This window comes from Silene latifolia, chromosome Y, assembly GCF_048544455.1.
Source record: "Silene latifolia isolate original U9 population chromosome Y, ASM4854445v1, whole genome shotgun sequence".
Taxonomy (NCBI): domain Eukaryota; kingdom Viridiplantae; phylum Streptophyta; class Magnoliopsida; order Caryophyllales; family Caryophyllaceae; genus Silene; species Silene latifolia.
Window position 1 is genome coordinate 405,173,548 of NC_133538.1, and position 72,089 is coordinate 405,245,636.

The 72,089-nt window shown below is 40.4% G+C and overlaps 1 protein-coding gene and 1 pseudogene across 1 annotated transcript; one reads left to right on the plus strand and one right to left on the minus strand.

Annotated features, from left to right (window-relative positions):
* Positions 1-5,730: 5,730 nt before the first annotated feature.
* Positions 5,731-6,531, minus strand: LOC141632255 (protein FAR1-RELATED SEQUENCE 5-like). Its single transcript, XM_074444817.1, has one exon. It carries the CDS (start codon positions 6,529-6,531, stop codon positions 5,731-5,733), a length of 801 nt encoding a protein of 266 aa, XP_074300918.1.
* A 29,473-nt stretch (positions 6,532-36,004) lies between these two features.
* Positions 36,005-53,755, plus strand: LOC141632256 (NADH-ubiquinone oxidoreductase chain 6-like; annotated as a pseudogene).
* The last annotated feature ends 18,334 nt before the right edge of the window (positions 53,756-72,089 follow it).

Consider the following 72,089-nt stretch of genomic DNA (forward strand, 5'->3'; position numbering starts at 1 on the left):
GTTAAGTATTTGTTACTGATTATGCTTTATTTTCCTTATTTTTTTATTTGAAGCTGATGGTAATGTCTGATTTTTTAGTCGAAAATGGAGTTGCACGAGGCATGGAGGTGAAATATTTTAGAATGGTCAATGTCGCTTTTAGCTGGCAAACACCTTCAATTGAAAATCTGGACTGCGGGGTGTATATGATGTTGCACATGCTCTTTTATCGTGGGAGTGTCTTTGATTGCGACTTGGGTAATTCTGTTTCAAGAGCCCTTTATTGCGCTGAGATTACTGCTTTGTTTGTGCTTTCTGATATGAATGAGTCCAGGGCTGATGTTATCAAGAGTTTGTCCCAGTTGAGCAGCATTAGGGAGGAAACCCTGACTACCCTTGAAGAGAAACGCCGTATTCAGCTTTTAAAAGATAGCAATTCTTAATAGGGTAAGAAGCGTAAGATTGGTGGCAGGGTGAAAAGTGTTGGTAAAAAGATTAAAACGTCTCAGGCTATTATCAAGTCTCCCGTTGTGTCTACTGTAACGACTAGCCATCAAGGGTCTTTTAGCACTCCCAATGCCAGCCTTCAAGTTGAAAGCATGTCTCTTAACAGCAATACGAGTCCAAAGTCCCTTTTGGGTAGTCGTAGAAGAGTAGGTCAGACGATGGTCTGGGTTGTTCTTTAGATTGTGGGGTAGAAGACACTAATGTTGTTCTCGTGTCGGATTTTATGCGGAAAAACAAAAAGCTGTTCTCTAAGATGTTCAAGTTGCGGAAGAAATTGCTGGACTTTGTTTGTCGTGATGATGCTGCCTTACAATCAACGTACGTTCTTTTTTTCATTTCTTTATGGTGGTGTTATTGTTTTATGGTGGTGTTATTCTGTTGTTACTATACTATTTTTGTAATGTTATTCTAGTATCACTACTGTCCAGTAATGGTAGACTTTGTATTTGTGTTCTTATTATGTGTATTTTTTCTATATGCAGAGAGATGTTTATTGTGTACAACGACAAGGTTGGCTTGTTTTTAGATAGGGATGATATTTTGTCTATTCTTCCAAGTAGACAGATGTCATCAAGAGTAGTTGAGTGTTGGTCTACTCTTTTGAATTCGTTGGAGTTTGAGTAACGATCAGAACCTACCTCAATGTTTTTTTGAACATTGACACATGGTATTGGTTTTGCCTTTTTGCATTATTATTTTTGAATTTAGTAATAACAAAAGAGTATTCTACTGGTATTCTGTTGTTATTGTCTTAAAAATATTGTGTTTTTTAAAAATTGTTATTCTGTTGTTTTCTTTCTTCTACTGTGAAACTTTGTGACCTTAATTTTGATATGATAGGGTTTAGTATTGATATTATTCTGCTATTATTCTGTTGTTATTCTACTGTTATTCTGCTTTTATTCTTGGTATTCTACTGTTATTCTGTTATTATTCAACTGTTATTAAACTGGTATTTTGTTGTTATTTAGATGTTATTCTGGTGCTATTCTGTTGTTAATGTTCAAAAGTATTACTATGTGTTGTGCTACTGTTTTTCCACTGTTATTCTACTGTTTTTCTACTGTTATGCTACTGTTATAGTTATTGGTTCTTCTTTTTTGCATTATTACTTTTGAATTCAGTTATAGTCGAGATATTTGTTACTTATGCTTTTTTCCCGGCTTTTTTTTGTAGCAGGATGGTCTCATTTCATAAATAGAGAACTATGATGCCTTGAGCCCTGTTCAAAGTCAAAGTTCAAGACTCTTTGCATCAAGGGATTTTTTTAAAGACTCATGCAGTAATAAATGTCAACTGAACTCTGATCTGATCTTTGTGCCTCTTCTATACAATGATCATTACTCTTGCGTCTGCATCAACTTCATCCATCAAACGATCTATTTATTGGACAACACGTACCATCAAGATGAAGACTTCATAAAGTTAGCAGAGATTGTGGTTAGTTGCTCTTATGCTTTTTCAATTATTTTTTAGGCAATTGTTTATTTGGTAAAACCTATTTGTTAAGTGTCTCACCTCTTGCAATATCATCACATTAACAGTAGAATAACAGTTAAAAATCAACATACTCTATTTTGAAAAACATTACAATAAGGAGCCTAGTGTTATACTCCCTCCAATTTCCTATTATCTTCCCTCTTTCCTTTTTCACACAAGTTTGATTATCTTCCCTCTTTCCTTTTTTGGTAAATTTCATTCATTTTTTTATTAATCTCTCTCTCCTAAAAAATCAACAACTTTCATTACTTTATCTATTCTTTATTCATCATTCATTCTTTATTATTTTCTCTCACCTATAAATTTTACAACTTACAATACTTTATTCTACTTTATTCCTTCTTTCTTCCCCTTTCTTAATTTTTGTGCCCAAAAGAAAGGGAAAGATATAAGGAAATAGGAGGGAGTATTAATTACTTATTGTTTTCTTAAATCCCTTTCTGTTCAGGCTAACCATATGCGATCGTAGTTGGAGTAAAATTGTTATGAAGAATCAAGACTGTAGGAACTTTGAAATTGTTGATGTGAAGTTTAACTGGAAAAAGAAGGAGCTGAACAATGAGTAGTCTGGCTGTTTCTTGCTGTATACGATGGCGAAGTATGATGGGAGCGTATTTGAGTCTAACCTTTACAACAAGATTTCTCGTCGAAGCTACTGTGCAGAAATAGCAGCTTCTTTGATTTTGGCTGATTTCAATCTGTATAGGACGTTAGTGATTCAGAAGGTGAAGAAGCTTGACACTCGAAGGCCTAAAACCAAGGGAATGGTGTCAAGTACGGGCAAGTTGAAAAATAATGGCTCTAATATATCTGGAGATGCAAATGTTGCACTTGAAGTTAAACCATTGACCGTTGTTTATCCAGTAGATTAAGTATTTAATATGTATTATGGCAACGGATACTTAAGTAGTGTTTTCCTTTTTAATGCATTATGGGACCTTCAAAAGTTATTTGTAGTGCACTTTTTCAAACCTTGTGTTATTATAGTGTTACTGCTACTCTAGTGTTACTCTATAATTGATTCTGTGATGTTAATGTTAAAATCATTTTAGCTATTTTGGTTAATATTTGCGATATTCCCAAATCTGAGTCTTTATATTGGCGTGGGCAATATATTGTTATATGAAGAGTAACTGGCAGTCACGGTACTACAATAACATCAGAATAACATCACAATCAGAAGTTAGGGTGGGCAATATATTGTTATTTGAAGAGTAACATAGGAGAGATACATCACAATAATAGGACCATAACAATAGACATAGGAGAAACATCTAGGACACTAACTGATTGCAATCGGGAGAGATACACTACAATAACAGCACACTAACAGTACCATGGCGCAAGGATTAACATTATAGTAATATCATAATAACAGAATAATAACATCTGCTGAGAAACAAATAACAATCAATACACTCTTGCAATAACATCATATTAACAGTAGAATAACAGTTAACAATCAACATACTCTATTTTGAAAAACATCACAATAACCACAAATATATGTTACTCTTATGCTATTCTTTTATAAAGAATTTCTCATATGACCGTGTTATTGTACTGTTATTGTGATGTTAGTCTATTTTTATCATCTTAGTATCAGTAGAAAGGTTTATGCCTTTATAAAGCATTTCTCGTATCATCCTGTTATTTTGCTGTTACTTTGTTGTTATTTTGATGTTATTATATTTTTATCATCCTACCATTAGTAGAAAGGTTCAGCATTAGGGAATGAGTAACACTTTAAATAATATCACAATAACAGTACAATAACAGTACATGAGAATCATATAACAATAAACATATTATACTGCAATAACAATTTTTCATAGTATCATGGTAACATGTTTTTTTATTTTAACATAAATATTGTTTTTAAGAAACTAACAACATTTTTGTGACGACAGAAATATTAAAAGCATGAACCCTAGACAATGATTGAAAGATTTTATATCTTTCATTCCCTTCTCTGACGCCTACGCGCAGGGCCTTCAACAGTGCTTTCATCTTCCATGGACTCATCGTTAAGAGGGTTTTTGTATGCGTTCATAAGTTCCATGGCTTTCAGAACTGCTGACCAATTGTCAGAAATTGAAGGATTTGCTTGAGCATAAGCCTTCTGTAAAGCCTTCAGACCTGCAAGGAATTGATTCTTCATGTCGGCTTCTGTGTATTTGTTTTGTTTGCTTGCCTTCAACTGTCGACGCATACCGTTTTTCTCGTCCTCAACGAACTTTAGTCGGGCTTCAACAAGTCCAGATCTTTTAGTAAGGCCTCTTCACATGCTTCTGCTGCCTCTACATTTGTTAGTGCTTCGAAAACGTCTACATAAAAAGAGTATTTTTCGTTTTGCTTCATTGAGTTCATCCTTTGTGTCCTCAAGTTCTATTTCTATTGCAGACCTTTGGTTATTGTCAGTTACGGAACTCATTCTGCACCATGGGAAACAGAAACATTTTATCCATTTAAAAAAGACATTCAAAATACTTGAACGAAAAAGGAAAGCAAAAGAATGTCACAGATTACCTTTTCCAAGAAAGACAACCGATTAGTGTTGCAAAGTAGTGAACGTATAAGTTTTTTTTCTTTGCAGCAGCAGTTCATAAATTTTGTTTCTGAACAGAAGTATTTATAGTTGGTTGTGGGAGACAAGCAGTTTTTAATAAAAAAAATTATATAAGATTAAGACAAACTGTTGGAATTTTAAACATTAACTGTTGTAAAATAATAACAAGACTATGTTAATTCTCGTGTTATTCTACTGTTGTTGTAATATTATTGCAGTGTTATTATATTTGTTTATTTACTGTTAATGCATGGTATTTATTGTTTGTTGTGGAAGACAAGGATCTTTTTTTATTAGTTAATATTAGGAAAAACTGTTTAAAGTTAATTTTTTTGATAATGTAAATTGTAATTAGTTAACTGGTTTTTATTAGATAAAACAAGGAGTATAGGAAGTTTTTAATTTTAATTGTTGTGAGTTAATAATAACGTTTACCTGCCATATTTTATCAGTAGTTTTATTATAATGTTATTCTATTATTATTATAATGTTGTTTTTTATTCTGTTGTTATTTTGCTGTTACTGTGAAGTTTGTGATGTTGATGTGATATGGTGCGGTTTTGTATTTATCTTGTTATTGTTATTCTCGTGTTATTTTTATATATTCTGCTGTTATTATGTTGTTACTTTTATGTATTCTGCAGTTATTCTTCTATTATTCTTATGTATTCTGCTGTAACAGCACAATGTAGTTCTCCTGTTATTCTCCTGTGTTTTATCTATAATGTTAATTTTTTTGTTTATATACTATTAATACAGTGGTATTTGGGAATGTTTGTTCATATATAAAAAATATTCTGATAAGATTTAAGCACAAAATGTAGTTCTCACTTATTATGTAGTAAATTTAAGCATAAAAGGTATTTGTCATTTATTACACACACTGGTAAAACTAATGTAAGGATGACAAATAGTAAAAGTGTTGAACTTTAGGCGAGCTCTTCATGATAGTCCTTCTCTTTTTGGTCTCTTGTGTCTTGTTCACTTCATGCATCCGATGAATCTTCCTCTTCAGTTTCTGATTCTTCTTCATCGTCGTCCGAAGGCGGTCTGTCAGCAAAAGGAAGGTTACAAGCTCGACTGTTGTGGTTTACCCACTTTTTACAGTTACCGCACCTTCTCTTTCTCTTTTGTTGCTTCCTTATGCCCTTTTCTTTGGACGTCATCAATCTTTTTCAACTGCCCTTGTTCTTTGCCTTACGTGGTGGTCGTATTTCGATTTCATTTGAAGCTGTGATTTCAAGGAGATCCTCAATTTCTTTGTTTTTCGTTTTTGGCGCGACTGGCCCTATGATGTTTTCCCTTAACTGTTTCAGCATCTTCTCCAGTTGTTTCATCTGTTTAACAGTAGCAATACTGTCCAGCACCCCCACATTTGCATGAATTTCAAACCATACCTTTGACATCTCCATTTTCTTGATGTCAGCTTCACTATAGTCTTCCACGACCTTCCCATTTTCATCGTGGATGATAGGCCTGTACGATTTCTTTGTCCATCGAGGAAGCACGTAGGCTTCAGGTATCTTGTATACCTTCCTCCCGTTCCAGACCCACATTATATGTCTGCAAACAAAACCACACCTCTCAAATAGCTTACAAGTACATTTGGTATTGTTATTTTCAATGTTATATTCGACGAGGAATTTTCTGTCCTTCAGTCCGTCAATAACCTCATGGTACTCTACTACTCCTTCTGTTGTCAAACCTCCAACTCCCATGGTGCAGATGGCATGTTTTACTTCTTTTTGAAATTCAGAAAAGATAGCATGTGTGTATACCAGTGCTGCATGCACCTCTATCTGCATTGGGCCTACTTTCTCAAGCATACTATGCTCATTGGTATTGTCCAGCTGCCTCTGTGCATATCTCTGCTGTTCTATGGCAGAATTGAACCTCATCCAGAACTTGACAAGTGTTCCAAAATGGCTTTCAAACCTTTTGAAGTAACTATTTGAGCTTTTTGATCTTTGAGACATCCCAGAGGCATATCCCGAAAGTAGGCAGGTATCCACTTTTGCCTTATTGGAAAAATGTATTTCAGCCAGCACTTGTTCTGCAGCTCATGCTATGAAACCACGGCACTCCAGTTTTCTTCAAACTCATGTGGTTCTAAATCAATATCCCAAACAACAGTTTTTTTTTGTCAGTCATAAAATTTGTTTCATTACAGATTGTTCTTCCTACCTTTTCTGGCACTTTCTGCATGATGTGCCACATGCAGTACTTTTGGATTGCATTTGTAAAAAAATTTGGGCATGCTTTTTTAATGCCAGGGCATTGATCTGTGATGATACATTGAGGTTACTTTTGGCCCATCGCTTCTAAAAAGTTTCCAAATATTCATTCAAAGATTCTTGACTCTCAAATTCAAGTAAGCCAGCTCCGAAATTCACGATTTTTTTGTTGTAGTCTACTCCTGTGAATGGAGTAAAAACCATGAAGTACTTGTTTGTGCCATAAGTAGGGTCAAAGGATATTGTGTCTCCAAATATTTTGTAGTTCTTTATGGCTTCCTGATCAGCCCAGAAGACTTTTGTCAAACATTTGCTCTTATCTAGGTCATTGTGAGATCCCTGAAAAAATATCCTTTTTAAAAATAAATAATGTGGAGGAGTCGCCAGTAGGTTTTATAAAAAAAACATACAAAAACAAGTTTAACGGAAAATGCCCCTTTTGATCCCTGGAATGGGGACTGATCCGTGACTCCGGCCTAAACCAAAGATTTTTACTCTCGAAGTATCTCTGGTGTGGAGATTTTGCATCATTTTTTCTTGACCTATTAATTTGAGTTATATTTTGATGAGTTTTGCCCTCTTTAAAGTAACAAGCTCTACTAATTAAGCAAAACTAATACCATAGAAACAAAATACTTTGTGACCATATAAATTTAGTGTACATCCCCCGAAATCTTAGATGTTGACTGAGGGTGATAAATGGAATGGAGTAGAAGGTTCTATGGTGTTAGAAGACACTGGAGACCTGTGTGCCTCTCTCACTCTCCTAAACGAATGAAAGGATCGTCTCAAGAGGAATGGAGACAATGAAACTGTGAATTGACTCATCTGAGGAATGAAAAATGACACTCTACAATTTGATCGCAAATTTCTGAGAAATGAAAAATGACTACTCTGCAATTTGATTGCAACTTGGACTGGAAATTTTTGTGTTCTGAATTTTTGAGACTGGATTAGTATCTATTTAAGATCATAAGGTTTTTCTCTTTGACTTTTTGAGACTGTTGTCACTGGATTTGTATCCTATTAGAGGTCATATTTTTTTACTTTTTTAGACTTCTCTCACTGGAGTTGATTGCAACTTTGACTTGAATTTTTGTTGACTTATGAGAGTCTTTGGTGTGAGTATTTTGAACTTGTATTGGTACTTGCACTCACATCTTAAGTTCATTCTAAGGGACTAGTGGCCACCTCTCTTTTTTTAATAGCATGGAGTGTGCGCTCTTGTGTCTTATTTGGCAAGTTTGGGCACGGGTGTACTAGGAATCCGGTTTGTATATACTTGAGCTAGTTTTCTAGCACCATTGGGAGTGAATGATAGTATTTGCTAAAATGGTCGATCATATGAGTTTATGCTCATCTGGTAGTCATTTGTGATATGGGAAATTGACGAATCGGGTAGAAAGATAGAGAGTTGTGTTAATTTGGTAGTAATATGGAAAATTGACGAATCAGGTATAAAGATAGAGTCTCCAAACCTAGAGGTCACCTAGAGACACGGCGATCAAGGAAGTATCACACCACAGGAGATGAAAAAGGTGGTCAAATGCACGCCCTCGTTCAGACTGATTCTAAGAGGTCGATTGATCTACACTAAATAGATACACCCTAAAGTATTTCAAGTCTATTCTACTAGTTAATGGTATAAAGTAGAACAAGTGACTAATAAAAATGACATATGCTCTTTTTTTATTTATGCAACTCAAAAAAGACTAGAATGGTCCTAATTATTACCAAATATATTTTAGGGAAGACAATAATTTATGACGAAAAAATGTAAGATGCGGACAATCTTTATATCACTGGTCGATCACTTACACTTCCAAAATTGTACGTCTTATTTGGATAAAAAATTGATCAATCCTTATATAATAATTCTCATACCTTCGTTGATAGTGGGTTACTGACATGTGAGTCATTTTAAATTAATGTGAATTAATCATTCTTAAACATAAAGACTCGATATTCTAGTTAGATTTGCAACACTACTCAGGGGCGTCGAATATTCTCTTTACAAGGCTACATTACAATGGTAGTTGCAACGATTAAGCTTTATTGTTCGATTCTCTTATCTTTTCAAACTGGTTGACATGACTACTAGTAGTAAAAATATGGGATAGTTGCTTACAAATTGATGAAAAAAACTCGATGTATAAGACGATATATACATATTTTTACATGGATTACAAATAAGTTGGAAAAAAAATGGAAAGTTGTCAAAGAAAAAAAAAATGTTTTTAGTTTTTAGTTTTTAAATAAATTGAAAAAATTAGACCCCTTTTTTTACAAGAAAGAAAAAAAAATAGAAAATTTGAGTATGGTACAATGATGATCAAAATAATGCGAAGATGGCTAAATGTGATGAATGTATGCATGCATATACTTACTAAATGCATCTATCTATTTTACATGTAAGACTATGATATATAGTTATGAAAATATGAATGTTTTATTGGATATAAAATGTTGGCTATATGCAAGTGATATGCGAATAATGACAGACACCGGCTATGTAAACGAATTTTTCTATAATTAAAATTACCTTAGAGAATTATCTAATGCATGCGCAAACACTACCTATCTTATACGGAGTATATGAAACTGATGTGAACGTGAGATTAGCTACGTAAAGCGCTTGTTCTAAACAAAACTAAACGATACGGATTATATACGGCGCCATCGGGTGGCACCGAATCTCAGCGCCACCATAAATAAAAAAAGGAAAAATAAGAAAATAAAATGTTAGTTTTCGTTTTTAGGCCAAAGATTTAAGGGTAGGTACGTAATTTTATACGTATAAATTTTCAACATCTACTCAATTAAATCTATACTCTAGATTAGTTTCATCAACGTTCCTTCATCGTTGTTTTGTGCTCTTCATCATCTATATTGTTTTTCTTCTACAAGGTTCTTCATTAGGTAATTACATTTATTCGTCACTTTCTTTAAAAAAAAAAACATTCTTCGTCATGACTAAACACAACCGACTTAGATATTAAAAACTAAATATATTCTCTCAATAAAGTAAAACTACGTACTCGTCAAATTTATCTTGAAATACGTCTCTCAAGCAAAACTCAAGATTGAGGGATTGAAAACTCATTGTTTAATTGTTACCCAGTTTCCCACTAAGGCATAAACGAACATTACTGGTGCTACTGTGCATTTTAGGTGAACATAACTATTGCTTATTCTTTTGATTAACAGTATTAGGATATGATTTGTCACAAACAAATCTGCAATTGCATTTTTGGCGTGAGAATATTGTCAATTATTCTAAAAACAGAATTGTTGTTATTAATGGTAAACTTCAAGATTCCTAAACTACCCTTTATCATTAAATTGTTTGAAATTTAAAAATTAATGGAGGGAAATAAAAATTGTGAATGAAAGCACAATTATGCCCCGGTGGTACTCAAATTGAATACTACCCGGTGGCGCCATCTCATTTTCCTTATATAAACTCATTCTAAATCCATAGATCTAAAAACTATAGACGCACCAGATTCTGTCACGTGTCCCCCTACAAAACTCATCTAAGTACTGCCATTTCCCTCTCATACTCACTCATTTACTCCGTACACTCCCACTCTCTTCACTTTCTCTCTCTATCTCTCTGTCTCTCTTTTTTCAGTTCTTCTTCAGCTCGTCTTCGCCATTACCACTCAAATTTTGATCGCCTTTTTTCACTCAAATTTTTCTTCAGCTCTTCTTCAGCTCGTATGTTTCATTCTCTTTATTTACTTTTTTGCAGGAGTTGGCGCCGCTGTACTTCTCCTTCGTAGCGACGTCAAGAACTCGGCCGCAATCTTTCGTCGCAACGTTAAACAAATTCGCCATTGGCTTGAACAAGAATCTCAATCTGCTTCGTCTAAGTATTTCTCTCCTACTTTAACCTAATTTCGCATCTTCTTTTTTTATTTTATTCTCGCTTTAGTTTTGCTTATCGTTGATTATGCTTATTATTATTTGAGATAATTTTGAATTTGAATTTTTAGCGTGTTTTGATTGCGATTGTTTGTGTTATATTTCGATCGATGAGATAATTTTGATGAAAATCTATTGATTTGATTATGCAATTGAACTTATGCGATTTTTGTTTGTCGTACAATTGTAAATTATGTAATCTTATTTCTACTTGATTGTGAATTTATAGCGCGTTTGATTGCTATTATTTGCAATATATTTCAATCGGTGAGGTGATTCAATCAAAATTCAGCTCAAAATGATTAATTGATTTGATTCTGCAATTGAAATTAAGATTGTTACTGTTTGATATAGAGGTTTAAGTAATTTTGTGCTTCTGTTAATGGAACGATGGTTTAATTTGCGGCAATTAGACTGCCGAAGAAATTAGGAATAGTAGAAGGTATTGTAGTATTGCAAACTCGGGCTTTCTTATTATTACTTGATTGTGAATTTATAGCGTGTTTTGATTGCTTTAGCGTTATAGATAGGTGAGTTGATTTTGATAAACTTCAGCTTGAAATGATTGATTGATTTGAATCTAATCTTGTTTATGTTTGATTTAGAATTTTATGTGATAATTTCATGGTTCTGTTACCTCCAGTTTCAACATGTTACAATCTAGAGAAAGAGACCTTATTAAGGTGTGGAGTGAAATGGTCTAAATCGCGGTAATTAGACCACAGAATAGTGTAGGAGTAGAGAAATGTATATTGTATTATTACAAGCTATGGTCTTTAGATTGTAGCTAGAGAAGGGCTATTATATTGTAAGAACCTAGATTTCGATTTCTGTTAAATTTTGGTCATAAATTAGTTTAATCACCGAGTTTCGCTCTTTTTATTTACAGGTTTTGATCGATTTCTCACTTGTTCGTATGTTGCTTTCGTGTCTTAACATTTCGTGAGAGGCTCCTTTGTCTCACTCTGCAGGTGTATGTGAAGAAGCAGACATTGAAAAATATAACAGATTACATCATTGATATAGTCTGCAAACGTTCAAAGCTCGGGTTCAACTATGGTGTTGTACTTGTACCAGAAGGCTTAGTTGATTTTATTCCTGAGGAATGCTATGCATTCCTCTCGAAAAAAAAATCCCCCTGTTATTATCTACAGTTTATTAAAACCAGCATGGATTGTAGGTCCAACAGCTAATTGCGGAGCTTAATGAGATTTTAGCAAGTGGTGTTGTTGATGAAGGTGGAGAGTGAAAGAAGAAACTAAAAGATCAGTCTCGTCAACTATTTGAAATTTTGCCCCAAGCAATTAGAGAGCAGCTGTTGCTTGAGAAAGATCCACATGGAAATGTTCAGTTATTGTTTCATTGTAGTTCCATCACAATTGCATCTCTCATGCAGCTATTTTCTAGTGCAAGTTGATAATTTACTGATGACAACTTTTGTCCTATTGCTTATTGACATCTATATCTGTTTTCCCTAGGTTTCAAAAATAGAAACGAGAAGATGCTTATACAAATGGTAGAAACAGAATCGGAAAAGAGAAGGCGGCGGGTACTTATCTTTGCAAAATTTCTAGGACAGTCTCACTTCTACGGGTAACCACATTTCCTGCAAGCAGTTGAGTCCAAATTATAAACAAGAACTCTCATATGAGACACTCTCATGATAAAACTTATCACGAGATGGAACCATTCTATAGAGTAGTCGGTTAAATTTCTTAGTGGATTAATGGTTACATCATATTGGTCGGAATTCAAGTTGAAGTAGAATGGTTGTGCATTATATTAATATGAGACCGTCTCACAGTGACTAGTGGCATGTTAAATGCATCTCCTAAAATGTTAAAGCCTGGATTTTCCCAAATGTTAATTGACACTTTTTTGTGTTTTGATTTATCATTGTACGATTCGAGGGAGAACCAGGATTTACGGCGCAGTCTTGTGTTCGATTCTGATGACCCGGCTACCTCTCGCCTCATCGGTTCGTGATTCTCGACTTCAATTATAATTTTAAACTCCGATTATGAGTAAATACTAATTTATCCCATTCGGTTTCGTGCATTATATGCACGGTTTTTATAAAACTTTACTTTTTAGTGTACTCCGTATTATTTATGGATTTTATATTGACATTTCACTTATTTTTTATGATTCTCATCACTGTATTTTAATAAAAAAATTTTAATAAATGTTTTTTTTTTACCGAGAAACTAATGATATTTTTAGAATTTTTCAATACTTATCTGCAATTTGCTTGAGCCACTGTTATTGTTGTTTGTTTAGACTTAATGTTATTGACTTATTGTCCTAACTTTGTCTCGGTAAAATGAGGAGAAATTACCTGTTATAGTTCTTTGGTCGTAAGTCGATTTGATTGATGATCAACAGCGTTCGGTTTGGGTAAGGTGGTATCACAGATTTTGAACCAGTTTCGGGACGTTGAGGTTTGCATACAATGTTCTGCAAAGAACCTTATCCTGGTAAGAAACTTACAGTTTTTTAGTTGAAGAGTTTTAGTATTATACGAAGCTTTTCCTTTCATTCTCGTGTTACGAGTGAACCTATCTATTCTATTTCTATTTATTTATTGCGTTTGGAATGTTAAATTGGCATACATACTATTTTTGTATACGCATTCATAGGTAGCTATCACATTTTTGTTACTCATTTTTCATTGTCATTTTGCAGATTGTAGAGGTTTTTCATCAAGCTCAATTTGTTGTATTTTACCCTACCGCCCCTCTCTATGATCAAGGAACTACAAAGTTGAGCCCTCAATGCGTCAATGCCTTAAAGCGCATCTTTATTCTATGTGACCTTGATGGCGATGGTGCATTAAATGACGCCGAGTTCACTGAGACTCAGGTTCGTGAGCACTTTTCTTTAAAATAAAATTGCGTTATTGTTGCTTTTTAGTTAATTTTTTAGTTAATTCTTAATCGCTAGCCGTGGCTGTTTTTTTTCCACTTGCCTGAACAGGCCATGTGCATAACTAGACCTTTGCGTTATATAGCTCAATTTAGGTTACTTCTGCTTGTACCATTGCATTATATAGCTCAATTTAGGTTATAAATTGGAAAAGATTCCAATTGCATCATTCAAGTTGGTATACTCAGATGGGAAAGCTAATCGGCTGTATGTTATCAGTGCCTCTGATTCCACTGATATGGACTTGGTTCAGGTACTTAGATTCAGCTTTGAGTTTTTCAACATCTCTTTAAGCTTATCTGGTTTCCTAACTGGGAATGCGTAGGTCGACATTAATGATTCGTGGTTTACATGTCTCCACAGTTTCTCTACTCAAACCCCGACTATGTTAGTGTATGTCAATAGTTTTTTTCACAATTCCTGTCATTCTAAAGTTTGATTATGTGAAACCTGAACTTTATTTTGTGAAGTTTTAACTAGATTATGTGAAACCTGAAGTTTATTTTTTTCAGAATTTCTGTCATCCCTTGTTTCGTGAATCTTAGGCCTTATATTGTGAAACTTGGTCATAAATGGTCAAAATCGCCTATTTTATTCTTTTTATTATTTTGTGAATCCTATACCTTATTTTGTGTATCTTAGAGCTTGTTTTGTGAAAATAGAAGGTAATATTGTGAAATTTGGTCCAAAATGGTCGAAATCACCTATTTTTCACTTTTTATTATTCTGTGAATCATATATCTTGTTTCGTGAATCCTAGGCCTTATATTGTGAAACTTGGTCATAAATGGTCAAAATCGCCTATTTTCCTCTTTTTATTATTTTGTGAATCATATACCTTATTTTGTGAATCTTAGAGCTTGTTTTGTGAAACTAGAAGGTAATATTGTGAAATTTGGTCATAAAATAGTCGAAATCACCTATTTTGCTCTTTTTCTTATTTTGTGAATCATAGACCTTGTTTCGTGAATCCTAGGCCTTATATGAAACTTGGTAATAATGGTCAAAATCACTTATTTTGCTCCTTTTATTATTTTGTGAATCATATACCTTATTTTGTGAATCTTAGAGCTTGTTTTGTGAAAATAGAAGGTAATATTGTGAAATTTGGTCACAAAATGGTCGAAATCACCTATTTTGCTCTTTTTATTATTTTGTGAATCATAGACCTTGTTTCGTGAATCCTAGGCCTTATATTGTGAAACTTGGTCATAAATGGTCAAAATCGCCTATTTTCCTCTTTTTATTATTTTGTGAATCATATACCTTATTTTGTGAATCTTAGAGCTTGTTTTGTGAAACTAGAAGGTAATATTGTGAAATTTGGTCATAAAATGGTCGAAATCACCTATTTTGCTCTTTTTCTTATTTTGTGAATCATAGACCTTGTTTCGTGAATCCTAGGCCTTATATTGTGAAACTTGGTCATAAATGACAAAATCACCTATTTTGCTCCTTTTATTATTTTGTGAATCCTATACCTTATTTTGTGTATCTTAGAGCTTGTTTTGTGAAAATAGAAGGTAATATTGTGAAATATGGTCACAAAATGGTCGAAATCACCTATTTTGCTCTTTTTATTATTTTGTGAATCATAGACCTTGTTTTGTGAATCCTAGGCCTTATATTGTGAAACTTGGTCATAAATGGTCAAAATCGCCTATTTCCTCTTTTTATTATTTTGTGAATCATATACCTTATTTTGTGAATCTTAGAGCTTGTTTTGTGAAACTAGAAGGTAATATTGTGAAATTTGGACCTGATTTGTGAACTTTGTGAATTTTGTACCTTATTATGTGAAATCTCGACTTGATTTTGTGAAACTTCATTTGAAACCTAGAAATGATTATGTGAACTTTAGACCTAATTTTGTGAAACTTGGACCTGATTTTGTGAAGGTAGGACTTAAATTGGTTAATTTCATAGTAAGAAATACTTGTATAAGCCAATGTGTCATGTTTCACATGTACATGTGTAGACACCTCGTTTCTGCACCTCCCGCAAACCACCCGGTGATGATTGGGCCGCATGTTTGATTCGCGGAACGATTTGTGACAGTTCGTAAGATTATCGTCAGGTGATTGCTCAAATATTAATGTCTACCTCTTAGTTGTCATCTACGTCCGGATACGGTCATTTTGGCGATAATTAGAGTATATTCGAGTCCGGTCAAAAACCGTCTCCATTTTCTCGATAGCCGTTAAATCCCGAGTCGAATGTTCGAATGTTCCGAATATTTCTATTCCATATTTCACAAATTTTATCTTTTGGCAAATAATATCCCGTAATATTCAAGAGATAATCGAATTATTTCCGTCCTACCATAACTCAAACGCGAAATCTTTCTTCAAAGGAGGAAACCTCACGGGAACAGACGCAAAGTCAGTCTGCGCCTCTTCCAAGGGACGCATGTGGCTGCTGCGCGCCTCTTCCCAGGCCCTTCTTTGCATGATTTACGTATCTTTCTTATATCTTTCCGAGATTCACTTCCAAAGAGTCTCCGAAACCCTATTCCTTCACGTGATTAGTATAAATAGGAGCCTTCGTTTCTCATATTTCTCACGCGAGTGTCCGCCCTTCTCTTCTCCCTTTGCATTCTAGACTTCGTTCTTACTAATTGGCGCCTACGTGCTTGGACTTCCGACCACGTAAGCTCGGATCTTTCCCGGTACCAGCCTCTCCGTTGCATGACCGACCAATTTGACCAACTACACTCAATCAACTTAAATTAATCAATCGTTTTCCTCTTACGAGGGCACTCTTTCCTTGCATTCGCGTCGAGCATTCACTAGTCGATTTTCTTAGTTCATCTCGTTTCAACACATGTAAGTCCGAGGGTGTATATTCCTCTTTTATTTATTGTATTTTTATTTATCGTATAATCATCATTGTAAGATTTATGTCGAAAACACCGTTAAAACCGATTTCTAAAACCGTGCTTTAAAACCTGTTTTTGCGGATTTCAGAGATGACGCGAGAAAAGACGCAGCAAATCGCTGCGCCTCTTGAAGGAGCGCAGCTTCTGCTGCGCCTCTTGAGGCCGCCGATTCTGCTTCTTTTCTTCTTCTTCGTCCTCTGTAATTCGTCTTTCTTATTTGTTTCCGTATGTTTCTCTTTAATTCGTTCATATAATCATCGTCAATAATTCACATGTATATAAATTCATCAGGTATTAATATGTTTTAATTGTCATAAATCCGACTTAAATCCCAAATAATCAATATTTACGGGTTTTCGTTATTAATATTCAAACCCGGATTTTAGAGATTCAATTTGTTCATATTGAGTTTCTGAGATTCGTCATCGATATATTTGCATCCATATTCATTGTTAATTCGTCATGTTTAGTTTGTTCCATTCACCGATGTCACTAGTTAATCATTCATTAACATCGTCCCTTCACATAATTAATTCGTTTACATCCGTCTCATCCGTGTTTTATCGCTTTTATGACCATCATTCACATGTAATTAATACATTAAATCACTTTCATCCGAGTCAATTATCAAATCAATCCCTAAAATTAACAATTAACATTAACGATTTGCAGTTCCGGCTTCACAGCCAGAACTCACCCTTGGAACAGACGCAAAGAATCGCCGCGCCTCTTCCGAGGGCGCAGCCTCTTGCCGCCTCTTCCAGGATGAGTTCTGTCCCCCCGAACTCCGTTTACGCGACGTAATTAATTAGGCTACGTATTAACTAACTATTATCCGTAATATCACGCTAATCCCTGTTCGTTTATTTCATTAATTTTATTCTTTTATTCTTTTATTTCTTTTTCTCAAATCATCCGTTTTAGCGGTATTTTCGACATAAATTGCCTAATCCAATGTAATCATTGTAATTTTCATTATTGTAATTTATAGTTATTGTATTTCTTTCTTTGTTTGTTCTCACATGCAAATGAGCATTAAATCCTACTTCGACCCAATTGTATGCTAATTACGTGTTTCACCGACTTAGTCTAATTCTCACATGCTAGGATTAAAACTTGGATGTTGCATTGCATGCATATGGCCGACGATATATCGAGTACGAATAACTTCCCTAATCATTAGTAGAGGCCGCTATCGAGGCGGGCGGGATTAGGTGTTCGATCAAAAGAGCTTCCTAATACGTACCCTCACCCCTTACTCCAGATCTCCGTGAGCACCCGTGTTCATTGGCATCCACGAGAGTCATTCTAGACATAGAATGCTAAGGGTAACGATTGCTTAGTGTTCATGTCACTACTTTATGTCTTGACATGACATGAGGTATTCGAACGGTTCCAATTTCCCATAAAAATTGGTGGCGACTCCTTACAAAATGCAAACGCTTGTCCCTCGTTTCTCACCAAGCGCCCCCGTGGGCGGCCCGCTGTCCACAGTTTGGCGACTCATTGGGGATAATACACTTACGTGTAGCAAGGGTGAAACTTGAACAAGGTTAGGGAATAAGTTTGTACAAGACAATTGTCGGTTTTCATAACTCGGTCTTCCTAGACCGTTTATTCGGCCTTCCTAGGCCCAACCCAACCCATTCGACCAATCGTCCCGTCTAAACGGTCCTAATTCTTATTTGGGCCTAAGGATGGATAGCGATTGACGTCATCCATGCCATGATGCTTACTCTTGTTTGTATCAAGGGCCTTCACTACTTGAGGAAATGGACTAGGAATCGGCCTTACTCTTGTTTGGCACGAGCCTCTCCACAGACTTCGGGTTTGATGGTTCGGTATGGCAACCCACCCTTTAAACCAAAACCCTTTAAAATGCACTCAAAGATCCCGTTATAATGCTTGTATAAATGTGTAAATCTTACGTGATCACCACTTCTAAACAAAACCATGACGAATTTTCAAAAAATCAAAATCCTTATTTTTAAGCAAAATTTCGAAAAAAAGTAGGCCTTTAATTAGCGCAAAATCCGGTCAAAACTCTGTCCGTTTGTCAAGTCAAAATTCGGGCCACAAGCCCATTTCAAAACCTCACTTCGAGTCCACTCCTACGACTACACTACAGTTGACTAGGAACACATTTTCAAAGACCTTGTCTTTCTTCAAAACTCACTCAACACAAGTGGCACACACCCACTTCACGAGTCAAAGCTTTTCCTCTTTTAGCAAGGGTGATAGAATGGTAGATCGTGTTTTGATTCGTCGCCGATCTCTTATCCAGTTTCCAAGATGCCTGGGTCAAGTGATGAAATGAACCTCCAGCAAATTCAAGAAAGTAATGATCGAATCCTGGCCGCGATAACCCAAATGCAAATCACTCAAGAACAAACCTATGACCGCCTTGAGCTTATCGAAGGCCGTATCTTTGATGTAGAGGGAAAGCTACCTCCCCCTAAAGGTGGAGTGCTACAATTTTCCGATGACGAGTCTAAAGATGAGAATCCTGTCCTAGGAACAACCGCAGCTGAGAAAAGACTCCAATACCTAGAGGAGCAATTGATGTACCTTAAGGGGGATGACATTTACAGGGAGAACAATCGTAAGTATGAAGCCGTCAATTCCAAATTGCCCACTAACTTTAGCATGACGGATATCCCTAAGTTTAAAGGACATGAGAACCCTTTGAACCACATCCGCGCCTTCAAGGACTACATGTCTATCAAAGGCATCAAACCCGAGATGTTCTTAAGGATCTTTCCTTCATCTCTTGACACCATCCCAAAGCAATGGTTCTACACTTTAGATCACAAAAAGGTCGCTACTTGGGAGGACGCCGCAATCGAGTTCTCGAAACAATACGCGGATAATGCCGAGATCCAAGTCAACATGCGCACTCTAGAGGTTCTTACCCAAAATGACAAAGAAGGATTCACCGACTTTCTAAGTCGGTGGAGGAAGACTAGTACCCAACTAGTTGAACGCCCGGATGAGGCTACTCTTGTGGAAAAGTTTGTGGACAATCTCAAGCCCATATATGCCAACCATTTGAGATATCAAAACATCAAGACCTTCAAGGACTTAACTGTACTAGGGACACGAATTGAAGACGACATCCGTAAAGGACTCTTGTCCAAAACGGTAGGTCGAGGATATCAAGGGTCCACGAGTCGTTCATACGGCTCTACTAGCAAGACCGACGAAGTTAACCTTCTCGAGCCATCCAAGAAAACTAGCCCACCAAGGAAGTTCACAAACCTTGGGGATACGTACTCCAACGCTCTAAAAAGACTAATGAAGCAAGGTAAACTCCAACCCATTGGGCCTACTCCCGAACCTGAAAGGAAGTCCAAATTCGGGATGAAAATTCGTACTGTGAATACCATAGGGGCAAGGGGCATGACACGAAAAAATGCTACAAGTTGAAACACGTGCTTCAGGATATGATTGAAGATGGTCGACTTCCAATTCCACCAAGAGGTAAGCCCAACAACACTCAGAATCCTCTTGGAGTTCTAGTGATTACAAGTGACGAATCTACCTTAGATTGCTCACATCTCATTTCTCCCACCGAAAATGAAATTCATGCAATTGAGAAAGAAAGACTCTACTCTACCATCTCCCCTACCATTTCCGACTTCATCGCATGGGCAAGGAGTGTAGATAGACAAGTGTGGGAATTAGAAAACATGGTAACGACCTTACGCGATCCCAATGCAACGCCTAAAGAACGTGTACCATTGACCTTCTCTCAAAATGCCACTATGCAAGAAGTAGTTGCCGTGGTCGATAAGCTAGTCGATCAAATCATACAACTAGAAAGTGACATCATGAGGATGAAGGAACTAGCTGCAATCAATGGAGTTTGGGCCGATGACGATGAAGACGAATATCTCATTGAAAACTCCTTGGTCAAGGAAATAGTCCAAAATGGTGAAGACCAAGATGTGGATCACCTAACTCGTTCGGGTCGCCCATATCAAAGCACCACTCAAAACGGTCCAACCAATGTCATCACACCAAATGACAACGAAGACAACCCCACCGATCATTTGCTCAAGCAATTACAGAAAACCAAGGCTGATCTTTCACCGCAACTAGTGGCAAGCTCATTTCCGCATCGCCAAGCTTTACCGCAAGCTTTGGCCAAATTGAATGTAGCGCATAACTCTACTCCCGAAGATGTAGTCAACTTGGTCTTCCAAGAATCACCGAAGCTAAGTAATCCTATTACTTTCTCAGATGAAGACTTGCCACCTTTTGGCGCTAGTCACAACCTTGCTCTATACATCACCGTCATTTGTCTAAAGAAGAATGTGCCAATGACTTTGGTAGATGATGGCTCCGCATCAACGCTATACCCCTCAAAACGGCATATAAACTAGGCATGAAAGAGTCGGATTGGACTCCCACCAATCAAGGTGTACGTGCATATGACGGTACACGACGAAAAGTGGTTGGACTTGCTAGCCTAACCATAGCCACGGGACCAATCGAGCGAAAAGTCAACTTCCAAATAGTGGACATCGAAGCTTCATTCAACATACTTCTGGGAAGGCCTTGGATTCACGCTTCCAAAGCGGTAACATCCACCCTTCACCAAAAGATCAAGATCCCACTCAATGGCAAAGTTGTGACGATCACTTCGTCACCTATCAAGGCAATAATTGAGAAGCAATCAAACAATCAAGTCCTTGCGGATACCATCTACGAACTTGGGGGCTTCCAAAGTGTGAACGTTATAGAAAGTGAGTTGGCACCCTTGTACTATAATCCCTACTCCAACTTGGTGGTCAACCACATACTCAAGAATCGGGGATACTTCCCCGGAATGCCTTTAAACCCAGTTCGGAAGAACACCTTTGCACCATACAAGAAAGGCAACTCAACAAGGATACCACTTGGGCTAGGATACAAACCCACAGCTGAAGAAGTTCTCGACATGCTCGCTCAAGTCCAAAATCGCAAGTACGTAAGAGTCCAAATGAGGCCATATCTCCCCACCTTAAATGGATACTTCGTTCAAGAAGGAAGTTCAGAACTCTTTCACGGATTTCCCGAACCTTGGCATTATCTTGAGAGGAAGTTAGCCGGAATCGAGATCTTTCACGATTGCTACTTCATTCCTCCTGAAACGGTTCCTACAAAAACCCGTCAAGCACCTTGCCTTGACGAACAAGCCGTTAGCCTATTATTTGGAGAGGACCGATTCATTAGGGCCGCGCAAGATGAGATCATTACTATGATACTTCAAGACGATCGCTTCAACCCCACCGCGTTGATCACGGAAATCGACACAAAGCAACAGAAAGGATGGAGAAAATCTATCAAATGGACCAACAACCAAGGAAGACTCTTCAAACTCACTCACTCGGAGAAGGAGAGATGTTCAAAGGAGAACCAGGAAGACGACGAGTTCGAGTCGGAGTCGGAATCGAGTCGAGTCGAGTCTAGAGAAGTCATTAGAGAGTCTACTCCTGTTGTCATCCCCACTCCCTTCGTTTCTCCTAGCCTAGCATCGAGTAGTCACGGTAGTTCGGGAATGCCCCACCATTCGTTCCTTTACCGCCACCGACCATGGATCGGTTGGCTTCTTTGTTTCAACTTTACTCAAATCTTAATATGAATAAATCGGGTTACGCTTACTCTCTGTGTTCTTTCGAGTGCAATTCATTTATGATGATACTGAGGATGACCAAGACCCGGACTTGACCGAAATACCTCCCTACGTAGCCAAAGAAATATTACGGGAAGGGGAAGGGGGACCAAAGAATAGAGGATACCGAACCCATCAATGTAGGAACCGAATTAGAACCCAAAGAACTTAGGATAGGGACTACCTTGAGCTCTACCGAAAGGGCCGATTTCATAGACCTCCTAAATGAATTCAAAGACGTTTTCGCTTGGTCCTACAAAGACATGCCAGGGATCGACAGGGATATCGCCGAACATAGGATTCCGATTAAGCCGGGTTTCAAACCTGTGAAACAGAAGCTTCGACGAATGAGAACAGAATGGGCTCTAAAGATTAAGGAAGAAGTTGATAAGCAATTCAAAGCCGGGTTCATCAAAGTTTCCGAGTACTCTGACTGGGTAGCTAACATAGTACCCGTGCCCAAAAAGGATGGGAGAATCCGTGTTTGTGTTGACTTCAGGGACTTAAACAAAGCGAGTCCGAAAGATGACTTCCCTCTACCTCACATTGACATATTGGTGGACAATACTGCAGACCACGCATTACTATCCTTCATGGATGGGTATGCGGGCTATAACCAAATCAAGATGGCCATGGAAGATATGCACAAGACCGCTTTCGTCACCCAATGGGGAACCTATTGCTATACAGTAATGCCATTCGGATTGATCAACGCCGGAGCTACATACCAACGCACCGCAACTACACTCCTACATGACATGATGCACAAAGAAGTTGAGGTATATGTAGATGATATGATCGTCAAATCCAAGGAAAGAGAGGGACACATTGCGAACCTTCGCAAGTTCTTCGCAAGGCTACGAAAGTACAACATGAGACTCAATCCTCAGAAATGCACATTTGGGGTAACATCCGGAAAACTCCTAGGATATGTCGTTAGCCAACGCGGTATAGAAATAGATCCCTCAAAAATCAAAGCTCTGATCGAAATGCCACAACCTCAAACAGAAAAAGAAGTCAGAGGATTCCTGGGAAAGGTACAATATATAAGCCGATTCATATCGAAGCTTACCATGATCTCATGAGCCTATCTTCAAGAAACTCAAGAAAACAGACCACACCATGTGGGATGATGATTGTCAAAAGGCGTTTGACCGAATCAAGGAGATATTGGCTAAACCACCAGTGCTCATGCCACCACAACGAGATCAACCTCTTGGTTTATATCTCACAAGAATCGAAACGCCATGGGTGCTATCTTTGGCTCAAACCGTAGGAAGTGAAGAAAGAGCTATTTACTATCTAAGTAAGAAGTTCTTGGAGTACGAGTGCAAATACTCAACTCGAAAAGACATGCCTCGCTCTTGTGTGGGCAACGAAGAAGCTACGTCACTACATGCTTAGCTACTCGATCAAGATATATTCCAAAATGGATCCAATCAAATACCTCTTCGAGAAACCCGTCCTCAACGGACGTCTTGCAAGGTGGACTCGATGCTCTCGAATTTGACCTTAAATATGTGCCACCGAAAGTCATAAAGGTCGCGCCGTCGCCGAATTCTTCGCAGAAAATCCTATCAACGACGCGCAAACCATAGACACTTGGTCATTTCCCGACGAGGATATACTCCAAACAGACGTAGACTCGTGGGACCTATACTTTGATGGAGCATCAAACTTAAGAGGATTCGGAATAGGAGTATTGCTCATTTCTCCTGAAGATGAGCATACACCAATCGCCGTCAAACTCGACTTCGAGGTGACAAACAACGCCGCAGAGTATGAGGCTTGTCTCATTGGACTTCAATGCGCAGTAAGCTTAGGCATCAAAACCTCCGGGTACATGGGGATTCATCACCGATCATCAATCAAGTTACGGATCTGGAAAATCCGAAGCGAGAGCCTCGCACCCTATCAAGCCAGGATAGACCAAGTGGCTCAATTCTTTGACCACGTAACCTACCTACACCTACCTCGGGAGGAAAATCAATTTGCAGACGCTCTTGCGAAACTCGCATCTTTGATAAATATGCCAGACCACATGGTAGAAATGCCTTTGTGTATTGAACGACGATCGAACCGCTTATGTCCATCAAATCACCGATGAAGAAGAAATTGCACAGAACCCCGGTTCCAAGCGATCCTGAATTTCAAGCTTAACGGTACCTATCCACCAGATATGGACAAAAGGGGACAACGTGCTATACGCCTACTAGCTTCCCAATACATCCTGATGCAAGGAGAATTATACAAAAGAACACCTCTTGGTGTAATCCTACGTTGCCTTGATCATTCACAGGCACGAAAGGAGATGGAAGAAGTCCACGACGGAGAGTGCGGTCCTCACATGAGTGGGCCTATGATGGCAAAGAAAATCACGCGTCTAGGGTATTATTGGACCACAATGGAATCTGATTGCATCAAATACGTGAGACACTGCCACAATTGCCAAATCTTCGGGAACGTACAACACGTCCCTCCTTCGTTGCTATACACGATGACATCTCCTTGGCCATTCTCCGCATGGGGAATTGACATAATCGGAAAGATAACCCCGGTAAATTTTAACAGGAGGTCACTGTTTCATTCTAGTAGCAATTGATTATTTCACCAAGTGGGTAGAAGCAACTTCCTACACCGCTCTTACGGCCAAAAATGTGGCAAAATTCATACAGAACAACATCATCTGTCGATATGGTTGCCCACATGAGATCATCAGCGATAATGGGTCACACTTCCAAGCCGAAACCGAGCAATTGCTAGCCAAATACAAGATTAAGTATCACCACTCTTCGCCGTATAGACCACAGACTAACGGCGCTGTAGAAGCGGCAAACAAGAACGTTGTCACAATTCTCAAGAAAATAACTGACAACTATAGAGATTGGCCAAGCAAGATACCCTTTGCTTTATGGGGGTATCGTACATCAGTTAGGACGCCCACTGGGGCTACTCCTTTCTATTTGACCTACGGCATGGAGGCCGTACAACCAGTCGAGCTAGAAATACCATCCTTGCGTATTCTACTCGAAAGTCAAATCCCCGGCCGATTGGAAGAGGGATAGATATGAAGAACTCATCCTCCTGGATGAACGTAGGCTACGCGCCTTGCATAATGTCCAAACATATCAAGCACGTATCAAACGAGCTTTCAACAAAAGAGTTAGGCCAAGAAACATCAAAGAAGGAGACTTAGTACTCAAATCGGTTAGAGCTCTTTTACCTGTCGACCTAAGGGGAAAATTCAAACCTAATTGGGCCGGACCATACCTAGTCAAATCCATACTCCCAGGCGGTGCGGCTAGAATCACAGACCTAGATGGGAATGAGTTTTCGAACCTCACAAACCTTGACCAACTGAAACGATACTATGCCTAGAATAGGACAAAAACGCGCCTCGCGTAAACCCATGTGTCGCTCTTGTGGCACTAAATAAACGGCCCCTGGCCAAGCTGAAATAAGCTAAGTGTCACTATGCTCTTGCATCTTGACAAGACTGTCATCCTCATATCACCAAATAAACTGAATTCGCACCTTGAGAACAAAAGCTCATGCTTATTTTCTATGTTCATTACAAGCTCTTGCTTCGAACAAATATTCTTTTACATTTACTCGAACTACGCGCAAGGGTTTGATTTCGCTTTTTTAAGTGAATACGTAGGCAATCCTTCACCGGATTCAACCCAATATACCTAAAATGTAAATAGAAGGACATTTGCATTGCATTTGAAATTCGACAAGAATAATAAAAGAAAATCACAGCGGTTTCTTAACCATTCAACCTTTTTTATTCCATTCATTTTCTAATAATAATAGTACGTTACATAATAAAAAATAGAATAGGCTAGGATTCAAAAAATCCCTCCTTTTTATTACAACAATAATAATAATAATCAAATAATAAGTAAGGACTCGGGCTATTCCTCCATCTTCCCCTTGCCCTTGTCAGTCTTGTCATACTTCTTGTCACGACCTCGAGCCGGGCGCTCTTGCACCACTTCGGACCTAATCACCAACGGTCTTTCTCGAGGCCCGACTCTTCCATTCTTGCCAACCACCATTTCCGCAACAGAGTAGTCTTTGATTTCTTGAAGGATGAATGACCAAATCCAGCTTCTTCTTCTCCCTTCATCGATGCTTCTCCTTCTCTTTCTCTCCCTCGCGTACCTTGTAGTCGACAGGCTCGCGTTTCCAAAGTCTCTCGCGTTCTTCCGAAGTTGCAGCCTTTCTCCACCTCAGATAGGAATCTGACACCCACAAAGCATTGGCGGAGAAGCTCAAGAACCACATGTTCCTTTGGGCCCATTTGATGGCCCACTCTCTTCTCTCGGTGGTAAGCGCTACAGGCGATCTGAACGGTATCAAGCCTCGGGATAGTCCGCTCACCCAACCTCGCCTCATCAATCTCTCCGGAAAGATGCATACCATGAACTCTAATCCCGGAATGCGCACGGACCTAATGGGATCCAAAGAAGACACTCCAAAGAATGTGGACTTGAGATGCCACCACGGTTTCACCCACCTAATCAACGGGCCATCATCACTCTTCAGCTTGTTCTTCCAATAGTCACAGACCCGGTGAAGTCCACCATGTACAACCGCGTCCTCATCGCAATCATACGGAATGATAGAAAAGTGCATGAACCGGGGGCTCGAGCGGTGGAGCCGTTCCATAAGCCAAACCTACCAAAAGCAGGAATTAGACACCCACAAAAAAAAAAAAGAAAAAAAAAAAAAAAAAAAAAAAAAAAAAAAAAAAAAAAAAAAAACGAAAAAAGGGTGTCTTTTACCTGTAAGATAACGGGACTCCCCAAAAATGGAAGGTCGCGGTTGGATTTCCTATTATCCAAACCCAATAATCTCCCTAAGCACAAGCAAGCCGGGCTCTGCGCAGCCCATTTGCTCGATAAGACCCAAAAGACGGGGATCACCTCGCAAATCTTCATCAACATGTCCATGAAAGACATACACATGCAAAAACAAGCCAAATGCTCTCCTCCTAGCAACATAAGAAATCGTGGGGTCGGCTCTTTGATAAATCGGTCTACAAAATCCAGCATTCTCACGCCTTTCGGGGTAACCAAGCGATCCACCTCGAGTCTAGTCAATCCGAGCAAGTCTCTGAATTTGGTCTTATACCCTTGTGAAGTGGAAGGAATAGCGGGTAAGTGCTCGGGATCCCACCCACCAATAGCAGCAATTTCCTCCGGAAAAGGACAAATATCACCACCTGGGAACGCGAAAATATGACAATTTGGGTCCCAGTAGTCAAGGGAAGCATCCAAGAACGGTTTTACCACCTTAATGAGTTTCAAACTCAATAGAGACCCAAGGTTATGAGCACCCATATCGTGCTTCTCAACACTCGAAAATTCATTGGTCCATTCCTTCAAACGGATCTCCAAAGTATTCATGATGACAAATTTTCTCTTGAAAATTTATTTTGGGAGTTTTTATGAGATTAACGGAGAAAAGACGGAAGAATTATATGATTCAAAGCTTCGTCGACGCTTCTATTTATACTAATTGCTGTTTCCAAAATCCGCCAGGAGAGACGAACATGGGAACAGGCGCAGCTCCTGCTGCGCCTATTCAAAGCGACGCAGCTCATGCTGCGCCTCTTCCCCAGGCTCACCTTCTGTGATTTCCGCGTTTGGATCTTTCCTAATTCTATAACAAATAATTTCCTATTCCTACGGGATTCTATTTTGGTAAATACGAGCAGTTTATCATGTTTCCACCTTCGCCATTTTCATCGCACTTAATTGGTTTTTTTATTTTATTTTACTCATTTATTTATTCGCTTAGGAAATAAAATTTCATTTTAATTAAATTTCATAAGTTTCATTTTAATTTCATTTTCTTTTTTAGGAAATAATTCTCTTTTGTTTTCATTTCAACATTTTCATCTCTATACTTATAGATTTCTATTTCTTCTTTTTTTTTAGGGGGTAACCCTCCCTACCGTCCGGTCATTTCTGACAAAATTTTTGCTTTTTGCATTTTTGCACCTTTTGTATACTTTTGAGTCTCTTTTTTGCGCTAATTGAGGATATATGTGTATAAAATGTATGTTTTGCGTGATTTCCATGTAAATTTCGGCAGCATGACGGCGTAAACCGTTGTCTACCAAACCTGTTCAAGAACTAACCTGCAGGTACAAGCAACACAACCCAAAGAAAAAAGACACTCGTGCCATCATATATACAAATGTACAGCAACCGGGGGCTTGCGCCCCAAACCAAATCCAAAGTCCAAGCAAACTGGGGGCTTGCGCCCCAAACAAGTCCAAAAACGTTCAAAATCAGATGTACAAGTCTACAAAACTATGCCAAACTACTGATGGACACCCTCCAACTCGGCAACCCTCGCCGTAAGAGCAAAGAATCTCGGCGTCCCGAAACTCGAGCTCCTCGACAAGCGAGCGCCTCCTCCCGAGATCACCCAACTCTCGCTCCAGCTCACGGTCGCCCTGTAAACAACAAATTGGCTCATGTCAATCAATTCAAACAAAACTGAAAAATCAAAATCAATCAAAAGAAATCGAACGAGGTTCATACCTGACGACCTCGACCACCGACAAGTGCCTCGATGGCGGTAGCTCGAGCCGGTTGGCCACCCTCCATAGTGCCACAAACCGGGATGGCGCGACCCGCATTTCAAAAGAAATTCTCGAAAAGTGAACAAGGTCAATCAAATGTGTTCTTACACGAAAGGTATATAAGCCGGAGGCTCACCCTCCGAATCGATCTCGCCAGTCTCACGACTACAGTCGTCTAGGCCAAGATCCGTCACAAACTACGTCAAAGTCACGCAACTCGGAGATCGTCGTCCTCCCGGGTCCATGCGTCGGTGTACTCAAGAGTCTCGGGGTACACTGGGGCTCGACGCCCGCCGCCTCGACCTCCTGCAAAGACAAATAGCTCTCATTAATCGATGATCTTTCATCATAACTCTCGAAATCAAATCAAGAAAAGTAAAGGATACTCACTACTATTGGCCAGTACGCCAACCTCCCGTAAAGGAATACTGAGTAGTCCTCGCCAGGCAGAAGAAGGTCGTCGCCACTGGCACCAGCCAGGTCCGCCTCCCTCTCAGCCTCAGTAGGCTCCCTGAACATTGTCCTCGGAGGGTCAATGGGAACCGTCAACGCGCCCCGAGAGCACCGACGAGCCAAACGCTCGCCCGAGATACCACACAGACCCATCGACGTCCACAACAAAGAATGGCTCGGGCTCCTAGGTCGAAGGACCTCAGCGACAAAAGGAGGCGCTCCAGCGTACTCCGCCCAAGGTCTGGGCACCCACTGCGACAATATAAAGGCAAAGATCATTCCTATGATCAAATAGAAGCAAAGTACAAGAGATGTACATACAAGTGGGATACTCACGCTGCTCAGCTGAAGGGCGTTCACATCCCGCCGATAGACATTGTGAGAAGAGCGCTTGCTCTTCGTCCGGCACATCACCCAATCCCTCACCACGGGATAGGCCTTCTCCAGCGGCTCCGTCCTCTTGGGCGCGAGACTCGGGAAGTAAGAATACACCCATGCCTATAAAACGAGATAATCAATGACGATCTTTCGCGATTCAACAAAGAAAAGAATTTATTTTGGTCTAAAGGAAGGTTCATACCTCCAACAGTAGTCCAGGTCCGACAGCGCCAGGAGAAGTCCCCTTCTCCATCAACTCCGGACGAACCATGGCCCTCATGAAGCGGATGAGGACCGCAAAACCAGCAGTGACCCAGTCCCAATGTCCTAGGGAACTCAGGTCAGAAAGGAAGGGAAGAAGCTTCGTCGATAGCCTCTCGCCCTTGTCTCCGAGGTAAATCGAAGACAAGAACCACCAAAGCCACAGACGAGCTCTCCTCGCTCACTGTCAGAGAGGAGGAGGAGCGCTCCCTCCCATCGATCGTCACCACTCCGGGTCTTTCCCGCAAAGTAGTCTCGGACGTAGGTACTGGGTACCAAGCCCGGCACTGCAACAGCCTTCGGCGACAAGTTCCAGCCGATCAATCTCCTCGCCTCGGCCGAATCCGCTCTCATGGCAGTCTCCGGCCACACCATCTCCTCGGTCCCACACTGGCACTGTAAATCATGCCGTAATCCTCCAGAGTAACTCCCACCTCACCAAAAGGCAGGTGAAACGTGGAAGTCGTATCCCAGAATCGATCCAAGAAAGCGCGGACCAGGCTAAGGTTAGCCCGCAACTTCCTCTTCACGATATCCCTCCAAACCCGGACCGAGGGACCAAACGCTCCGCGCTCGATCATGGCCCTTCTCCTCCGCCGACAAAGCTCGTAGTGCTCCATCGCTGTCGTGTAACCCGAGAACGACCTGATGTTCCCGGCCTCCTATTATGATTTGAAACAAGGCTATCTTTAGTTTTGAATGAAATTTGCAAGAAAATTGGACAAAAAGAATGAAAGAGAATAGGTGATGAGTAGTGAATTCTTATTTACCAAGCTCTTCACCGTCCTGTAGGACAGGTGACCCTCTGCAGCCCACACGAGGTGCCTACTCTCCCAAGTCTCAGCCCACGCAGGAGCTCCCCTCAGCTGACGACCTCCTCGCCTGACGTTGGCCCGTCTCGGGGCCTCCTCCTCTTCCTCCTCCTCGTGTGCCTCGCCTCCAGTGGCCATCACCACGTCGGTGAAGACCTGCTCCAAAGCCTCCTCAACCGCACTGGCGTCTATCTCCATGGGAGTCCTCCCAGAAATAGAAGCCTCATCACCTGCAACGTTAAAGTAAATTTAGGCCGCGTCACTTGACGACAAGCCTTTGTTAAGGAGTTTTCGAGCCTCCGGAGCCCTGAAAACTGTCCTTTCTGGCCATCTTTGGTCATGTTCCCGCCAACCCAATCACTCGTGTGATAAATTGGGTCAAATCAAGTCCGAGTCAAAGCCTAGTCCCGGGTTCAAGTCGAAAATTCGGCAGCATTTCGTTATAACGGCGATTATGCCCTAGAAAGGTGCCCTGAAAAAGTTGTCCCAAACCAAAATTTCGAGATGACAGGAAGTTTACCCATCATCCAAGGATCCCAAATATCAAATTTCGTCGCCAATGGACAATCCTAAGGCTATTTTCGAAGCAATTTACGGTTCGCTCACCAGAAACTGTCTCAAAATTCGCTCAAGGGCTCAAAACTCGATGAAAATTCAAAGTAAATACATGGTTGTGTTCCTAACATTGCCTACTATCCATTTCTAGCATCAATTTGGCAAAGCAAATTCATTTGGGGGAGAAGCCCCAAATTTTCGATCAAAAGGGTCGAAAACCTTAACTCTTGCGGCTCAAAATTCGACAAATACGGATGATTAATGCAAAGTTAAGAAACATACCTCGATTAGTCATATTTAAAGCAAGCTTTTGAATCCAACCTCGACGGAAATGGTGAAGATTTGAGAGAGAAATTGAAGGAAATGAGTTTCGAAATAATGAAGAATAAACCTTCGATTTCGTTTTTACGCGGAAATTGCCAAATTGGGGAAAAGACGCAAGTGGCCGCGCTCTTCCAAGAGACGCAGCTCTTGTTGCGCCTCTTCCTGGTGTTCCCTCCATACGAATTTTCAAAAATTCGTTATGAGTTCGTTATTAGTGGGCCCATCTTTGGTGCGCCTCTTCTTCAACGCTATTATATTCTTTTGGTCCGTTTCGACGATTTTCTTTCGCTTCGTCCGTATTTTATCCAGCGCGCAGCATATTTTGCGATGTCGCTCAACTCATTTCATCCGGCGCAGAGTATTTTGCGTATCTTTGCTCACTCAAGATTTCTTTCACGACGATCAAGATGTTCCTAATCGTCATCCCCCAGTAGATAGTATTTCGCAAGATCGCTCACTCGAGATTCCTCTCACGACGATCAAGATGCTCCTAGTCGTCAATATTTCCCAAAGAAGAGTTCGCTTGAGACCAACGCAGCGGGTTCCCCAGCAGTTTCTACCGACGTCCCCTTGCTTTCAATATTTCTTGTTTCCCCCGCGAGTCCGACAGGTGTCGTTCTCCGGAAGTTCCTATACCCAAAACTTAATTACCTCTAGGTTGAACTCATATTTGACCTCCTTCCCGTCAATGCTTTCCTTTAGGGTCCCACACCCTAGCACCAATCCTTATATATCTTTTAGGTCTTACCCTTAGCTCCCAAGCTCAAACCTTAGCTCCTATGCAAACTCCGGAAGCATCTCGAGAAGAAGTCTCGGGTATGGTCTCTTCTTATGGCTGGCGAGCCTCCTTACGTAGTCTAATGGACTTTAAACGACCCTCCCTAAGTCGACGGACTCTAAAATGTTCCCGACGACAGTCCTTGGTTCGACCCCTTGAACCGCCTCGCGTCGCCATAGTCGTCGGTTGTAATCTTCGATTGACCTGATGGCTATACTTTGACTTTCGCCTTGTCCAAGCCTCGGTCAAAGTGGGGGCTCAGAGACACCTCGTTCGCACCTCCCGCAAACCACCCGGTGATGATTGGGCCGCATGTTTGATTCGCGAACGATTTGTGACAAATAAGATTATCGTCAGGTGATTGCTCAAATATTAATGTCTACCTCTTAGTTGTCATCTACGTCCGGATACGGTCGTTTTGGCGATAATTAGAGTATATTCGAGTCCGGGTCAAAAACCGTCTCCATTTTCTCGATAGCCGTTAAATCCCGAGTCGAATGTTCGAATGTTCCGAATATTTCTATTCCATATTTCACAAATTTTATCTTTTGGCAAATAATATCCCGTAATATTCAAAAGATAATCGAATTATTTCCGTCCTACCATAACTCAAACGCGAAATCTTTCTTCAGACAGGAGGAAACCTCACGGGAAAGACGCAGCAGTCTGCGCCTCTTCCAAGGGACGCAGTGGCTGCTGCGCCTCTTCCCAGGCCCTTCTTTGCATGATTTACGTATCTTTCTTATATCTTTCCGAGATTCACTTCCAAAGAGTCTCCGAAACCCTATTCCTTCACGTGATTAGTATAAATAGGAGCCTTCGTTCCTCATATTTCTCACGCGAGTGTCCGCCCTTCTCTTCTCCCTTTGCATTCTAGACTTCGTTCTTACTAATTGGCGCCTACGTGCTTGGACTTCCGACCACGTAAGCTCGGATCTTTCCGGTACCAGGCCTCTCCGTTGCATGACCGACCAATTTGACCAACTACACTCAATCAACTTAAATTAATCAATCGTTTTCCTCTTACGAGGGCACTCTTTCCTTGCATTCGCGTCGAGCATTCACTAGTCGATTTTCTTAGTTCATCTCGTTTCGTCAACATGTAAGTCTGAGGGTGTATATTCCTCTTTTATTTATTGTATTTTTATTTATCGTATAATCATCATTGTAAGATTTATGTCGAAAACACCGTTAAAACCGATTTCTAAAACCGTGCTTTAAAACCTGTTTTTGCGGATTTCCAGTAGACAGACGTCGAGAAAAGACGCAGCAACTGCTGCGCCTCTTCGAAGGAGCGCGCCTCTGCTGCGCCTCTTCGTGAGGCCGCCAGCGCCTCGCTTCTTTTCTTCTTCTTCGTCCTCTGTAATTCGTCTTTCTTATTTGTTTCCGTATGTTTCTCTTTAATTCGTTCATATAATCATCGTCAATAATTCACATGTATATAAATTCATCAGGTATTAATATGTTTTAATTGTCATAAATCCGACTTAAATCCCAAATAATCAATATTTACGGGTTTTCGTTATTAATATTCAAACCCGGATTTTAGAGATTCAATTTGTTCATATTGAGTTTCTGAGATTCGTCATCGATATATTTGCATCCATATTCATTGTTAATTCGTCATGTTTAGTTTGTTCCATTCACCGATGTCACTAGTTAATCATTCATTAACATCGTCCCTTCACATAATTAATTCGTTTACATCCGTCTCATCCGTGTTTTATCGCTTTTATGACCATCATTCACATGTAATTAATACATTAAATCACTTTCATCCGAGTCAATTATCAAATCAATCCCTAAAATTAACAATTAACATTAACGATTTGCAGTTCCGGCTTCACAGCCAGAACTCACCCTTGGAACAGACGCAGCAACTGCTGCGCCTCTTCCAGAGGGCGCAGTTCCTGCTGCGCCTGTTCCAGGATGAGTTCTGTCCCTGAACTCCGTTTCTGCCTTGACGTAATTAATTAGGCTACGTATTAACTAACTATTATCCGTAATATCACGCTAATCCCTATTCGTTTATTTCATTAATTTTATTCTTTTATTCTTTTATTTCTTTTTCTCAAATCATCCGTTTTAGCGGTATTTTCGACATAAATCGCCTAATCCAATGTAATCATTGTAATTTTCATTATTGTAATTTATAGTTATTGTATTTCTTTCTTTGTTTGTTCTCACATGCAAATGAGCATTAAATCCTACTTCGACCCAATTGTATGCTAATTACGTGTTTCACCGACTTAGTCTAATTCTCACATGCTAGGATTAAAACTTGGATGTTGCATTGCATGCATATGGCCGACGATATATCGAGTACGAATAACTTCCCTAATCATTAGTAGAGGCCGCTATAGAGGCGGGCGGGATTAGGTGTTCGATCAAAAGAGCTTCCTAATACGTACCCTCACCCCTTACTCCAGATCTCCGTGAGCATCCGTGTTCATTGGCATCCACGAGAGTCATTCTAGACATAGAATGCTAAGGGTAACGATTGCTTAGTGTTCATGTCACTACTTTATGTCTTGACATGACATGAGGTATTCGAACGGTTCCAATTTCCCATAAAAATTGGTGGCGACTCCTTACAAAATGCAAACGCTTGTCCCTCGTTTCTCACCAAGCGCCCCCGTGGGCGGCCCGCTGTCCACAACATGAAGTTACTAGTGTTTTCATGTCTTTGTTACTTGTTGATGCATAATTTAATTTTGGTACAATATCATCTATTAGCTCAAAAGGTAGAGCATTGTGCTATTGCGCAAGGTGTGGGTTCGAGACCCACATAGATGAACAAATATAAATATACGATTATTATATAATAATTACCAATGCCAATGTATGTCTAAAGTCACCTATTCAAGTCTTAGATTTACAAAATAAGGTCCAAGATTCACAAAAACATTCATAGGGTTCACAAAATCAGGTCCAAGCTTAGATAAATCAAGTAGTCTCACAAGCTGTAGCTTAAGAATTTTGTCTGTTATATTTTAGAGACGTAGAGTAAAGTATTTGGGCTTTTGTGTGTGAGAAAATATTTGAGCCAAAAGAAAAGTTAGGAATAACCCTAAGTTTCCAGCCCAATAAACATTGAAAATCAGTCCAAGATGGAATATGGTGAGGCCGGCCACCTCGCCATAATTAGCGGTCTCACCGGATCCAGCCTCTCTCTCTCTCTCTCTCTCTCTCTCTCTCTCTCTCTCTATATATATATATATATATATATATATATATGCGCGCGAACTAAGACTAAGAATAGTACACACAACGAACCATACATGAAAATGTTGTCCTATGCGTTGGATTATCTACACCATACTTGAAAAGCAAAGTTTGGCGCTGACCCAAATATGTTCTAGTGATGACCTAAATGATGATATGTGACCTACATGCAAATACCAGTTTACACACTATTAGCCAACCGATATATTATGTAAATATTTCGAGTATCGTAGATATTATACATATCCTTGTATTTTAGTATATCGTAGATATGTTCACATTGTAACCGTAGCTATGTACTCGTGTATATATATCTATCTCAATATAATGAAACCCTCAGAGATTCAAACACTTTCATGGTATCAGTGTATTAGGTTTTTTACGAAAAACACATTACTTTTCGCGATCTCTCCGTCCTTGTCTTCCCTCTCGTGCTACGGCCATGACAAAAGACGGCGAAACCGCATCCAATTCCGGTGCTACCGGCAAGCCCACTTTGCACCCAGTTTACTCCGTCAACAACATTCTCAATAAGGTTCGTATGCTTGACGGTGTCAAAATAACGTATTCCGCGTGGGTCAAGCTCTTCGCTCTCCACGCCAAGGGATACAAGGTGTCCCATCATATCGATGGTACCCGTCCTCCTGCCAAAGCCGATCCCACCTATGACGAATGGTGCGAGATTGATGCTCATGTTCTCAAATGGATAACGCTTATATGTCTATAACGCTTGTTTATCCTATTAATACGGGTGAGGTTATGTCAAATAGTAAAATAAAAATATCAACAAGCAAGACATATATAATTTGACCTAATAAAGCTTCTACGGACTTAGATTAATGGGTTGGAAACTTGGAAATTGGGTACTCACGACATTAAAATACCCAAGGGTATCTCTCGCTTTTGTGCTTACCCAGCCGAATGGACCAAGCAAGTTGCCAAAATACGACATCATGAGGTGGAAAATACATGTAAGGCCTAGTCGGTCTAATGGACCTTCCATGTATACATAATACTTTACCGAGGGTGAATATGGTAGCTTAAATTGTCTAATATTCACTTACGGGGAGCCTACGCCTTTTTTGTCTTTTCAATAAACATGCTGATAATAATACAATTGACAAAATAGACGACAGAATAAAGCATACAATTCCACGCATGAGAAATGAGAGAGTAGCAGATCAAACTTACGTAACATAATGAAGTTTAATACGCGAGCAGAGCCCAGGAAAGAGGGAAGCCCTCATAGAGCAGTCTTCTACTTCTAGTCGACTGCTGGCCTAAGAGAAGGTGGCCTCCCTCGGGAAACATGGCCCAATTTCTCTTCTTTCTTTTTGATTTTGGGTTTCTTTATTGCCCAGAACGCTAAAAGGTGGGGAAGAAGCTAGCCGAACCTGGGCACATAAGAAATTCTCGGCGTCGAAAGAGATTTGAGATCGTAAGTAACTCAGTGAATGCTGTCTAATAGGGGCTTGGTTTAGAAGAAGAAAATTAAATATGAACAACCGCGCTGGTCGCACGTAATAGATCGACTTTCATGCAAGTTCTTGCTCCAAACCAGCATGAAAGTTCCATTTCAATAAAGGACGACGTACCATGATACTTTCTATTTTATCGAGCTCAGCTTTGGTCTCTGGTTTGATGGTTGTACTGTGGACATGGCCCACCTGCGAGCCCACTTCGATCCGTGGATACGCAGCGGTCTTTTGAAAGCCACGCTCAGCGGCGTAAAAAATGCTTTCGACCGGATCGTTTTAGATCGGTCGGTTTCGTCTCGGTAAGGTTCTCGAAACGATTAGAGATGTTCGGAGTCGCCACCAAGCATTTGTGGGATGCTTGGAACCCATTCGAAATCCACTTTATACCTCGGTCAAATCGAAGCACAAAGCAGAGTTTGACATAGGTACTAAAGATAAGGAAATCATCCCTCTTTAGCATCCTAACTCTAGAATGACTGTCGTACGCCCTGGATAAGGTCATCCACTATCCAAAGTTTCCGAGTAAGAGGTGAAGGTACGTATTGGGAAGCCCTTTAATCAGACACCCAATACCGTCCGCGGTAGCGGCCTCTACTGATCGATCTTGGTTGGTTGAATGCAAAAGTTGATAAAACGGTTTAAATGCATGAATGCGCATCCAATAATTTAAATCTAACATGTGAGAGCTTTCTAAGTCAGTTGATTTAATCCAAGTATCAATTATAAGATGTCGAGTTGGATTAATGATTGATTTGCATGCAAGACGAAAACTAAACATCAATTTACCAAATTAGGTTTATGGTGCATAACATGATCCATTTGTCTTAGTAAGGCATTTTGCAAATGTGATTTTGAATGAGCAAATAGTCATCTGATCCGTCCTATATCCGGGCTAGTCGGAGTCGGGATCGTCCTAGACTAATCTTTGGAAAGGAACAGGCCCATACTGGACGGCTACATGAGGCGCGAGCCAGCCGGCGGTGTAAAGGGGCCTCCCCTGATTCTGAAAATGAGATATAAAAGGCCTGCTTGAGGCGCGGGTCAGCCTACGGTTGTATGCCGTGTTTTGACCTTTTGAAAAACGTTATCAAACGTGTTGAGAAATGGGTATTTGAACCCGATTTGGTTTGAAAAGGGTCGTTTAGACCGCATTTGTTGATTTGGAGAACTAGACTCGAATAATCGTCATTATTTTGATAATATTCGGTGTCGGGTTCGACTTGACAAACTTGACATAGATAGTTTTGAAAATGATTATGAACTAATTGTTTTAAGTTCATTTGAATATAATTAGTCGATACTCATCATCGTACCCGGGTTAAAATCCGGCATGGTATGTAGAACCAAGGATGACTTTGTGTTGGGGACTAATATGTTTGTTTCGTAAATGTAAAGAAATGATGAAAGGCATTAAAATACGTCTCAAAATGTAAAGAAATGAAATAAAATGTTTTAAATACCTTTTAAATGTCATTAACCAAATATTATCACCGAAACACGGATTTAACCGTCATGGTATGAGGAACCAAGGGTGAAAAATGCTTTATGGTTAAAACACATGAAATGAAATAAAAAAGGGTTTGAAAATATTTGAAATGGTAAAAACCGATTACAAATATGAAAATGAATTAAAGAGGAAAAACGAGAACAAACACGGTTGATCTATGACTTGAACACCCCATTTAGGCGCGGGCAAGCCGGCGAACCAAGGGGCTTCTATCTCAGGCCAAAAATCAGTTTTGGCTCGTTTATCCCATGTTTTGGTTCATGTTATGCACGTTTTAGCATGTTATGGTCATGAAACAAATAAAAACGTGATAAAAGAAGGATTTTTACACCCTCATACTTACATGTTTGGTTATGGCGAGTGACCGACGTAAGTTTAACAACTCGTTTGGTCGAAAAAAACTCGGTTTAAAACCGTTTTGGTAAGTAAAAAGAGTGTTGTAAGATTAGTGACGGTGTAGTGGTCGAAGTGGTCGGTCAAGTGATTTAATGCACGATGACGGTACCAAACAATGTGTAAGGCTTGTATTTATGATCGGTAGGTCGTAAATACGCGTCAGATTGTGACTAAAGAAGTCGAGTCGAGAATTTTAAGGGAGAAAAGAGGGGGCGGACACTCGCGTAAGTCTCAAATGGGGGGCATTTGAGGTGTATTTGCAGGGAAATGAGTGGTTGTGTGAGTTTTGAGCGACGTGGCCACCTGGGCTGCTCAAAGAGGCGCGAGCCACGTTGCGGGTCTTCGAGGTGAGTTATCGCTTTCACACAAAGCAATCATGATTTGTTCTATCCTAGGTTTTGTAGTCATATGTTTGGTACTTGACCAAACATAAGTCCGGGAAAACTTAAGGTAGAAGGTTTGAAATGTTTTGTTTTTGGTGGTTGACTCGGTTTGACTCGTTGTTGGAGTCGGGATTTGAATTTTTGAGTCGGTTTTTGGTCCGGTGTCGGTTTTGACTCTAGTTAGTGTCATTGTGACCCCGTCGTTGTGCATCAAACACTCCAGGTATTTTTGAAATGTTTTATTTTCGAAATCGTTTTAAGTTTTCCGACGTAAAGTTGTACACAAACTGTCGATCAAACGCCGCGATCCCAAAACATGTTATAGTCCGATAATCATCGGGTGTTTGTTGAGTCTCAAAGATATACTGGTATCTACAGAGCCCCCACTTTGACTGAGGCTTGGACAGGGCGAAAGTCAAATTAGATCCCCCAGGTCAATCGAAGATTACAGCCTGGAGACCCAAGCGACGTCGAGGCGGCTCGAAAGGATTCGGGCCAAGGACCTGCCGTCGGGAAAGGCGACGCCAAGGCGACTCAAGGGTACGAGCCAAGGACCTGTCGTCGGGAACAGTTTAGAGTCTGTCGACTATCCGTGCGGGTCGTTTAAAGTCCGTTAGACTACGTATGAAGGCTCGCCAGCCAAAAGAAGGAGTCATACCTGAGGCATCTTCGGATATGTCCTTGCGTGTTTGTGGACAAAGGCTCGCCAGCTGTGACAAGGAGTTATACCCGAGGCATCTTCGGGATATGTCCTTGGGTGTGTGCGGACAAAGGATCGCCACCTGTGACAAGGAGTTGTACCCGAGGCATCTTCGGGATATGTCCTTGGGTGTATGCGGACAAAGGCTCGCCAGCCATGGTGCGTAGTAAGGCTCGCTAGCCATGGCGCGTAGTAAGGCTCGCCAGCCATGGCGCGTAGTAAGGCTTGCCAGCCAGACGCGTAGTAAGGCTTGCCAGCCATGGCGCGTAGTAAGTCTCACCATCCATGGCGCGTAGTAAGTCTCGCCAGCCATGAGCGGTCGGTTAACGGACCGTGAGAATAGCCGCATCAAATGGGCTTGTTTTGAAAGTAGCGAACTCGTGATTCCGCCGTGGAAATAGTGAATTTTGAATTTCACTATCACTGTTTTTTTGAAATGAGGAGGTTCCGCGAGGAAGCCCCTGTTGGTATTTGAAGGAATAGCGAATTTAAGCTTCCACTAATCGTTTGTTTGAATTTGCAGTGGCGGTTTTGATCGCTGTTTGTTTGAATTTTGAAGGAAATAGCAACTTTTGAATTTTGCTATCACGTTTGGGGTGACGGTTTATCTGCTGCCGTTGACATGTGATGGAAATAGTGAATTTGGAATCTTCACTATTATTTGAAGCGACGGTTTATGTGCCGCCGTTGACATTTGATGAAATAGTGAATTTGGAATCTTCACTATTGATTGAAGTGACGGTTTATGTGCCGCCGTTGACATTTGATGAAATAGTGAATTTGGAATCTTCACTATTGATTGAAGTGACGGTTTATGTGCCGCCGTTGACATTTGATGAAATAGTGAATTTGGAATCTTCACTATTGATTGAAGTGACGGTTTATGTGCCGCCGTTGACATATGATGAAATAGTGAATTTGGAATCTTCACTATTATTTTTGAAAATTGAAGAAAATAGTGAATTTTGAATTTTCACTATTATTTTTGAAATTGGCGGTTTTGATCGCCGTTTGTTTGAAAATTTCGAAAATAGCGAAGTTAAATTTTCACTATTTGTTTTTGTTTTTGAGAAAATGACGATCTTTAATATCGTCAATGAAAATTTGAAATTTGTTATGTGGAAATTGGGCCAAAGCCCAAAATTCGTTGAAAGAGCAAGGGACGCCTGATTGAGGCGCGAGCCACCTGGCGAACCAAAGGGGCTTCCCTTTTTTCTGTAAAAAGACGCGAGGTTTGGCTGCTCGTCATTCCTTATTCATCTTCAACCTTCAACATAAAAGCTCGCAAAGAATCGCCATTGTTGGACTTTTGCTAGCTTCCATTCGTGCCATCAACAATAATGTTGTCTCAAGGTATGCATTTCCTCTCGAATCCATTTGTTTCTGTTGATCTTTAACTTAATTGAATTAGGGCGAAATTTTACCCTAGAAAATCGATTTGGGCGTTTTTGATTGAGCCCATTTCGAGTGAAATTGACGATTGCATTAGGTTAGAAGCCTGTTTAGGAGTATAGGGGTGTAGTTAGTTTGCATTTTGGTCCCCGTTCCCTCTCCCTATGCTCGAAAAACGTGAGTGATGTGAGAAACTGTCTCATTTCACAATGCCAAGTTTATTTGCTTGGATAATGGGTCCCACTAGGTTGCATTGTAGTCGGGAAAGATCATTTTTGCCATTGTGGACCTTTGTTGGGTATTGTGGGCAAAATTGGAATTTCTGCCTTTTGTGACAGTCTTATATCTGACAAAATAAGCGTCTGTTTGAGCTTGAATTGAGTCAGTTTGCCTTGAAATGGACCTTAATTATTTGTAGTTTAGGTCGCCTTGAGGCGTGATAAAATCATGTTTGCCCTTTTTGCGGCCGTTTTTGAATTTTGGCCGACTTGTACTCAAATTGGCGCATGAATTGCCTTTTCGAGCCGTAGAAAAATTTCCCGTTGCCTTGGGAATGAACTTTTGGTTCGTTGGCGGACCTTGTATGGGTCTTGAAACGCCGTTTTTTTTTTGTGGTGGTTTTGACTCGTCTTTTGCTTGAAAAGATGGGCGAGTCGTTTTTTGTGCGTTTTTTTGTGAATTGTTTTTTGTTCTGTTTGGTTGGATTTGGGCGGGATTGCCCTTGTTTTGTTTTGTAGGTTGTGTTTTTTCTTTGGACTTGTCCATTTTATGCCATCATAATGCCGAAATTTCGGCTGACGTTCTTTGTTTTTTTTTTTTTTTTTTGTAGGGTACCACTCGACCGCTTTGGGAGGTACCAAACCCCGTTGCCACGATATGGGTGACTCCCGCTTATGTCAAGTGGTCACGTGCTCCGTCCTTGGAAGAGAGATCCAAATTTCGTAAGGACGAGGTTGTCGACTTGAAGTACCGAGAGGTTGGCAAGGCTAACCGTGCCTTCTTTGAGGAGTATGTTGATGGAGCTACCCCGATGTGATGAGACCACCGAAGAGGAGGAGTTCCGGCCCCAAGAATATGATGGGCCATGCATTGGCTCTTTTTGGGTCGAACACGGAGTCTTGTGCTAGACGGGAGGCCGTCGCCGTCTTAGATCTGTTGAGGATCCGTTCCGAGGAGGAAGTCCATGCTAGGCGGGCCAGCAAGAAGAACAAGGGGAAGATGTACCCCGAGGGAAAAGGAAAGGGTAGAATGGACGAGTGAAGACCTCCATTACCCATTTTATTATTATGTTCTATTATTGTTGTGAGTTTTTATTATGTTGTACTAGCTAGTTATTGTGTGTTTTGTGCTAGTTTTATTATGTGAGGTGTTTTAGTTGACACCTTAGCTTCGATAAGTTCTAGACTTGTCGAGCTTTATTCGTTGTTGGAAATGTAATCCATCCCATTATTAATTAAATAAGGGGATTGCCCGTGTCGAAAATTGTGAACGCTTGTTTCTTCCATCCATTTGGTGAAGGCGATTCGATTCGAATCGTCCTAAACGTTTGCACTTGGGAATGTGGTATTTTGTGAGGAAGGGAGAAAGGCTTATTTTGTATTTTGTGGGGAAAAGGGAATGTTGTTCCCTTTTCTTTTTTGATGGGGATGTTTTTTTTATTATGGGGATGGTTGTTTTTGATTGTGGGGATGGTTGTATCCTTCTTGTGTAAGAAAGGACTGCCTACATATTCACCTGAAGAGATGAAATCAAACCATGATCGTAGTTCGAAACATTTTATAGAGTTTGATTGGGTTTTGTGGTTGTATCCCTCAGGCACAAGAGGGACTACCTACGTATCCACTTGAAGAGGTGAAATCAAACTATGCTCGTAGTTCAGGGGTTCTTGTTTTACTGCAAATCGATGTTGCCTTTGACAGATCAAAGGACATTCCAAACGGGCCAGGTGCCGCAACTTAGACGATAAAACATGCAATTTCAAATCAGAACGCGTTTGAGGAACTTGACTTGAAAAGGGTTGAGGTGGTTGCTAGTTATAAAACTAGGCTTAGGTCGTTGGTTGCTATGGTTCAAGGGTAGTATTTCTTGAGTTGGTCCAGGTTGGTCGGGTTTGTAAAGTCCTCCCCATCTAGGTCACTCAGTCTCACTGCGTCCCCCGAAAGTATTTTCTTGACCAGGTATGGCCCGGCCCAGTTGGGTTTGAATTTTCCCCTCGGATCGACGGGTAATGGTGCTCGAAATGACTTGAGGACCAAGTCGCCCTCCTGGATGTTCCTGGCTTTAACCTTCTTGTTGAATGCCCATTGTATACGTTGTTGGTATAGCTGGACGTTGTGCAAGGCGTTGAGTCGTCGTTCGTCTAGAAGAGTGAGTTGCTCGTACCTTTGACGGGTCCATTCTACTTCATATTCAGCGGCGTTGTTGGTGACGGCAAAGTCTAGTTTGACCGAGATCGGAACATGTTCACCCTTTGGTGATATTAGAAGGATTCCTACCCGAAGCCTCTCAGATTAGATGCACCATCGAAGTATAGGTCCCATGCGTCGGAATCGGCACAAAGGATGTCTTCGTCAGGAAGTGACCACGTGTCTGTCGTTGGATCTTCGTTGACGGGATTTTCAGCTAGGAAATCGGCAACCGCTCTTCCCTTGATAACCTTGAGGGGTACAAACTTGAGATCAAACTCAGATAGCATGAGCGTCAACCAAGACAGCTTTCCGTTTAGTACGGATTTTTCGAAGATGTATTTGACCGGGTCCATCTTGGAGTAGATGTGGACCGTGTAGCTGAGCATGTAATGCCGCAGCTTCTTTGTTGACCATACTAGGGCAAGGCATGTTTTTTTTAGTTGGGTATACCTCGTCTCGTACTCAATGAACTTTTTGCTGATGTAGTAGATGGCTCGTTCTTCGCCGTCGACTGTTTGCGCTAACATTGCTCCCATGGCTGTGTTGGTAACAGTCAGGTATAGGGATAAAGGGATTCCCTGTTGAGGTGGCATGAGGACAGGAGGTTTGGATAGGATTTCCTTTATCATGTCGAAGGCCTTTTGACAATCGTCGTCCCAATCGGTGTGATCGGAGGCGCGAAGCTTCTTGAATATCGGTTCACAAATCATAGTGAGCTTGGCAATGAAGCGGCTGATGTATTGGACCTGGCCAAGAAATATTCGAATCTCCTTCTCGTTCCTAGGCCGAGGGATTTGCTGAAGGGCTTTGATTTTGGTTGGATCAATCTCAATACCTCTTTTGCTGACGACATGTCCCAAGAGTTTTCCGGAGGTGACCCCGAATGCACACTTCTGAGGATTTAGTCTCATGTTATATTACCACAGACGGGCGAAGAATTTCCGAAGGGCGCCAATGTGGCCGTCCCGTTCCTTTGATTTGACAATCATGTCATCGACATACACCTCTGCCTCCTTGTGCATCATATCATGTAGGAGAGTGGTAGCGGTTCTTTGATAAGTAGCCCCGGTGTTGATGAGACCGAAGGGCATGACCGTGTAGCAATATGTAGCCCACTGTGTAGTGAACGCAGTCTTGTGCATGTCTTCCTCAACCATTTTAATCTGGTTGTACCCGGCATACCCGTCCATGAATGATAAGAGGGCATGTTCGGCGGTGTTGTCCACCAGAATGTCAACATGTGGCAAAGGGAAGTCGTCCTTTGGACTCGACTTGTTCAGATCCCTGAAGTCGACGCAAACCCGAATTCTTCCGTCTTTCTTTGGTACGGGTACAATGTTGGCCACCCAATCAGAGTATTCAAACACTTTGATGAAACCAGCCTTGAACTGTTTATCCACTTATTCCTTGATTTTTAGGGCCCATTCAGGACGCATTCGGCGTAGCTTCTGTTTCACGAGTTTAGCTCCGGGTTTAATGGGTATCCGGTGCTCTGCAATTTCCCTGTCAATCCTGGGCATATCTCTGTTGGACCAGGTGAACACGTCCTTGTATTCGTGTAGGAGGTCAATGAACTATTGTCTTTCCGAGGGGTTCAGGGTTGTCCCTATCCTAAGTTCTTGGGGTGTATTGTCGGTTCCTACGTTAATAGGTTCGGTCTCCTCAATGATGGAGGTTCTGGTTTCCCGTTTGTCAAGTTCTTTGGCTAGGTGAGGTGGGTAGTCACTCAAGTCAATTTCCTCATAGTCATTCAGAATTGCATTGCAGTTAAATTGAGACGAGTCATAAGCAAACTTAGCGTTCATTAAGTTGACATGAGCAAAAATCTCGGAAAGGACAAACATCTTGTGGTCAGTCAGAGGCGACACAGCAGAGGAGGTGGCCCCTGGAATAGGCTCCAAGTTGTCACCTGTCATGGGAGTGGGGGTGACCTTAGTAGACTCAGCCTCTGAATCAGCCACGACTTTATGATAGAACAACGGGAAGGGGACCTTGACTGGGACATCAGGAGTGTTCGGAGCTATGACAGACTCAGACTCCGACTCAGACTCAGATTCAGATTCTTCTTCACTTCCCTCCTTGAACATAGGGCCTTCTCCAGTTGTGATCTTGAGAATGCGGCCTTGGCGATCGGTCCACTTGACGGTCTTCCTCCAGCCCTGTGCAGCTTTCTCTGGGTCAGTGTCAGAGATCAAGGCGGTAGGGTCAAATTGAATGTTCTTCAGGACGATGTTGATGATGTCCTCATAGTCGAGGTGCTTAATGTTATCTTTCCCAAAGAGGAGAGTGACAACTTGTCCGTCGAGGCATAACGACGGCTTAGACTCAGTTGATGCAGCTTCGGTGTTGTCGGGGATGAAGTAGCAATCCTGGAATACTTCCACACCCGGGTACCTAGCCTTGGCCACAGAGTCATAGATCGGCTCCGGAAAGCCATGGTAGAGCTCGAACTCTCCCTCGGGGACAAAGTATCCATTGATGGTCAGATGATAGGGACGGAGGGTAACTCCATGCTTCTTGCGTTTTCGAATTAGGAGGTTCATCTCCTGGATATCTTCATCGGTAGGTTCATATCCCAGCCCAAAGGAAATGTTGGGGACCTTAGCCTGTTTCAAGGGAGGCAAGATATCCTTCAGTGGATTGAGGGGCAAACCCGGGAAGTAACCCTGGCGTATCATGATACGGTTGACTGTGAGGTTGGAAAACGGGTCACCATCAAAGGGTGTTGATTCATCAGTTATGGCATTCACAGCTTGGAATCCCCACATTTCATTATCATCTTCCTCAATGGTTTGGGAGGCTACTCCCTTTCTCATGACGGATTTGATCGGGGAAGCAGGAATTGTGATTGTTTTCCCGTTGAAGAGGACCCTGATTTTCTGGTAGAGAGTCGAGGTAACCGCCTTGACGGCATTGATCCAGGGACTCCCCAGGAGCATATTGAAGGAGGCGTCGATGTCGACCACCTGAAAACTGGTTTGTCTTTCCAGCGGTCCGGTTGCGACAGTCAGAGTGATGAGCCCCACGACCTTGCAACGAGTGCCGTCGTAGGCGCGTACTCCTTGGTTCGTCGGGACCAAATCGGCTTCCTTAATCCCCAGCTTATGAGCAGTCTTGAGGGGAATGACATTCACCGCGGATCCATCATCCACAAGGACCATGGGCACATTCTTCTTGAGGCACTGTACGGTGATGTACAGGGCAAGGTTATGATTGGCTCCGAAGGGAGGGATATCTTCGTCAGAAAAGACAACTGGGTTGTTCAAATCAGGGGCGTCCCTTGTCATATGTGCCACTATTTCTTCAGGAGAAGAGGTGGAGGGCACGGTCAATTTTCCCAAGGCTTGCAGCAAAGCCTATCGATGCTCAAAGGACGTTGCGATCAGTTGCCAGATCGAGATCTCGGCTTTTGCCTTCTGAAGCTGTTTGAGGATTGAATTCTCAGGAGCCCTCGGTTGAATGTCTACTTCCGGGACAACTTGGTCATTCGTTGTTGGAACGACCGTTGGATTGTTGGGGTTCTGATAGGGGCGTCCGGACCGGGTAAGGTGAGCGATCTCTTTCGCCCGTTTCTCTTTCTCTGGGACAAGGTAGACATCTTCAACATCATCTCTCCAGATGCCATTGATATCAGGATCTTGAAGGCACCTTCGAGGGGTATTTCTTGGTGAGTAGTTTTTGTGAGGGTGATTTTTGTGGGGGTAGTTTTTGTGGGGATGATTATTGTGAGGTTGATTATTGTGAGGTGCATGCCAGAATGGTGGCGAAAGCAATCCGTCCTGGTGTGGGTAGTTTTGGGCGCTCAGGGGACTCTCCCTCGGGCGTGGTGGCGGAGGATTGAAGATAAGTCGACGGTAGGCATCGTCAAGTCGGGTGATCCTTTCGGAGAGACTGGCTATGGCTTCCTTAACCTGTTGGAACATGGTGAGCATAGTGGCAGCACTGAACACAAACACTCCGTCTGAGGGATCTTTCTCCAAAGCATTCACCTCGTCATCAATTGGCAGGATGAGGTGTGAGCAGTCCAGAGTTGGCTCATCGTTGGAGATGGCGTGGATCCCCAGAGGGTTTGTTTTGTTGTTTGGCTTAGTCGGCGGGGGTAAAGGCAAATCCCCTTTCTCAATCATGTCTTGGATGATGTGTATGAGTTTGAAGCAGGTTTCAGTATCATGCCCCTTCCCTTGATGGTACTGACAGTAGGCATTGGGGTTCCAGAACCGGGACTTCTTAGCATCGGTCAGATCCGGGGTGGGTCCGATTGGTTGTAACTTTCCCTGGTCCATGAGCCTCTTCAATGCACTTGCGTAAGTTGACCCTATATTAGTGAACACTCTCTGGGGGCGCTCAGCTCTCTTAGCAGATGGTTCAATGAGGTTGACCACATTGATTTTGTTTGTTAGGCCGTAGGGACGGGATCCGGTTGAGGTGGATCCTTGGTAGCCTCTGCCAGTAGTCTTGGCCAAGACATCCTTCCGGAGGTCATCTTCAATGCGTGTCCCCAGAATTTGCAGATCCTAGAAGGTCTTGATATTTTGATACCTTAGTAAGTTGGCATACACTGGGCGGAGATTTTTGACGAACTTTTCCACCAAAGTTGATTCATCCGGTTTACTGACCAATTGAGTACTCACCCTCCTCCAACGGGTTAAGAACTCGGTGAACCCTTCCTTATCGTTCTGGGTTAGAACCTCAAGAGTACGGGTATTGGCTTGGATTTCAACATTGTCAGCGTATTGTTTAGCAAATTCGACTGCGACCTTATCCCAAGTGGTAAGGTTTTTCGGATCGAGGGAGTATTACCACTAGCGAGGGATTAGTTCCAAAGAGGATGGAAAGATCCGGGTGAAAAGCTCCTGTTTGACCCTTTTAATGGACATTTAGTCTTTGAAGGCACGGATATGATTGAGCGGGTCCTTCACTCCTTTGAAATTAGGTACGTCAGTTAGGGTAAAGTTATCGGGTAATTGATCCCCAACAGGCTCAAACCTTCGGTTGTTCTCAAGATGGATATTGTTACCCCGGGCTAGGAGCTGTTCTTCCAAGAACTTTAGCCTCTTCTCAGTTTCAGTCAGAGGTGGAGTGTTATGTTTCCCAATTTCTTTGTTTTCCAGGGCGTCGATACGGGTCTCGATGCGATCCAGGGTGACCTTAAGAGCAATAAGCAGACTGGCTAGCTGATTAGTCGTGACATCTCTGTTGTTATCATTGTTGTTGTTGTTGACAGACGAAGTTGAAGATGGGGCCATGACTCTGAGGCAGAAAAACAGCTCACATTATAAGTCAATCCGACACGGTTCAAAGACTGAACGCGGACAACGCAAGGGACGAGAAAAAGATCAGACTCAACAAGACGAGGGTGACCGTGTGTGGTTCCTCGGTGCTGACTCAATTTATGACGTGACGGTGTTGACCGAACTTTTGACACGAGTCCAACATAACGACGCGGCGCCATTGGACGGGTCTCGTGATGAGACGACTCATAAGTAAAGACCCATAAGTACGTTTGCTACGACTTGATAGACACGAGGTGGAATTGGAATGGTGGACTGAAGTTTTCGAAAATAGAAATTTTCAAAAAGATTCATTCGTCGCTTTGTGGACGGCTTCCAAAGATAGAGATCTCCGCAGGTCGATCAGTTGAAAGGGTTGTCTTAAGTTTATTTGCAAAAGACGGTTCGAGTTTGAATCGGCTCGGAAAACAGTGTATTGTTTCCCAAGACGGTTTTAAAATTCAAAATTGTATGTTTTGAAAAACAAGTTTGAAATGTTTGAAGAGGTCTCGGGGACGGTGCATGGTCCTCGGGATATCGAAAGTGTCTCGAGAAAAGGGTGTGTGCTTTTGTCGGGTTTTGAAAGAGCCATTGTCGGCGCGAAATGGGTTAAAGTCTGTGTCTAGACGCGGCAATTATAACGGCGTAAAAAGGTGATTTGAAATGGTTGTGAAAAACCGGGTTTGAAAATCGTCATTACGACGGCCTAAAAAGGCGTGTTGAAATGGTTATAAAAACCGGGTTTGAAAATCGTCATTACGACGGCCTAGAAAGGTGTGTTGAAATGGTTATAAAAAACCGGGCTTGAAAATCGTCATTATGACGGCCTAGAAAGGCGTGTTGAAATGGTTATAAAAAACCGGGTTTGAAAATCGTCATTACGACGACCTAGAAAGGCGTGTTGAAATGGTTATAAAAACCGGGTTTGAAAATCGTCATTACGACGACCTCAAAAGGCGTGTTGAAATGGTTATAAAAACCGGGTTTGAAAATCGTCATTACGACGGCCTAGAAAGGTGTGTTGAAATGGTTATAAAAAACCGGGTTTGAAAATCGTCATTACAACGGCCTAGAAAGGGTTTTCAACGGTCGGCGAATGACCGAGGTTTGAAATGGCCATTATAACGGCGCAAAAGGGTGTTCTTTGAAAAAGACACGGAAGGACTTGATCAAGTAGCACATAAGCACTCACAGTTCATTATATTATGCATTGTGCTGACACGGGTTTTGCCTTAGAAGGGTGGGTTATACACCAAGCGATCAAACCCCGATTTGCGAGAGAGATACCAATCCAAACAAAATGTGTAAGGAGTGTCCCCGAGCCTCGTGCTCTAAAGTGATGAAAGCTCTTTGACGAAACAGAAATGTGTGACGTCATTGGCATGCTTGACTCAATCGTAATTCGAAATGCGGGGATGAGAAAAGTCACGCCGACGAGACGAGCCAACTGGTCGAAAAGGGTTAGGTTATGGGCTCGGACAAGGAACCCGACAGTGACCGTAATATCAATTAATGCATTCCAACCAAGACCTCGTTCGAGTCTCACCATCTAGGGATCACAAAGACGTAAGTGTCATAGTTTTCCCCAGCGGAGTCGCCAATCTGTGGACATGGCCCACCTGCGAGCCCACTTCGATCCGTGGACACGTAGCGGTCTTTTGAAAGCCACGCTCGGCGGCGTAAAAAATGCTTTCGAACGGATCGTTTTAGATCGATCGGTTTCATCTCGGTAAGGGTCTCGAAACGATTAGAGATGTTCGGAGTCGCTAACAAGCATTTGTGGGATGCTTGGAAACCTTTCGAAATCGACTTTATACCTAGGTCAAATCGAAGCACAAAGCAGCGATTGACATAGGTACTAAAGATAAGGAAATCGTCCCTCTTTAGCATCCTATCTCTAGAATGACTCTCGTACGCCCTGGATAAGGTCATCCACTATCCAAAGTTTCTGAGTAAGAGGTGAAGGTATGTATTGGGAAACCCTTTAATCAGACACCCAATCCCGCCCGCGGTAGCGGTCCCTACTGATCGATCTTGGTTGGTTGAATGCAAAAGTTGATAAAACGGTTTAAATGCATGAATGCGCATCCAATAATTTAAACCTAACATGTGAGAACTTTCTAAGTCAGTTGATTTAATCCAAGTATCAAGTATAAGATTTCGAGTTGGATTAATGATTGATTTGCATGCAAGATGAAAACTAAACATTCATTTACCAAATTAGGTTTATGGTGCATAACATGATCCATTTGTCTTAGTAAGGCATTTCGCAAATGTGATTTAGAATGAGCAAATAGTCATCTGATCCATCCTATATCCGGGCTAACCGGAGTCGGGATCGTCCTAGACTAATGCTGGAAAGGGAACAGGCCCTGTACCAGACGGCTACATGAGGCGCGAGCCAGCCGGCGGTGTAAAGGGGCCTCCCCTGATTCTGAAAATGAGAAAGAAAAGGCCGGCTTGAGGCGCGGGTCAGCCTACGGTTGTATGCCGTGTTCTGACCTTTTGAAACGTTATAAAACGTGTTGAGAAATGGGTATTTGAACCCGATTTGGTTTGAAAAGGGTCGTTTAGACCGCATTTGTTAATTTGGATAACTAGACTCGAATAATCGTCATTATTTTGATAATATTCGGTGTCGGGTTCGACTTGACAAACTTGACATGAATAGTTTTGAAAATGATTATGAACTAATTGTTTTAAGTTCATTTGAATATAATTAGTCGATACTCATCATCGTACCCGGGTTAAAATCTGGCATGGTATGTAGAACCAAGGATGACTTTGTGTTGGGGACTAATATGTTAGTTTCGTAAATGTAAAGAAATGATGAAAGACTTTAAAATACCTCTCAAAATGTAAATAAAATGAAATAAAAGGTTTTAAATACCTTTTAAATGTCATTAACCAAATATTATCACCGAAACACGGATTTAACCGTCATGGTATGAGGAACCAAGGGTGAAAAATGCTTTATGGTTAAAACACATGAAATGAAATAAAAAAGGGTTTGAAAATATTTGAAATGGTAAAAACTGATTACAAATATGAAAATGAATTAAAGAGGAAAGACGAGAACAAACACGGTTCATCTATGACCTGAACACCCCATTTAGGCGCGGGCAAGCCGGCGAACCAAGGGGCTTCTGTCTTAGGCCAAAAATCAGTTTTGGCTCGTTTATCCCATGTTTTGGTTCATGTTATGCACGTTTTAGCATGTTATAGTCATGAAACAAATAAAAACATGATAAAAGTAGGATTTTTTCACCCTCATACTTACATGTTTGGTTTTGGCGAGTGACCGACGTAAGTGTAACAACTCGTTTGGTCGAAAAAAAACTCGGTTTAAAACCGTTTTGGTAAGTAAAAAGATGTTTTTAAGATTAGTGATGGTGTAGTGGTCGAAGTGGTCGGTCAAGTGATTTAATGCACGATGACGGTTCCAAACAATGTGTAAGGCTTGTATATACGATCGGTAGGTCGTAAATACGCGTCGGATTGTGACTAAAGAAGTCGAGTGGAGAATTTTAAGGGAGAAAAGAGGGGGAGGACACTCGGGTAAGTCTCAAATGGGGGCATTTGAGGGGTATTTATAGGGAAATGAGTGGTTGTGTGAGTTTTGAGCGACGTGGCCACCTGGGCTGCTCAAAGAGGCGCGAGCCACGTCGCGGGTCTTCGAGGTGAGTTGCTTTCACACAAATGCAATCATGATTTGTTCAATCCTAGGTTTTGCAGTCATATATTTGGTACTTGACCAAACATAAATCCGGGAAAACTTAAGGTAGAAGTTTTGAAATGTTTTGTTTTTGGTGGTTGACTCGGTTTGACTCGTTGTTAGAGTCGGGATTTGAAATTTTGAGTCGGTTTTTGGTCCGGTGTCGGTTTTGACTCTTGTTAGTGTCATTGCGACCCCGTCGTCGTGCATCAAACACTCCAGGTATTTTTTAAATGTTTTATTTTCGAAATCGTTTTAAGTTTTCCGACGTAAAGTTTTACACAAACTGTCGATCAAACACCGCGATCCCAATACATGTTATAGTCCGATAATCATCGGGTGTTTGTTAGAGTCTCAGCAGATACTGGGTATCTACATGTACGTGCTAAAAATCTGGTACATTCCGTTTTGTTTCCCATCCCAGTCTTTCGCAACACTTCAGGTTTACTTCTTTTGTTAGGTCTCGACTTTTCCGCTATGATCTTCTTAGTAGTTTATATAGGAGCTATAGCCGTTTCATTCCTATTCGTTGTTATGATGTTCCATATTCAAATAGCAGAGATTCACGAAGAAGTCTTGCGCTATTTACCAGTGAGTGGTATTATTGGACTGATCTTTTGGTGGGAAATGTTCTTCATTTTAGATAATGAAACCATTCCATTACTACCAACCCAAGGAAATACGACCTCTCTGAGATATACGGTTTATGCCGGAAAGGTACGAAGTTGGACTAATTTGGAAACATTGGGCAATTTACTTTATACTTACTATTTTGTCTGGTTTTTGGTTTCTAGTCTTATTTTATTAGTAGCCATGATTGGGGCTATAGTACTAACTATGCATAGGACTACTAAGGTGAAAGACAGGATATATTCCGACGAAATGCTATTGATTCTTGAAGGACTATAATGAGGAGGACGACAGACCCACTTACGATCTACTAAAGGTATCTGAGATTGATTGGTTCAAATCCAATTTGTGAGATGGAAGTGATTGTCCTAATCTCGTTAAATTTTAAATAAGGCTTTTAGGATAGTACTTGATCACAGAATGAATCTTAGTATGTCTCCACCTCTGACCGAGCACACGGATTGGATAGATTGGCTGGTTGCTTCGAGCACTGATTGATTGCTTATCGGGAATTAGCAGGTGGATTGATCGGACAAAAGGGCATGGGCTTAGCTGTTACAAGTTGGCTGTTGGCGAGCAGGTTCTCTTCGTTGGCTGTTAACGAGTGCAGGTTGGTCAAGACTTCTATTCTACTCTCCTATTTTCAAGCGGCTAAACCCTGATCCTTTCATGGTAGAATGAAGTTCAGGATGAGCTGTGACTATTCTACGAGACCAATCCCCTCGATAGGATTTAAGAGACTCTGCCCTCTGGAAATAGTATGCTTGGGCTCTCGCCCGGCGACCAATTATTGTATCAATTCCCTTTTCTCCACTGAAAGCCTAGTCATATACTTAAGGAGAAAAGTTCGTCCCAATCATCAACTGCAAGCTTGTTGCTTGTTCTCAAAAGCAGAGTATGATCCTGGCTCAGAAGGAACAGAATGAATGAGCGCAAGATATAAAACGAACGAGTGTGTTGACGAGACGAGCTCTCTTTCTCGAGACGACGGCATGTGAAACAAATGCCCGTAAACAAGCAAGATGACTCTTCCTGTGCGACCAACTATTATAGTATTCTTCTTTTATGTTTTATGAAGTGGAATTATTTCCTTTAAACCTCAAAGTGGGACTAAGGAGGAGTCCCCTTGTGCCACTGGACAAAACCTTTATATTACTATCTTTTTTAGTGGAAAAAACGTATGCGAAGCAGCATGTTTTTCGAGTTAAATATTACGAATGAGCATAGTTTGCGAAGGGAAACAAGGCCGATGGAGCGAGCAAAGTATGATGAAAGCCAGCCCCCAGCTAAGGACAGGGGAGTTACATGCCGTCTATTACGAGTTTGGCCTCAAACGGTGTCAGCTTCAGTTGAAGTTCCCGCGGAAAAAAAAGACCTCTCTGTTTGACTTCGAGGAAAAGTCTTTTTCATCTGTTCAAGGCTATTTATAGCTCGAACACTAGTGATGAGGCTCTTTGTACTTTGACTGGAAGGAGAAGAAGTAAGACTAGCTCGACCTTTAATTAGAAATAGGAGAGGGCCTACTAAATTGTATCTTTCTATGATTCCCCTCTTGTCTTAGGACCGGGACGAAGCCCGTGCGCATGTGCCCAACTGTTCGAGGAACCTCTGCTGATGCGTGCATTTTATATAGACTTTTTGTACCATATTGCACGCATCTTTATGCATATTTAGTAGTGTTTAGCTACCAAAGTCCCCCGAATTGTCTACTTTGGTTTCTCTAGTATTATTTGCAGGTATGAACCATAGAGGAGCTAAATCAAGCTTAATACATGTTCCTATAAATGCATTTATGAGATGAGTTGAGTCGGAGCTTGGAAACTACTAATTGTGATGCGCAAAGAAGTAAGATAGGTAGGCGAGCCAAGGAAGAACTTCAATTTACTAGTGCCTAATTTGAAGAGCCATATCTCGGGTTTTACAACTGATTTTCAATTGATTATAATTGGAGATGAAAGCTTGTCCTCTTAGATTTCCAACACCACCGGAAAAGCTTTGTTTACCCAAGTAACGAAGAAATGGCGGCCGTTGGAAGTTTAGTGCGCGAAGCAGGAATTGTGCGCTGGAAAGTGTTCGATCGAGTCTTATTTTGTTCGATCGAGTCCTTTTTATACTCGATCGAATGTGCCTTTTTGATAAGTGTTCGATCGAGTACCTAAAGTCCTCGATCGAGAGGTTTTAGCTTGGATTTGTTCGATCGAGTGATATAAAGTTGCTCCATCGAGTGACTAGCTTATATACTCGGGATTTTTATCCCGTGTTAGGTTTATTTTATGTTAATAATCACTTCCTTATATAAAGGAAGTCGGGGGATTAGGTAAAAACATCTCATGTACTCTTAATCTCTGCTTTACTCTTAATTACTGCTGGGAACTTTGCTTTGCTTCTTTTTTCCGGATTCGCTACTTTGTAATCTTTCTTTTACTCTCTCTATTTAATCTTTCCTCTCTTTTGTTTGTATCTTTCATTATGTTTGTTCTTGCTTCTTCCTTCTCTTTGCTTTATTCATTATTATGTTTAGCTAATTCTCCTGCTAGGACTTAGGGGATTCAATGGGTCGATGTTAGTTACTAGTTAGGTTTGCAGAGCTGTCGCTAAAATCTTGTCTATGCTGTTAATCACCGCATATAATTGCAAATATTTGCTTGAGTCAACGCATCTAGCTAACTAATTTGGTAAGCCTTGACCTAGACCAAAAGGTTGGAAGGGGTGAGACCTGCAATGAACATTAGGATGCTTTAGTGAGGGCGGAAGCTAAGCTAATAGTGTTTTAGGGTGAATTGAGACCAGAAGGAGATATTCGTTGCCCCTTAGACCGATACAAGTGACCGATCTGTGACCTTAGCTGCAATTATATGACATTTATTGATGACCCGACAATCCTAGTTCTCTCTCTTTATTGTTAATCCCTTTTTTTTATCGCTCACTTTCTCTTGCCACCTCTCTTAGTTTAGAAATCATACTGAAACGCCCGTTACTCTTAGACTAATTTAAAACAGATAAATCTCATTTTTGCCTCCCTGTGGAGATCGACCCTACTTACCGCTAGCTTCTGTTAGTAGTACTTAGGTATTTATTTTTTATACTAAAACGACGGTATCAAATTTTGGCGGCGTTGCCGGGCAGGCAGCGTAGTTTTATCTGTTTTTATTTAGTCTATTTCTTCTCTCAGGGAACCTCGGTTCCTTGAGACCATTCTCATGTCTCTCGTTCTTGACTTTCCGCAGAGAGAGAACGAAAGTTTTGGTTCTTATATAGACAGGTGGGAGGAGTGGCTCGAACCAAGACGAGGAATGCTTTCGGGATTCCAAATATGCATGTCTATCATCCGGGGAATGAATGCCTCTACGCGAGCATACCTCGAGGCTAATGGTAAGTGGGATTTTGAAGGAATCCCCGTAAAAGAGGTATTAGAATTTTTTGAATGGTTTACTACTGAAACTCTTAAACCCAATTTCTCTCTTCATGTTGACTCAGATGAGGGGGTGGGTGAGACCTTAGAAACCGTTTTAGGAAATACTGACGGAGAAATAGAGGACACCATTAGCGTGGTTGATAATCCCTTTTATAAGGATAATTTAAAACCCCTCTATGATTCTTGCACAGATAGTGAGGACGACTGGGAAGGTCTCTTTGAGAAATTCCCTACTGACGAGTCTAGCTATAAGGAGAGTGAGGAGAAAAGTTTTGACAGTCTTGAGGTTAAATGAGATAGTTATGACAATATTATGGATGAACCTATTATTAAGGACCCAATTGACTTTACCGTCCCTTATATTTGGGATGAATACCCACCTTCTCCTTTAGCAGAACAGATTCCTCCACCTCACAATACAAACTCGTCAGTGCATCTCGATTATAGTCGCGTTATTTTTCAGTCAAATGCTCACGAGCTCTCTTATTTTCCACTCGCGGTTAATTTGAGATTCTATATTCCACCCTTAGCTGGAGGGAGGAATAATTTTGTGGATGTTTTTAGGAGCTGTCATAGGAAATTTGTTAGACTTAAATGCTATTTCATTTTAATTTCTTATGTTATTGCTATTTTATGGTTCTACTTACATTTGTGTAGCACATGCGCAGTTATTTGATCAATTGCTGCGTGCTTTGAGCTGTTTTGACTGGGCTCAATTGGAGTAGCTGACTGAAAGGAAAGAAGGTCGAGCTGGGACCTGTCTGAAACTAGCGTTGTCCGGGAGGCAACCCGGAGTTTTAATTTTTAGTTGTTTTTCAAACATTTCAGTTGTGTGTGTAATAATTGGTTTTTGAACCATAGACTCTGAACAATTTAGGCTTGGTTTTGGTCGTATTTGTGGTTGCTATTTGCGTCTTTTGCAGGTGTTTTACTGAACGCCTAGGAATTCATGCAATAGGGAGCTCTCAATCGAGCAATTTTCTACTCGATCGAGTGCTCGAGCCCTTCGATCGCACTACTCTTCTCGATCGAGCACCCAGAGATGATGGCCATTCAATCGAGCACTTTTGTTTTCTTGATCGAAAACTTTTACAGCCCAGTGTACTCGATCAAGTCCTATACCTTCTCGATCGAGTACCATCCAGTTTGCTTGGTTTGATTCATTTCCAATGACGCCACTACGAAGCTGTTTGTGACCTCCCATGTTGCTGGCTGGTTTGGGGAGGTCCCTACTTCGCGTATTCTTGTGAGTTTTCCGCATCTCAACTCTCTCCTTTTTAGTTTGCATTTCCTTTCTCTATTTTTGAGTAGAATGAGGGCATTGTACGGTTTGGTTTGGGGAGGTTATGCATCCATATCTGTTTATGCATTTATGTTTTTATTGCATTTCTGTTATCACGTTTAATTTCTGTATGCATTGTTGTTCATTTTCATAAAATTCAAAAATCTCATAAAAATTCGAAAATTCAAAAAAATCAAAAAATTTCATGTTTATTTTAGCATGTAGGTTGAGTCGGAACGGTAGATTTCAATGATGAAATTGCACTATAATTTGTCCTTTTGCTTAAGCCTTGCATTAAACTATTATTCTTTTTAGCATTGTCTTATTGCGTATCTACGAGTTAATATTAAAATACAGCTGAACAAATAGACTTGACCTGAAAATTTTGGCAAGCTACTTATAATTTCTAAGATTTAGAGCCGTATAAACTGGTGTCATTTATGACCAGTTTCATGTAGGATTATGAGTAGTATATATATGTATATAACATGTTTCTTATTTTGCACGTTTATGAAATTCAATTGCTTTGTACTTACATACATTCGCGTTAGTGGTTGGTGTCACATGCAGGGAGACGCTTGCATTTCCCTTTTCTTTCATTTTTACCCAGCTAACTCCACATTAGCCAAATTTACCTGTTGACCCTTAACTACATCCAAAATTTAGCCTGCCTTGTCATGCTAGTTTAGTGTATGTTTTTGCGGTATATAATTTATTGTGTCAATTTTGGCTTGTACCCATGTTTGTGACCTCCCATGTTGCTGGCTGGTTTGGGGAGGTCCCTACTTCGCGTATTCTTGTGAGTTTTCCGCATCTAAACTCTCTCCTTTTTAGTTTGCATTTCCTTTCTCTATTTTTGAGTAGAATGAGGGCATTGTACGGTTTGGTTTGGGGAGGTTATGCATCCATATCTGTTTATGCATTTATGTTTTTATTGCATTTCTGTTATCACGTTTAATTTCTGTATGCATTGTTGTTCATTTTCATAAAATTCAAAAATCTCATAAAAATTCGAAAATTCAAAAAAATCAAAAAATTTCATGTTTATTTTAGCATGTAGGTTGAGTCGGAACGGTAGATTTCAATGATGAAATTGCACTATAATTTGTCCTTTTGCTTAAGCCTTGCATTAAACTATTATTCTTTTTAGCATTGTCTTATTGCGTATCTACGAGTTAATGTTAAAATACAGCTGAACAAATAGACTTGACCTGAAAATTTTGGCAAGCTACTTATAATTTCTAAGATTTAGAGCCGTATAAACTGGTGTCATTTATGACCAGTTTCATGTAGGATTATGAGTAGTATATATATGTACATAACATGTTTCTTATTTTGCACGTTTATGAAATTCAATTGCTTTGTACTTACATACATTCGCGTTAGTGGTTGGTGTCACATGCAGGGAGACGCTTGCATTTCCCTTTTCTTTCATTTTTACCCAGCTAACTCCACATTAGCCAAATTTACCTGTTGACCCTTAACTACATCCAAAATTTAGCCTGCCTTGTCATGCTAGTTTAGTGTATGTTTTTGCGGTATATAATTTATTGTGTCAATTTTGGCTTGTATCTGATGATTTGGAGTTGGTAATTTTTGAAAAAAAAGGAGGATGAGAAAAAAAATCAGAAAAAAAAACGAAAAAAAAGGAAGAAAACCGAAAAAAAAAAGAAGAAGAGAAAAAAAAAAAGGGTTTGTTTGATGAGACGGTTTCTACTCCTATGCTTTATTTATATATTATGAGGAGCATGTTTGGTTTGATTAGTGAGTTTGTGTGCCAAAATTAAGGGCACTTATACTTGATTTCTGATGGATTAAAAATCGACTTTGGTTCGTATGGTTTCGTTAGGTTGCTAGCTTGACTATTACCTCACAATCCCATAAATGTTTTGCCTTTTCTTACCCATTGCCTCACTAAACCATATTTTTGTAAGCCCTCGGCTATGACAGACATTGATTGGTTGGGATGTATGTGTGGTGATTAGAATTGTCTATCATTTTAGTTGCATGCATGTTTATGTGGGTCGTGGTTTAGGTGAGTGACTAGTTTTCTTCTTCTTTTACAATTCATATGCTTAACCTTTGCTTCATAAGACAAGAGTGACCCGTGAGAGTCCATTATCAAAGTTCTTGCAAGGTCGACGGTTCAACTTTATTATAAACATCTTACAACTCGTTTGCATTTGACAGTTTTTGCTATAAGTGTTAGTTTGCTGCATTAAATTGGTTTAAGTGGACAATTTGTAGCTAGCTATGAGTTTTATTTTCTGTTCCATTAGTTTTGCATATAGTTTACTTGGGGACAAGCAAACGTTTGGTTTGGGGAAGTTTGATGCGTGCATTTTATATAGACTTTTTGTACCATATTTGCACGCATCTTTATGCATATTTAGTAGTGTTTAGTTACAAATGTCCCCTGAATTGTCTACTTTGGTTTTTCTTGTATTATTTGCAGGTATGAACCAGAGAGGAGCGAAATCAAGCTTAATTCATGTCCCTATGCATGCATTTATGAGATGAGTTGAGTCGGAGCTTGGAAACTACTAATTGTCATGCGCAAAGAAGTAAGATAGCTAGGCGAGCAAAGGAAGAACTTCAATTTACTAGTGTCTATTTTGAAGAGCCATATCTCGAGTTCTACAACTTATTTTTAAGTGATTCTAATTGGATATGAAATCTTGTCCTCTTAGGTTTCCACGCCACCGGAAACGCTCTGTTTACCCAAGTAACGAAGAAATGGCGGCCGTTTGAAGTTCAGTGCGCGAAGCAGGAATTGTGCGCTGGAAAGTGTTCGATCGATTTTTATCTTGCTCGATCGAGTCCTTTTTCTACTCGATCGAATGTGCCTTTTTGATAAGTGTTCGATCGAGTACCTAAAGTCCTCGATCGAGAGGTTTTAGCTTGGATTTGTTCGATCGAGTGATATAAAGTTGCTCGATCGAGTGACTAGCTTATATACTCGGAATTTTTATCCCGTGGGTTTATTTTATCTTAATAATCACTTCCCTATATAAAGGAAGTCGGGTTATTAGGTTAAAAACATCTCATATACTCTTAATCACTGCTTTACTCTTAATTATTGCTGGGAACTTTGCTTTGCTTCTTTTTTCCGGATTCGCTACTTTGTAATCTTTCTTTTACTCTCTCTATTTAATCTTTCCTCTCTTTAGTTTGTATCTTTCATTATATTTGTTCTTTCTTCTTCCTTCTGTTTTGCTTTATTCATTATTATGTTTAGCTAATTCTCCTGCTAGGATTTAGGGGATTCAATGGGTCGATGTTAGTTGCTAGTTAGGCTTGCAGATCTGTCGCTAAAATCTTGTCTATGTTGTTAATCACCGCATATAATTGCAATTAGTTGCTTGAGTCGACGCATCTAGCTAATTGATTTGCTAAGCCTTGACCTAGACCGGAAGGTTGGAAGGGGTGAGACCTGCAGTGAACATTAGGATGCTTTAGTGAGGGCGGAAGCTAAGCTAATAGTGTTTTAGGGTGAATTGAGACCGGAAGGATATATTCGTTGCCCCTTAGACCGATACAAGTGACCGATCTGTGACCTTAGCTGCAATTATCTGACATTCATTGATGACCCGACAATCCTAGTTCTCTCTCTTTATTGTTAATCCCTTTCTTTTATTGCTCACTTTCTCTTACCACCTCTCTTAGTTTAGAAATCATATTAAAACCCCCGTTACTCTTAGACTAATTTAAAACAGATAAATCTCATTTTTGCCTCCCTGTGGAGATCGACCCTACTTACCGCTAGCTTCTGTTAGTAGTACTTAGGTATTTATTTTTGATACTAAAACGACGGTATCATCTGCCATATACCAATCACTGCTCTAGTACTCTCATTTCAAACAGAGATGGTAAAACGAAATGATTATTCGGGCTGAAGACAACAGCAGAGGTTGGGCCGAAACAAAAGAAACAACAGGGGGAGCTAATGAGCAAGCAGGCTGTTAATGGGAGGTTCCCGCGGGGGAAGTACGATGTTGGAGAGATTGGGTTGATCCCCTCAAGTAAGGAACGAGTGTAATCCTTTCTAATACTAAAAATAGGGCGAGAGGTTAGAGTAGGGTGTTAACAAATGGCACGAGCAACGACTAAGTGGGAGGTTGACAGCGAAACTGATCATCGGAAAGGGCCAAGCACCACTGCTTTAGTACTATCATATTCTCTTGTTGAATGGTATTCCTAATATAGCAGTATGCGACAATGGATGGTATACTGTGCGGCTGCCCGAGCAACAAAACGAACAAGCGTAGCTGTTCGAGCAACAGATGACAACAAATAGAGCGGGCATGTTGATGAGAGGGAATTTATAGTGGGCAAGGGAAAGGGGACAGGGTCTTCCTGGCCCGAGTAACTACAATGGCCAAGCGCTGACTGCTCTATTACTCTAAATATACCTTTTATGGCTATCGAGTTTTCCTCTCATACCAGAATGAAGTTAAGGAGAGAGACGATAGCGACCGGGCAAGAGACGCGTGGAACGAAGCAAATGATGTAGCTGGACGACTTGAAAAGATTTACGTGGATTCCTGGTAAGACAGTATGTGGTTCGGGATATCCCACCTGTGCGACCAACAAGCAAGCTTATGTCCCCTTAATATAGTATGAGAGACCGCCGAGCAACGACAAGACAGGACGGTAATGAACCAACTGAGCGAGATGAATCACTTGTTGGGAACGATTCTTGTGATTTGGGTGAGACAGATGTTAACGAAGCCGATCGTCGAAAAGGAGCAGGCGAGTAATGCTATTCTACTACCATAAATCTGGTTTATTATGACTAATTGGCATTCCTCTTATGCCGGAACGCAGCTAAGGAAGAAGCGGCTGTCCAGGAAGCGAGACTAACAACAACATGAATGGTATGAGCAGGGGAACGAATCCCGGTAGAGCAAGATAAGACGGGGCAATGGCAGCAAGCGCCACAACAGCAGCATGATAAGCAAGAAAGGCATTAAAAACTTTAACGAACCAAATGACGTAGCGAGAAGAGGGTATATTGGTGGGCACCACACTTAAGTGGCGGAATCTTTTTACGTACGGAAACAATCTCCCCTTGGGGGGATCCGCTGGGGAGGCGGACCCACACTCCTGTACCTATTTTACTCTGCTTTCATATGGCTAAATCCTCTCCTTATTAGAGTGAGTGTAGGTGCTTTACTTTATAATAAGACGAACCGGCTGTGACGAGTAGCTTTTCCCCTCTCCTTACTTGTTCTAATAAAAATGCGAGCTTTATAAAGAGAAGGGAACCCCTAATCCTTTTATGCTTTTTGATAGAATGAAGGCTGCGTTTACGGATAAGACTGTCCAAGCAACAGAAAGACTTGACATCGCTACCCGAGATACAGCAGCAGGTTGCGCCGATACGGCTATGCCACGAGCAGAGAAATCAAACACATGGGCGAATTGGTCAAAAGCATATTGCAAATTGCATGCACCCAAACTAGAAAACAAATTTCATGACAAACTCATTTTCCTATCAGTCAAATATATAACTTTACAAATAAATTTCTACGTCTTATCCTCTAAGTCCCCAGCGGAGTCGCCACTGTGATGAAAAAATTTCCTTTTTGAAAATAAATAATATGGAGGAGTTGCCAGTAGGTTTTATAAAAAAAACATACAAAAACAACTTTAACGGAAAAGGCCCATTTTGATCCCTGGAATGAAGACTGAGCCGTCACTCCGGCCTAAACCAAAGATTGCGGATTCGGGGGTAAAGGTACGGTCAGGGAAGGCATTAGGCACCCGGACCGCCCATCAAACTGACGGCCTCTACTATTTATTTGTAATATTATATATTTGACGAAAGTTAACAATAAAAATGGTTTATTATACAATTTTATACAAGACGATATAAATTATATACAAGGACAAGTTAACTATTTAGATTATATACAAATATACAATAAATAAAGGAATAAAGAAAATAGATAAAAGAGTAGAGTAGAAAAACTTATTTGAATCTGGTACCCTCAGGCCTATTTGGATGTTGACTATTAATGATAATCGACTTTGTCGTAATTCGTAAATTAACGGCTCTTATACGCTTGTATGGAACTGGGACGATTTTATTATATGTTGTGACTTTGAAACTGAGAATATAGAATTATGGATCTTATTTTTGATATGCGACGATATTTGTGTCTATCAATCTCGTGCTCTTTAAAATATTGTTGTTCGTCCTCGTCTGTGTGTCCCTCAATTCTTGTCCGTGGCTTTTATTTATAGTTGTTTATGGGTCATCCCGTCTATTAGGCCCGCCTGTCCAGCCCGCTTATTACGTGGACTTGGACAAGTATTTTTTACCCGAAAAATTAAGAGGGCGGGCCAAGCCCAGCCCGCCACGTTAAATGGGCGAGTATAGACAACAAGAAAATCCCGTGGGCCGGCCCATTAGGCCCGTTTAATATTTAAATCCTTTACTTTTACTCTTAAAAAAATACATTTTCAAAAAAAAAAAATTGTATCAATCTTATCTTTATTAATTCAGAAGACAATACTCAATCCAGGGCGCGCCACGTCATTAATTCAGCCTTTTTTTTTTAAATACATGTTATGGTGGGACCCGTTAGTGTGCAATTTATTTATTTCTTCAGAATTCCGGCTATACAAACATGCGACAAATTCCGTCTTAAAACAAATACTATGAAATAATATTATGAAATAATTTTATACATTCCGAATAAATGAAATTAATGGCATATAAGCGGAATGGATTACAATCGTAATAAATGAAACTAATGACAAATAAATGAATTACATAATTTAAAAAAATAAAATAAATAATAATAAAATTACATAATTACGAGAAGGAATTACATTTAATTACGGGACTGAATTACATATAATGCGAATAAATTACATGCATAATTTTTAAAAACTAGATAGTACGATATATTTTAAAAAAAAATATATCCTTTGTTATTTCCTCTTAAACCATTGCATGTGAACACCTATTTGTAACAAATTTAAACATTAATTATGTAGATCGCTGATTTAGACCAACTAGATAAGTACAATAGAAATGCAAAAAAAAAAAAAAAATTACATCCAAAAACATTAATATCGGCCCAAATACATACCCGTGCAATTTTGCACGGGTTTAAAACTAGTTCTATATGGATGTGCAACACTAAAATATTACGTAAACTATAAAGGTTAAAATATAACGAAAATATTTATATATTGGGTACCCTTATATATTTTAATTAATAAAACATCTACATTGAAGTTTCGTGTTATGGCCCATTAGCCCACGGGCCGCCCGACTTTTGAAAAAGGGTGGGGAAGGGTAAGGAGAATTGTCCCATAATTAAGGCCCGGCCCGCCCACTAATGTCTTAAAGGGCAACTTTTTCTTTCACAACTCGGCCCATGTCCGGTCCAAGCCCACATTTGAACAGCTCTACTTTTATTTATATACTAGGTTGGACTCGTATGTCATTGGTCAAAACACACAACACTCCTTGTTCAACAACAATTACCCCTCTAATAATAATCAATAACCAAAGTAATAATATACACAAACTTTATCGCTTTGATGTTACCGCGTTTCCTTCTTTTTAACTTGCACTAGGACACCCTTTTGCAATTCATCCATACCTTTGTTTATGCTTATCCCTTATTGAACATCAATTTTAATGTTAAAATTTGCTCGTGTAAATATTCGTAATTCGAACTCATTTTCGCATGGAAAGTTGTGGGCTTTTCGGAATGGGTTGCTAAAAAATAGGACTTAAAAGAGGCTTTTATGCCATTTTAACGGCTTTTTCGCAAAATAAGCGTAAAGAGCCTTTAAATATAACAAAGTCAATTTTCATTTAGTCATTTAGTTTTTGTCTCATCATCGGGTACCCGTAAGGCTAGTAGACAACTTTGAGGTGTCTACATTCATAAGCAAAATAGAAACCGTGTGTTTCAGCAAACCTTTTGAAATTACCGATGAACATTGAGGCATCATTATCCCCAACGTAACACTTGACATCTCTTTTGAAGTTTTTAAAGTCTATCAAAGAGGCACCCACATTCTGATAACCATTTGAATACTCCTTAAGAATTCTGTAGCTTAATGTTGGACCTATGTTTAGCTTAGTATGATCAATAATTGTTCTCTTAATGTAATCATGGACGTCCCTTGACAGCTTTTGGAATTCTCTATTCTTGACAGAGTAAAGAGGGTGATTGTGAACCTCTCTAAACTGGTCCATGAGGTATCCAGCCGGTCATTCATCTGTTTTTGGACAGGTTCTCAACCTCATCTTCGCCTGGCAACCACATCTTGTCAGTTTATTCTTCTTTGGTTGTCTAGTTTTTGGCTTTTTGTTCTCTGTTGTACTCCAACTGCCAGCTTCTTTATTGTTTGATTCAAGACGTAGTTTCCTTTTCATATCTCTATGTCCCTGTCTATTACAAACTATTGATTTCACGGTGACACCGTCCTTTGGTTTGCCATTTGTGTACTTTCTCACATCAAAACCACAAGCCAATAATGCATATATGCTATAGAACTCCAGTCCATCTTCCAAGTTAAGAAAGAACATGCCACACTTAGGCGTAAAATCATCCTCAACAGTTCTTATATATCCACCGCTCAGCACTTCCCCCCCCCCCCCGGTGTACTGATGTAATGAAGTGTCGGAATAAACTGATCTTCTTCGTCTGAACAAGTTGGGGTGGAGAATATGTTGTTATTTGAAGATTCACCAGTAGCTACAATTGCATTTTCCCCAACAATAGAGACAGCTGAAACATCTGGCACAGTAACTGATTACAATCAGAAGAGTGACAACACAATAACATCACAATAACACCACAATGACGTCACAATAACAGTACCATGAGACAATTTCACAATAACAGTAGAATAACAGTAGTTGAAAAATACATAAAAATCAATATACTCTATTGCAATAACTAACATCACAATAACAGTAGAATAACAGATAAAAATCAATATACTCTATTGTAATAACATCAGAATAACAGTAGATTAATAACGGTTGAGAAGCAGATAAAAATCAATATACTCTATACTGTATTGCAATAACATGACACTAGTAGTAAAAATAATAGTACAATAACAACATAGGAACACGACTATGAGCTTTGACGTTATCATATGCTATTGTTATGTTAGTGTTATTGTACTGTTATTCTTATCTTACTCTATTTTTTCTCATCCTATTATAAGTAGAAAGGTTTTGTGTAATTCATGAATGAAGTCTGCATATATCATCATGTTATTTTACTGTTATTCTTATGTTATTGCGCTATTTTATCACTGTATAACTGAATTCAATTCAGTAAGTACGAAATAAATTCAAAAATCGCACCAATTACATTCATGAATTCGTTATTACCTGTTTCCATTGGTACTCTGGAATTTATTTCTTCACTAGTGTTGTTATTAGTTTCGTTCTCCATCTTTTATACCTAAGAACAATGAAATCAACGAATTCAATATAATAAATAGCGCATCATCATCATTAGAAAAATTAAAATTAACGAAATCAATATAATTTATTCGAAAAATTAATTCATTACAGTAAAATTAAATTTGATACCTGTATTATTGAGTTTGAAGCTTGATTTTGTAATGTTCGATCTTCAAAGTCATATCTTTTTCTTTGTGTTTTGTTTTGAGGAGAGATGTTAGATAGAGAAAGTAATATCGCATGAATGGAAACTCTGTTCTTCTTTTCAGCTGTTTTTGTATTTTTTAAGATATCTTTTTTTTTTTATTATGACGTGGTATTATAGCTGGGCAGATCTTAACCGTTGGTTGCTCTTGATCTAAGGGCTGATATTTGTGAGCACAAACTCACCATAAGAACCAAACTCACGAGATCCCGCCTCTCTCTCTTTCTATCTATCTATCTATCTATCTATCTATCTATCTATCTATATATATATATATATATATATATATATATATATATATATATATATTAGGATCATATGAGTCCATCCTATCTTTTTGAGTCCGTAAGTCAATGATACAATATCACATGTTATATTAAAAAATATCACAGCTTATACTACAAAAAAAATCGTGATATTGTTTTGTAATAGAATATCACATGTTATGCTAAACAATATCACATCTTACAATATCACACGTTATACTAAACAATATCACAGCTTACACTAAAAAAAATTTTTCGAAAAAAAAAAAGTCGTGATAATGTTTTGTCTAGTTTGTGATATTGTTTTCTGGATTCATGGACTCAAATATTCTGGTGGACTCACCGGATCCTACCTCTCTCTCTCTCTCACTACTACAAAAGGGTAGCTTACCTTAGGGCATATAATCTGTCAATTAAGCCATGTACAGGTCACAGACACTGGCCAAAAAGAGATTTGCCTCAAATCCCCCCCCCCCCCCCAATTAAGATAGAGCCTGGTAGACCTGGGAAAAAGAGGAGAAGGGATCCACATGAAGATCGCAAAAAAGGAGGTAAACTGAGTAAGCATGGTCTTTAGATGAAATGCTCTATTTGCAAATCAAACAATCACGACAAACGCAAATGTCCTGATGGGCAGGCCTAGAAAAATTGCAAGGACTGAGGGAACTTTTTAGGTAGTAGTGAATTCTGATCACCATAGAGCATGTGCACAACCAACCAGAGTTGGTAGAGGTGGGAGCACAGGAAGAGGTGCAAGAGTTACTGAAAGAGGTGAGAGCGGTGGAAGGGGAAGGGTAAGTTGAGATTAATTCAAAGTTTTCATTGAAGCATGCTTTTGTTGCTTGAAATTCAGATAAATCAATTTTAACTCTCGTTTAATTGCAGCCCCCACAAGGAGTAGGAGTGCTTATTAATGAACAGGGAAATGCATATACCAATGTTAGTTTTCTTGTCTTTTTAAGATATTTACTTACAAATTATTGATCAACGGGGAAATTGTTACTTATTACTGTAACACCCCCATTTACCAAAGTGTATTACCAAGGCCTACCTTATGAAATGGAAGTGCTACCATCTCGGTTGCCCGAGGTAGTACATATCAAAGATACCATAATGAAACGTTTATGAATATATATTAAAGTTTAACAAGGTTACAAGTTCCAAAACCAAAATAAAGTACAACTCAACTAAACAAGTGAAAGTCTAAACAACAGCGAAAGCTAAAATGTGATAGTCTCGTAGATGTCCCGTCCAATCCCGCAAGAAGCTCAAACATCAATACCTGCTAGACATCTGCTCACCATCCCCCAATGGATCACCGCAGGTTTTACAACAACAGAGAAAGGGCTAGTCAACTGCACAATAAAGCATATTACAACAACAATAATAACCATCCAATATCAATCCTATAACAATACAAATCCCAACCTCCAAGTATCATAATCTGAGCCGTAGCCCATATCAGCCAGGTAACCCATCGCAATAGGTTACCCACACCGCCAGTGGGAGACCGCAGCCATGCCACCTAAGCCCCGCTCATCGCAACGAGTGATCTCAGATCATTAATGTGCGCATCCCCTTTGTGACGAGAGCCACAAGGGGCGAACATGGGGGTGAAGACCATCTCCCGACAAAGGCTTCACAATCAATACTAATAACAACCAACAATACCAAATCACCATAGTACTATCACAATAGCAAACAAATAATCACCACATCAAATGAAAAAAAAATTGTAGAAAGGACTGAGTAGGGAAACCCTACCTTATTCGCAATTCCGCAATCAATCACAACACAAAGCTAAAACTGTTCCTCTTTGAAATCTCCACCTAACAATCATACAAAACAATTCTAGCATCAAAATAAATCCCTAATTCAATCATTCCCCTTAAATACTCAGATTCGGGTCTAATTAATCTTAAACAAAAGTGATTAAACTGATTATAGACAACAAGTACTTACAAATGAGGCAAAACTCGAAACTACGAACTTCAAAAGCTTAAAAATCCATCCACAAGATGTCGAGTACCTGAAGTACTCGGCCGAGTACGCCCTACTCGACCGTGTTCCTCACAACTAGGCCAAGTGCTCCCAAAACAGTAGCCTGCCTAAAAGCACTCGACGACTTACTCGGCCGAGTACCGCCTACTCGACCGAGTGTACTGTGACCAAGAATCTTTGGTATTACATTCTTCCCTTCTTAAAAGCGAACTTCGTCCCCGAAATTCACACCATACCTGTTACAACCATGCATAACCCAACCTACTAACCACACAACTCGAAAAGAACACCCAACTCAAAAGACACTAACCATATTCCCAACCATAACCAATTATTACCACACAACTTAAAACACAACCATACCGACCTCAAACTATCCAAAACACATGCGTTTATCTCCTACCCCCCTTAAAAGACAAAGGTTACGACCCCGTAACCAAACATACCTGATCTAAAATATTTGGATAATGCTCCCTCATTGCCTCTTCCGGCTCCCATATAGCTTCTTCAACATTTTGATTAGACCATAGCACTTTGAGCAAGACGGTTTCACCATTCCTTGTCTTGCGCACCTTACGATCCAATATCTCCTTTGGCACCTCTGCATAAGTTAGAGCTTCATCCACCTTAATATTCTCCACCTCAAGCACATGAGATGGATCACTCACATACTTTCGAAGTTGTGACACATGGAAAACATTATGCACCCGATCAAGAGATTGTGGCAAGGCTAGCCGATAAGCTACTTCACCTACCCGATCCAAAATTTCATATGGACCTATGAATTTCTGACTCAACTTCCCACTCCTGCCAAACTTCATGACGCCGCGCATAGGCGACACTTACAAAAGGACCTTGTCACCCACCTCAAACTCGATATCCCTACGATGCAAATCCGCATAACTCTTATGCCGATCTTGAGCTGCTTTCATCTTTTATCGAATCGAGTGTACTTGCTCAACCATATCTTGTGCCATTTGTGGCCCTAAAACCATAACTTCAGTGCTATCATCCCAACACACGGGACTCCTACACTTCCTCCCATATAATGCCTCAAACGAAGCCATCTCGATACTCGTGTGATAGCTTTTGTTGTATGAAAACTCAATCAAATCAAGTATATCCTCCCAACTCCTACCAAACTTCATCGCATAAGCCCGACAACATGTCTTCTAAGGTTTTGATGGTTATTTCTTTTTTATCACCTGTCGCAGGATGGAACGCCGTACTCATCTTTAAGGCAGTCCCCATCAATTCCTGCAATTCTTGCCAAAACCGTGATATAAATCTCGCATCTCTATCTGACACAATATCCTCTAGTATCCCGTGTAATCGTACCACATGCTTCATGTATCCAAGAGCCAGTTGAATCTTACTCCAAGTATCTTGCATCGGAATAAAATGAGTTGACTTTGTCAGACGATCGACAATTACCCAAATCATATTATTACCCTTCTGAGTTCTTGGTAACCCCACAATGAAATCCATAGAAATCGATTCCCATTTCCATTCAGACACCTCAAATGACTGAATCTTACCTTGTGGTCTCAATTGTTCCCCTTTGACCCTTTGGCAAGTCAAACACATAGCCACAAACTCCGCCATTTCTTTCTTCATGCCGGGCCACCAGAACGTCTAATTCAAGTCCTTATAGAGGTTATCACCCCCAGATGTAGTGAATAGGGAGTGAAATGAGCCTCAGTCATAATCAATTTCTTCAACTCATCATCATTAGGCACACACCACCTCCCATCGAATCGAACACTCCCATCTGTATGGATAGAAAATCTTGAAACCGTACCCTTCTCCACCCTTGTCTTCCACTCCTGAATCTTGGGATCACGTACGTGTTTTCTTTTTCTGTTATCATAAAGTTCGGGCTCGATAGTCATTTCACATATGGCATCTCCCTTGCGAATCATGTGAATCCCCATCTTCGTCATTTCATATTTCAATTTCATCAATGACATTGCAGTGCATAACGAATGCACACTCTTTCTACTAAAAGCATTTGCAACCACATTA

Bases quoted from the DNA above. Each gene is read 5' to 3' on its own strand.
- LOC141632255 (XM_074444817.1), bottom strand. From the start codon at position 6,531: ATGTCTCAAAGATCAAAAAGCTCAAATAGTTACTTCAAAAGGTTTGAA.